This window comes from Cnephaeus nilssonii, assembly GCF_951640355.1.
Source record: "Cnephaeus nilssonii genome assembly, chromosome: 17".
Lineage (NCBI taxonomy): Eukaryota > Metazoa > Chordata > Mammalia > Chiroptera > Vespertilionidae > Cnephaeus > Cnephaeus nilssonii.
The window spans coordinates 40313576-40385664 of NC_137088.1; the positions used below are offsets into that span (position 1 = coordinate 40313576).

A 72089-nucleotide genomic window follows, 5' to 3' on the forward strand; every position below is an offset into this window, starting at 1 on the left:
AGTCCCAGATGGAACCTGAAGAGGCATTCTGATTCAACACCAACAACACAGTTGGCTACACAGCTGTGCATTCTTCCTCTGAACTGCCATCGATTTTTCCAAAAGCATAAGCTCTAAAGACGTTTTAAACATTAAGATCTGAGGAGGAATTCTTGTTTTCTTGATTCGAGTCAGAGTGCACCTGCAGACTCAATAAGAGTTGAATGTGTACTTGGCCCAAAGTCTCATTTTGGATAAGGACATGATGAGACACCAAAGGATATGGATGTATTGGCTTTGCAGGTCTGCAGAGCAAAGGAAGGGAGTGTGATCCCTGCTGATTATATGGTACAGTTTCCTCACTGGCTTTGGAGTTTAAAAATAAACACCACTTTCCTAATTTTGTAATTGAGAACATGTATGTATTACAGCAAGAAATACATACATGTTCTGGTTAGCAGCAAGAAAACATGAACCCATAAAACATAATGTAGCCCAAATGGGTGGGAATGTTCCTGTGCTCACAAGTCAGTCAGCACATCCCATTTGTGCCACCCAAAGTAGCTGGTCCCATTGTATATTAGAGATGAAAACAATGAGTATCATTTATTATTTGAAATGAACTCTTGGAAATACATAAGTTTTATGTACAATTATTAAGCTGTCAGGAATAAAATGTAGTATAATGAGCAAAAGGCAGTAGATGAATCCTGCCAGAAATAAAGTTACTACTAGAGTTAAAGTTTAAAAAAAACTCATGTGAAAGAAAGCAACAGTCAACCAAAGGTGGGTTTGGGGCACTACGGTATAAGCATCTTATCAAATGGCTGAGCTTTTATAAACAACCTACAAGGATCTCTTTTATTATCCTCCAGATTTCAGTACTTAGAATTTCCTCAAATTTCAGTACTGAGAATTTTGCTCTATTAACTGGCAAAACAAATAGAAAAGAGTTGTTTCTCTCGAGATATTCAACTAAAAAACAATAGCAGAGAAAGAGTTTAGATATTTTTTTCTGGACAAGTCATTTATCTGTCTAACTTTCTGGATTTCTCACTTTTTAAAATAGGGATGAGAGCCCCTTCATTTCCAGAGTTCACTCTCTTCCCCCCAAAAGAGTTTGAGTTTGGTATCATATTTCTAGGGTATCTGGAGAAAATTTTAAGTGAAGGAGAAGATGATTATTAACCTTGTTATGATTTTTCACTTGAGACTCAGGCTAACAACATGTTTAGAGTGCTGAAGGCACAAAGGCAATTTACCCTCTGGTTGAATGCCATCAGATGAAGTTACCCCACGCATTTCAAAACTACCTTACTGTGTTAGCTCATTTCTAAGTACCTACCAAGCAATCTGCATGAAGAATTTTTAGATAAATATTATATTCCAGCATGTTCAACAACAACAACAAAAGGTAAAATTAGCATACTGGTGAAGCTTAACTATCATGGAGGCAGACTCTTTGGTCAAAAGCTAAGGCATTTAGCTAATATGGGCTGACCATATAGCTTTCCAATACCAAATCGGCATGTCTCATGGACATCTCTCAGCTCTGCTCCCAGGAGTTGCTTGTGCATGTCCTCCTAAAAGAAAATCCAGGCTGGTGGCTTCAGTGAGAAGTGGAGGATCTAAGGATCGGACTTAAGTAGAATTCTACCCTAAAATTTGCTCTTATGAGTACAAATTTTCTTGAATCCAAAAATAATAGTTATTATTGTTATTGTTAACATTTGCTGCCTACTTACACTGTGCCATGAACTATACTGAGTATTTTTCTTACATTATCTTATTAAATCATAATGAAGACCCATCAAATATTTATTCTACTTCTAGAAAGAGAAATTATTATGACTCTCTTATAAATAAAGAAGGTGGGACTCAAACAGGCCAAGTTCCTTGCTCAAGTTCACTTGACTATTAAGGGACAGAGCCAGTACTTGAACCTACATCCTCTGACTCCCAGATATTCTATCTGTGAGGCCTCCTTCTAATGTATACTACTTCCTGTTACCCACCTTCCACCCTTTACCATGACGAACTTGTTTGGGACATAAAGCTGAACCAGGAAGCCACCATATCTAGTTCTAGAAGTTATTTCTTCATTCATTCATTTACTCAGAAAATTTATGTAGATAGAGCACTACAAACTGCTATTGCTATGATTAAAAAGACAAAACATGAATATAATCTTTGCTACATAAATTTATCTATTGTTACTATACATACCAGATTTTTTGAGAGGACAGTTCCAATTTTAAATATTAGGCCACTTATTTCTACTTAGAGGGCAGAAAATGTAGTTACCCTCAAAGATGGATGGAAGCCAGACATATATTAAGCAAAGTTGGGCCCCCAGGCTTTCAGTTTCTGAACAAAATTTAAAAAGCTTGAGTGAAAGATAAATCACCTCTAGGAATGACCAAAAGCCCCTTTTAAATTACCGTAAACATAATAACCCAATACCAAACAAAACAAAAACCAAGGACAAATGAGATTAACACCAAAGTAACCCTCAAAATCTAACATGACAATTGTTACAGGAAAAGAAACCACTGTTTATTGAGGATCTTCTATGTGCCAATACATTACATAAACTCTCACTTAATAATAGCACCTGGAGAATATTTTGCTAAGTGAAATAAGCCAGAGAAAGACAAGTATCACATGATCTCACTCATATGTGGAATCTAATGAACAAAATAAACTGATTAACAAAATAGATCCAGAGACATAGAAGCATGGAACAGACTGTCAAATCTCAGAGGGAAGATGGGGGTAGGGGGTTGGGGTGGGTGGGAGGGAAGAGATCAACCAAAGAATTTGTATGCATATATGCATAACCCATGGACCCAGATAATAGGGTGGTGAAGGCCTAGGGTGGGGGGTGAGGGCAGGCTAGAAGAGGTCAATGGGGGAAAACAGGGGACATATGTAATATAATATTTTCAATAATAAAGTTTTATAAAAAGTAATAATAATTGTTGTTTTTGTTTGTTTGTTTTTTCAGATGAAAAAAGCTGATGCTCAAAGAAACTATTTAAATTGCCCAATCCGGCTAGTAACTGGCAGAGCCAATATTTGGACAGGGTTTTGATGCTAACGATTGTCATCTTTCCATTGAGTTGATTTTAAGCCTAATCCAGTTTCTATGTCCACATGGCATGTAGGTTACAAAGCAAGGTCTTTGCAACCAAGAATCAAGCTGCAGTGGCAGATCCCAGTCTCCGAGCGGGAAAGAGGCAGAAGACAGGCTCAGCCTTGAAGAAGGGGAGGTTCCTTTGTATGGGTTTGAGCTGATGTCCACGAAGGACTTTACAGTTTGTGAGATCATTATCTAATCTGATGCAACAGTCTTGTGAGAGAAATGGATTAGTCCCTTCGCATGGTGGTGTTAGTCTCCCCGGATTTCAACTCCTCAAAAAGAATAGAAAATTTCAGAGACAGCAAGATCCCTCCCTCAAAACTGATTAGTTCAAAGAAATGTAGAATTTGCCAATAATTCTACCTTTTTTCTGATTTTCAAAGCTCCCTTTGAAGTACTGAGGCAGTTACGTTTGATGATTTGGGCATAGAGAGAGTGAAATTAGCATGCAGGCGAAGCTTAACTATCATGGAGGCGGGCTCTTGGGTCATCCCCTATTCGCTAAATGTCTTAGCTTTGGACCAGAGAGCCTGAGTGTGGGTAGAAAGAGAGTGAATTTCATCCTCCACCATAGACAGAACGCAGCCGCTCTAACCACTGACTTCCATTTCGTCCTATTCGAAATAATAAGAGTCACATTACAGCAAGAGAGAGTACAAATGTTCCTGGCTTTGGTGCCATTTTATTTCTGTCCACTAGCCTTTAAAAGAAATGTAAATTCAAGAATACAGAAGACTCCGACTGTGAGAGAAGGAAGATACTACCTTCTTTTCCTTCCTCGACACGTTGTGCTGCGCATATTTTATGATGGTTACATTTCAGCGATTAATTCACAACATGACAGAGGCAGCATGCAAACAGACTTACAGCTTATTTTTAATAAGTGCTAATACATTTATGTCCTTCCTGCCAGACTCCCCTTCTATAAACATTTGGCTTCCCAGATTATATCCATGAAAATTAATGATCTGTCACTAGGCTTGCCTCTGTCTTAATGAAGTAGTTACTCAGAGTGATTGAAGTCAGGTGTGAGAAACCCGTTTCCCCCGTGGATGATAAAGCGCTTTCCTCATTCTTTGCACAAATTTAATTAGGTGAAAACCAAAAAAAATAATAATAATTAATTACTGCCGCACAGTGATTTTGCATTTTCAACAAGTGAAAGGGGTCTTGTCGATGTTGGAAAGCTTTTCTGCACAGAAAAAGGCAAAACAGAAGACATATCAAAAATTCAAGTGCATTTGTACATTCCTTGCTTTGTGAAAAGCAAAATGCAAGGTTCATAAAAGTGAGCATCTTTATTGAGCCACTCGTAATTCACAAGGCTAAGTGCTATGGGAAAGTTAAGAGTGGGGGGTTGGTAAAGAGAACTGAATGTGGGAGAGGACGGCTACATTTAGCAGGACCTCCTCCAAGGAGATGGCTATCGAGTTGAAATCTGTGCGCCACCAAAAGCCAGCCAGGAGGAGGTCTGGAGGGAGGACGGTACAAGCAGGAACACCCAGCACCAAGACCCGGGGGCAGGAACAAACCTGTCACGTGAGGCAGTTTCTTAACTGTGTGATATTTGGGGCTCTATAATTCTGTGCTGTTGGGTGTCATTCTGTGCATTGTGGGACGTTCAGCAGCATCCCTGGCCTCCACCCACTAGATGCCAATAGTTATTCCACTGCCGTGGTGACAGCCCACAGGTCTCCGGGCACTGCCAAATGTCCCCTGGGGGGAGGGGACATCTCCCACAGCTTGAGAATCACAGCGCTAGAGGAAAAGACCTAGGCCACATGGCTGGAGCAAGGGGAAGAAAGAAATCTACAGCAAAGGAACAGGAGTAAGCCAGAGCTAAGTCACCCATGCAGCCCCACTCCAGACCTCAGGACCTCAAACATCCTTGCTCCCTGGCACACCGCAGGGCCTCATGGGAAGTTCACACTGACGAAAATTGTAGTCTGACAAAACCAGGGGCTCCCTCTATCTTGGGGAACCAGGAGACACCCCAGGTGCTTGCCCTGCTGCCTGTGTCCATCCTCAGCATGCTCACAGCCCTTGGTACTCCCTCAGTCACCCCAAGCCACGTCACTGGGCTCCCCCCAGCCTTTCTTCAGGGGCTCTGCCTTCCTGTTTGTCAGTCAACTGACGCCTGGGTTACTCTGCAGAAGAAAAAAAATCTCAGAAACCAAGAGAAGTGACTGCACCACGACTTTAGCCATAATGGTTTCATGAGGGTGAAGATTAAAGAAGGCACCTTCTTGAGGAAGAAATAAATGCGCAAATAAGGAATCTGGGATTCAATGCACGTATTTCTACCTATTTTCTCATCCATTTAGCTTCTTTGCCTATGAAACAGGATCACTTTTATTAAATACATGTTTAGTCACCAGCTAAGTCTGGGGAAGATGGGTTGTAACAGTATGCCCCTAAATAAGCCATTGAAAGTTATAGACGGCCCTAGCTGATTTGGCTTAGTGGATAGAGCGTCAGCCTGCAGACTGAAGGGTACTGGGTTCGATTTTGGTCAAGGGCACATGCCCGCATTGCGAGCTTGATCCCCAATAGAGAGTATGCAGGAGGCAGCCAATCAATGATTCTCTCTCATCATTGACATTTCTATCTCTCCCTCTCCTTCCCTCTCTGAAATCAATAAAAATATATTTTTTTAAAGTCACAGACGAACGGGTGGAAGGGGGCAGAGAAGCACAGGTGGCAAAGCAGCAGGTTATCCCAAGAAAGTGAGCTTTGCTCCCAGATAAATTACTGACAGGTAATTACAGGACATGTGACTAGGAGCAAGATGCCCCATCTTTTCTCTGAGCCCCCAAACCAGACGATGCTCCAGAGCTTGTGGTCTCAAAAGAGACCGTTCCAATCCTCCCTGTGAGAGGGCTGGGGCTTAATAAATACCCCTTCCATCTAAACGAAGTTTGGCAGTAGTGCTGCTTCACAGATTTTCTTTCCTGTATGTCATATTTCCTAAAAGCCAAAATGTTGTAAGAGAATTTATGAAGAAGGGAAAGTACCATTGCAATGATTGTGCTGGATAGGAGAAAGCTGGAGGTCTTTTCTCTGTTTAACATAACACTTTCTTGCATTGCTGTGTGCCATGAAGTTATAAGAACCTGGCTCATGCTGATGCATTAGGTCTCATAATACCACCATGAAGCAAATGCTATTATTTCCCCACTTTAAAAAAAAATGAGAAACACAGGCACGAGAGAGATCAAGTGACTTCAACAAGGGTGCACAGCTACTCGGTAAAGGAGGCAGGATTCGAACCCAAGCAGGGTTTATGAGGCAGCCACTCCCCGCTCTGCTTCTCATGGACAACTCAAAAGGAAGCAACACGAGGGTTGTTTGCTTTCATTTGTTTGGATAGTATAAAAAAACGTATTTCTCCTAAGAATCAAAGGGCTTCACATAGAGAAAGTGAGATTTTAGGGTAAGCACAGGGGGAAATGACCCAGCTATTTGGGTTTAGAGATACCTCATAAGATCATTTCTATGTCTATGGATTCCAGAAATAATTTAAGAAATAGTAATAATGGTTTCTTATCATCAACTGGCAATTTATGATCAGAAGTAGGGGGCTGATCTCATGGGAGACTAGCCATCACTGGTTCCCTTCCCTGCAGCTCATGGGATCTGACACCAAGCAGATGGGCCTTTGAGTTGCAGAAATCTCTGCGAGCCGTTTCCCTGCCCACTTCCTCTCCAGATCCTTAGACCTGTCTGTATCTTTTCATTTGCTGCAGTTCTTTGAAACACAACAGAGGCAAGCACCTGGATCATCTAATTTTAGGTTCAGGAGGCATCAACAAAACACATGGTTCCATCCCTGACACAAACATAGTTCCTAATAAAGTGAAACATTATGGGCTTCTTGTGAGCAAGGCTGATGTCACTGCAGACACTATAAGAAAGAACAGAGTCTGAGCATACAGGATTGAAAGAGCCAGGCATGCATTGCTTTTGTCAGGTGTCATCATAAAAGGATAATCATGACTCCCCAAACCACCCATCTATTTTAATACCCATAGATGGTAACAGTGTGAATTTTTTGTTTGTTTGTTTTTCCCCCAGTACCTAGCTGGAGCAATCATGATGCATTTGCTAGAAATATATAAACAAATGGTTCTTTAATAATTCATTCATGCTTGGAACAGAAAAAGAAATGGCTAGAGTGTATAAGAGGATAAAGCTATAAGGGAGGATAACGGGCAGGCAGGCAGTTGAAGAGTGTTGTGGTCCATGCACAAACTGAGATGAATCAGGCTGGACTGCAAAGCCCATGACGGGTCCAAGACAATCCAATCAACAAATACCCATCAAATTGCTTTTTCATTCTAGGACCTGTGCTGCATGTTGCAGTGTGTCACGGAACGCTCCCAATGATCAGGTGAAATAAACATCACCAGCCTTTTTCATTTTAACTGAGTAGGACCCAGGTTTCAGAGAAACTAAGTATCCTGCCCAGGCCACCTGCCTCATAAAAGGCACATTTGGAGCGCACCTGCAGATCTGCCTGCGTTCCAAGTCGGAGCTCAATAAATGGTGGCTTTGGGATGTTAATCCTGATGATGTGCTTCCATCTCAGCATTCCAGTCCAGCACACAGCTCTCAATAAAGGCCGCTGGCTCAATGAGCCAAATAAGTCAATTAGACCACCGATAAATTCATACCAGGCACATGACAGAATGGAGGTAGACCTGTGGAATTCTCTTCCTTCCCTTCATCTGGGTAACCACTGCTCATCTTACAGTCTCAGAGAGACCCCGCTTCCTCAAGGTCATGCCCTCCCTGACAAGGTCAAATTCTCTAGTTAGACTCTCTTGTAGCCCAGGAGCCTCTCCTACGTAAAACTTACTGCAGTCGAGGTTTATGTCTGATGGTGAGACTACGTGATTGACATGTCTGCCCCCCATGAGACTGCATGCTCCCTCCCGGGGGCAGGGGCCACACTGCGTTTGGGACACCACTGTGTGGCGATTGCCTGGACAGGTGAAGCAAGCACCAGGGAGTACTTATGACATAGGTGAACAAAAGGTCCAGCTGACAGAACAGCGGCCAACGTGCAGGACACCGACTCCCAGAGGCCACGTCCAACCATCCGATGCTCCTTTTCCAACAGCCCTGGCTGCGCAGGCTGTGGCACTAGCAGTCTCCTGTGTCGGGGACACAAAAGGCTCACGTCAATGCTGCCTGCCAGCTTCCTCTCGTCTCCTTTCACTCTGAGCCTAATTTCCTAGAGGAGCAAATGTTACCCTGCCAGAAAAGGCACGCCGACTGTCCAAGGCTGCCGGAACGCACCCTACCGAACGTAATGACAGCATCCCGCATGCTAATCACCTGCCATCCACAGGGCGCCGCTTCTAGGAGCCCTCGGGACGACGAAGAGCACCTGCCGCGAAGATCGACCGCGTGTGCTCTCACCAGGACACGTGGGCGGGTGCCCTTAAACTCAGCCTCCTCCCAGCGGGAGGCAAATGGATCTGATCAAGGTACTGGGAGGAAAAGCGTTTCTGGAGTCAAGCTGCTCACAACAGCCCTGAATGGACGAGATTGTTTTACTGTCAAGTCTATTACCCAGCGAAGCTGGTGAAGCGCCCAGCAACCCCTTTCGAGTTTCAACAAGAGCGTCTGCTTCCCCCAAGAATACATCAAACCTCTGAGGGTCTGTTTCTTCATACCTGATTCTCTTCCAGAATCTCGGGCTCCCTCTGCATCCAAGAAGCAAGGACCGTGTGGAAAGAGGTAGAAACGGGCTGCGGGGAAAGCGTTCTGCTATGACGCCACCTGCCACACGACTTTATCTTGTCATGAGCTTCCTGTCTCCTTTCCATTCTCAGCTCCTAAGACCCCGCTGCACCTTGTGCCCACTGTAACCCGGCCACTGGGATACCAGATGGCTGTTCACTCACCGTCTCTCGCGCCGGCATTTCCAGGTCCCGGCTGATCTTTGCCTGCAGAGGGCCACCTCTGGCTCTGAGTCTCAGGTTCGAATCCTGGCTGGGTCGCTTATTCAGGCATCTGCAAACTTTTCCTGTAAAGAGCCAGACAGTAAATATTGTCAGCTTTGCAGGCCATCAGGGCCCTGTCCCACTCCTGGACACGGCAGGTGTCGCACAGAAGCAACCAAAGACTATCCCTAAGTGAGTAAGTATGGCTGTGAGAGGACAAGGTCACCGGTGCTATGGGCAGCCCAAGACGTCTCTGTTCTCTCAACTCACTCCAGGACCTCAGAGAGCTTTTGCTAACGAACACCATGGCAGAGGTTCCAGAGTTTCAGTGAATTCCCTCCGTGTCCTTCTGGCTGCCCTGATTTATCCCTGAAGATGGAGCACAAACTTCCCTTCTTCGCCCACACTCTCCTCTAGGCCATGCAGCCGCCTTCCCTGAACATAAAATAAGACTCTAAAAATAGGTGTCAGAACTAGAGGTCCCTTGCACTGGGGACACTATTTTCAGCTCAGCAAGCCTCTACTCATCTCAATATAAGCAATACATCCCCAGACTACGGGCTGCCTTTGAGCGTGGGCTGGCATCCTCAAAGCTCTAACGGGGGATCAGCTTCCAAACTCAGGGAATGCCCAGCCCTGTTCCGATCCTGCAGGTACAAAGCAATCACTATACACCGTCCGCTAATGGGGTCCCGTCTGCCAAGTGTACTTAGAGAAGTGTCTTCCTAAAACACGAGCTCCGTGGGGCACAGTCAGGGAAAGATCCTTCGTGGTCAAATAAGTGTGTCCAGTTTTCAGGCGAACAGAGGGCTTCTTGCGTTCTCTAATAAGTCACGTGCAAGGCTGACGTAAGAAGGGAAGACATCATATGCAGTATTTTCCAAACTCCATTTAACCGTGGGTTTTTGTTTGCTTGTTGTTTTAGATGCCTAAAACCTGTCTTGAAATATCTCACAAAAGACCTTGTGAGAAAGGTAAGGAGTCATTCTGTAACTAGCTACCTAAGCAAGGAAGCCTTCATTGATGACAATGGGGGGGGCCATGGTCACCCGTGGTCTGCACAACAGTGTCTCTATTTTCTATTTTCCTATCTCCAAGTCACACCCAGCCAGCTCAAGCCTCCCCTCCCCTCTCAGTTGAGCTCTCAGAAGACAACCATCAGTGTTGACTGTGAAAGTGACAGCTGATATCTGGCCAAGAACAGCTATCGCGCCCAGGTGCCTGGTGACCACCACAGTCCACGTCGCAGTCCACGTGCCTTAGCTTTCCCTTTGGGGAAATCACGACATCTGACTCTCCAGTCATAGCACCGCCTGGACCGCCCACAACCAGGCTGCCTGGGCACCAGCAAAACAGATGGCGGCCGCTCTCCTTGCAGGTTGGTTTTTATTGCTATTATGGTACAATTCGGTCTGGTTCCATATCATTATATTTGCTAACTGTCATAAACCTGACATCACGGAATTTTTATCTCAGCACCAAGTCATTCCTGATCTAAACCATGCCAGGCTCGATCAACCAATCCTTGTCAGCCTCCCTTTCCACATGCACGTAGCTTGTAGACAACTCCAGGCAAAGGAGTCAGGCAGGTGCTCGGCAGGTCTCTGGCCCAGGGTCAATGCTAGGCTCTGGCTCTCTCTGGTGTTTGTCCGCTAAGGTTTCCACTGAGAAATAGCTCCTTCTTCCGCCCAATCCTGCCCCCTCACTTCCTGCCAGGTGCACCTCTACAGCGCACTCCGCGGTCAACTTCCTGCATGCAACTCCCCACCTGAGTCTGTGTTCAGGAAACCCAGTGTGAGACACTATGCTAAGTGCTACCCTCACAACCAGAGAAAAGACCAAACGAATGTTTTTGTTGAGCACCAACACACACAGGGCATGCTGTCGGCTCTGGGGAGACATCAAACAGGATCCATGTGGAAACTGCTCTCAAAGAACCAGAGCCTAGTCGGGAACCAGAGGAGAAACAACTCGGTACATAGCCAGCGCATGTCAGATGCTGCCAGGTGGAAATGCCTATGTTATGGGAGTAAAGAGTGGAGACATGGAGTAGTGAGGGGAAGGGAGGCACAGAGAGGGTGCTGACTCAAGGAAGCTTACTCGGGGAAGTGATTTTTTAACTGACCACTGAAAAGATGAGTATTTACAGGAATTTCTTCCAAAAAAATAGAACCACGAGCCTCTCTCCAGACCTCCTGGCCACGAGAAGTCAAGGTGCCATGCAGGGAGGGAGGGCTGCCAAATTCTGGGGTGATTATTTGAAGGGCCATTTGCATACAAATATGGGCATATTCTCTGTCTTCCTGTTCTGATCACATACAAAAATAAGATAGATCCCCGAACACAAGTCTAACTTCCACATGCCCTCTGGGAGGCTTGTGTCAATAATGAAAAAGGGGTTTTCCGTGGGTAAAACGTGCTTTTCAAGGTCTCAAGAAGTTTGCAAAAACAATCCACGTCTCTGAGAATCTGGGCCTCTCTGGGAGTCAGGAATTCAGTGGACAGCGACTATGTTTGGGGAACATGAACCTGAGACAGATTTTCGTTTTTGATGAACATTTTGTGTTTTCTCAGGTGGCTTTGTGCCTCAGTCCCAGTATATCACAGCTTGGCTGCTTAGGGAACACGTGATTCCCCACTGACATTCAATCCACCTCCTCAGCAGCTCTCAAGTCCACCCACTCCTCTCCATTCCTCCGGAGGCCAAGCTGCTAGCAGAGCTCCCGAATGTACCCCAACCAAGATTGAACCTGAAACCTGGGTATGTGCCCGGATCAGGAATCGAACTGACCACCTTTTTGGTGTATGGAACAACACTCCAACCCACTGAGCCACCCGGCCAGGGCTGACTGCTGCTTCTTTACTGACGATAACGCTAGCTTCACTCCATTCCTCTCTTAGAAGATTATATTATTAAGAAACCCAGTCACAGAATTACCTCAAACAAAGACAGCCTTCGAGTCTCCTAACAGCCCAACCCTGTCAGTCCTTTCTGACGCCCTCTTACAGAGACACCCACATTCTCCACGTTTATCCCCCTTGTTGCAGTGACCACTGCACTCAACTTGCTGAAACACGGGAGTGTGCCCGGTGGTCTCTGGCTACGGAGCACTGGCCACTGCTTAGCTCTAAAAGCGCAGGGCTCCTCGGCCAGAGCCACCTGGTTCAGGTCCCAGCTCTGCCACTTGCTCCCTAGGCCAAGTCAAACCACTTCTCTGGGCCTCAGGATGCTCATGTGGAAAACAGGGATAATGTAATTGTGAGTGCCTCTCTCAGCTTTTCTATGGATTATAAGGTAAAACATGTCAAGTCCATGGAGCACCGTATTTGAAACACACATCTGATCAAGTCCCGCCTACTGAAACGGACAGCCAAAGTCATCGATGCCTCTGAAAGGCCTTTGTTGCTTGGCTGCCGCCTATCTCCTCAGCCTCTCAGTACTTCAGTTTTGGGATATTGGGATAATAATATCAATACCAAAAAAATATCACAAAACTAAGGCAAATTTCGAAAACATATTGGCTGTTGTCTTTAGAATACAGCTCACTACCAGCACTTAGTAGGCACACAACAAATTTGTTTTACCGTACTCCTCTGGACAAACTATTAACTCTTTCAGGGCCTCTGTTTTCTCAACTAGAAAACAGTGGGATTAGATAAGACCAGTGCAAATCAAACTGTGTTCTGTTGGGTGTTCAATGTAGGTGTTTTGGGGGTTCTGCAAATTTTTATTTTTATTTTGTAGGTGCTCTGACTGACATAAGACTGCTGATGTCATCTGTGAGCCCTGGAATTCATATGGAAAATAAAACCTCAGCAAATAGAAAATCAGTACTTATTTGAACATGAAGTCCTAAGTTCAATTGTTTGAGTTTGAAATATATTTCATCAAAAAGACCTCATGGATTAATGTTAATACATGTAAAATATTAATTTAATGTGTTTTATATATTGACATTCCAAGTATTTTTTGTAGAAAAATAAAGGCTCTGAAGCCAAAAAAGTCATAGCTCTAGCCCTGGCTAGTGTGGCTCAGTTGGTTGGGCATCAGTGCCGTGAAAGAAAAGGTCATTGGTTCAATTCCCGGTCGTGGTGCATGCCCAGGTTGCAGACTCAATCCTCAGTAGGGGGCATGCGGGAGGCAGCCAGTCAATGTTTCTCCCTCTCCTTTCCTCTCTCTAAAATCAATAAAAACATACTTTTTAATAAGTCATAGCTCTAAATTTTTATACGATTATAAAAATCACCTCTGCCTGTCTTCTGATTTGGGGCCCAGGGGTGTTTATAATAGACCTCAGAAGATCCCAAACACTTATGATTAAAGGAAAGTCACTCAAAAGCCTGTATCTTTTCAACAGTTACCTGGGCAGACAATTGCTGACTTTTAAACATGTGAATTGTTTGCCTGAAGAGGTAGAAAAAAAATGCTTCCACTTTGGAGCAAATGGCACCATCCTGTATTACCCACAGCAGCCAAGACACTCAAACAGCAGAGCCAACAACACAATGGGACTGCCACCGGCCTCCTGAGCCCGAGTGCAGTGACCGCACTTGCACTGCTGAGGGTATTACTTTTAGATGCACTAGAACAAGCCCTTGAGGTGATTGCATTCTCTCCTGCCTAAATAACGCTATCCAGTTTTACAGAATCATTTTATTCTAGCAATCAGAACTGCCCTGGGGAAAAAATCAACAAGGTCATGGCTACACCAGCTGAGATACTGCAACATCCTAAACACGGATGGTTTAAGAGGTGGTTGTGATAACAGATTAGATTGGAAGAAACTTTGATAATCACCTCCCAAACATGGCTTAATAAGCAAATATCAAAGAGTTTCAAAGTCTCAGTAGTGATCTCAGCCAATCCTGTCAGGTGATAAGGAAACAGGCCCAGAGGAAGGACATGGTTTCAACTGGCAATGTAGTAAAAATACTAGATGAAGCCTTAGTCTCCCAGCCCTTTCTATTATACTCTATACTAGAGGCCCAGTGCATGAATTCATGCACAGGTGGGGTCCAGCCAGCCTGCCCCAATGGGGGCTGATGGGGCCAGGCTGGTGGGGGGAAGGGGACACAGGAGGTTGGGAGCCAATCAGGGCCCCTATCAGGCCGGTTGGCCGCTGCAGTGTGTGTCCTAACGACCAGTCGTTCCAGTCATTCCAGTCATTCCATCATTCAGGTCACTTGGCTTTTACGTCCTATATAATAAAAGGCCAATATGCAAATTATCCCCTCGACCGGGATTTAGACCAGGGGGCGGGCCGACCAGCCAACCGCCCATGGCCCCTCCCCCTGGCCAGCCCCACCCCCGATTGCGCCCCCCCCCCCAATCAGGGGCAGGGTTGGCAGGACCCCACCTGTGCACGAATTCATGCACTGAGCCTCTAGTATATAGATATTCAATATGCCTATTCTAATTGAGAGCTAATTGAATTGTAAGTGCCTGGTCTAGTAAAGAGAATATCCCATTGCTAGGAGCCTGGTGAACAAATCATCTAAATGACACTCCCACTGAAAATAACCAAATGGTGGTAAATCCTTTAAAATCTTCTTAAACGCAAAGATGATTGAACAAGAAAAGGAATACTGAGGCCAAAAGCTAGGTGAAGAGGTAGAACACTGAAGTCAGCTTTTGCCTTTAGGCAACTATTAAATCTGCTGGAATTGACCATCGGTGTTCATGTTTGACAAGGGCAAGGACACCCAAAGTCTTGTGTTGAACCTGCCCCATAAAGCTAGAAACCCAAAGACTATGCTTTCAGAAAATGGGTGTATTGGCAGAATTGTGCTCTCTGCCAGGGGATTAAAGGAAGGTTAACTTGCTGGAATCTTGACTCTGAGAAAAAGGAAAAACCCACCCCAGAATCTGTAACCCACAAGCCACCCTTCCTACAAGCTCACCGCCTGAACTCACACTACATGGGAGGCCCACAAAACCTCATGCCAAGAAGTTAGCTTAAATTGGTCCCATTCTGGTAGCACACCCAAGCATTCGTCAGAAGCAAAGAAAATGGTTCTTGGGATAATCCACTCTCATCCCAGGCTTTGAAGAATCCTCATTGGCAATAATTTAAGAAATGTATTCTTAAAATAGAGATTCATTTAAAATATACCAAAAATAAGCAGATACAGACTCACAACAAATTGATTTCAGATACTGAAATATCAAACACTGAAATAAAATATTCATACCGTTTAAAGACAGAAAACAAATTGCAAATATACAGAAGAAATTATTTTTTAATCATCAGCAGGTTTTTCCAAAAACTAAACTGGTAATAAAAATATAATACTTGATATTAAAAACTCAAAGAATGATCTCAGAGGGTAGGAGTGGGAGAGGGGAAGAGATTAACATGTATAACCCATGGACATGGATAATAGTGTGGTGACGGCCTGGGGTGGAGCAGGGGATGGGTGGAGGGGGGAAAAGTAGCAGGGAGGGGGTAGGGGTTATTGGGACATCTGTAAAAAATAATAATAAAATAAAACCTCCAAGAATGCTCTGTTTTCAGGTGAAGAGTAAGCAAGCCCACTGCACCTCTCTCCCCCACTGAAGGAAGCTATAAAACCTGGACAGAATGCATGGAGCAGCTACTAGCAGGCTCAGACAAGAAAAGGGTAGCATGAGACTTGGGGGAGAGGGCCAGGATGTGAAATACAATCGAACCACTGGCATTCTTCCAGCCTGGCTCAGAATTGAGTGTGAGTGCTGACGGAAAACACTACAGAGAGGAAAAGGGTCTCCGGACACTCGAGAAATAAGAGAAATCACCCAGTTTTTCCTCTTTTTTTCTGTCCTCTGCTCCACAGCACCCAGTCTCACAGCCCCGAAGGCAACTACCACAGCAGCACCAAAAGGCACCCAGGAGCCTAAAGCTTGATCAGACCATCTGACTTCACAGCGGGTGGCGTGGACACCCATAACTCTTTTTCCCTTCTCTCCTTACCCTGTTTGGCCCCAGATATGATTATAATGGCCAAAAACTGGAAACAACTCAAACGTCCTTTGATGGGTAAATGGAGAAACAAATGGTGGCACATGTTAGAATACCTTATAGCAATAAACAGGAGCAAGCTATCAATAGTCTCAACGACTTGGCTGACTCTCAAATGCTTCAGACTGAGTGAAAGAAGCCCGTCTCAAAAGTTTACATGCTGCATCTGATTCCATTTACGCAGCATTCTGGAGGGGATATGTCTGACGGACAGCAGACCGGTGACTGCCAGGGTCTAGAGGTAAAAGACTTCCGAAGAGGCTTGCCTGGAGAAGAACCTTCTACTCACCAAAGCCGCTGAGTGTGCTCCACTGCTTCGTGAGGTCCTGAGACCCCCGTCGCTGGAGCCACGTGAAGCCCACCTAGGGAACCATATATCGGGGGGTTTTAGAAGGAATTCGGGCTATGGAGTTGGGACAGGGGCCCTCCAAACAGTTCATTCCACCTCTGAGAGGTTCCAAATAAAGTCTGGTTTGCATTAAAGCATACCAGGCCACATCTAACATTCAACAAACACAATCCCTGCACTTTGGGGGTTGAAAAACCCTCAACAAATAAGTACTTTTAAAAATATGTTTTTGTGCATTCGACACATTTTTATTGGAATGCCCACTTTATAGTAACTGCTGGGCTAAGCTCAGTTGTGGAGACAGAAAAATTTAAGACATGTTCACCATCCACTAGAAGTGCATCATACTGCTAGGAAAAGGGGTCATGAATACCTGAATTCATACAAGAATTAAATTATAATGCACAGTAATTATATAAGAGAGACCATGAGTAAGAGCACGTGCAATTGCCAAATCTGATGTACAGGTGGTAAGGGCTATGGGGAGGCAGGGGGGCGATTACTGGATATCTCCCATAAGCCCACCCAGAACCCCTCTCTACCCTGTCTTAACTTGCTGTGTTCCCCAAGACTGATCCATATGGATACATCAACAGACTCTCTCGTTTCCAGATTCTGATGGGATTCAGTCCATGGGAGGCCCCACAGGAGATCAGGGGCTGGAGGAGTGAGGTGAGCATGACTATTCCCTGGTCCCAGCCCAGACCATCCTCTAAAGGCTCCTATCAGGTGTCTATCTCTCTAGATTCCCCTACATTCAACTTTCGACTTCTCCTCCCCTTGTTGCCTTTGTCTCATTCAAATCTAGACCAATTCCTATCTTCCCTCCAGCTAACAGGCACGGTCGCCCTCATTTTCTAGTTTCCTCAAACTGAGAAAAATCAACAGAAATCATAATTTATATGTATTGCTTCAACCTCACCACTTGGAAAAGAAAACAACAACAAACGAACGAAACAACACCTAAGCAAGACCCAGAACACTAAGAACTAGGCACCTGCGTCTCCAGGTTGTCAGGTAACAGAGCTCACCAGTGACCTCTGGAGGCAGGAACACCTGGAGGGGCGCTGCCAGGCGGGGGGGGGGGGGGGGGGGGGGGGGGGGGCTGCTAAAGTCCAATCTCCTATTGAGGAAGCCTCCGAACTGAAGGGGAAAGACAGAAGCCAAGCCCTCATGATTCTCTTCTGTTTTCTTCCCCCAAAAGAACAAGGGACATGATACAGCCCGGTAAGCCCCTGAGCCAGTCATCCTCCCTGGGGAAAGAGAGCCCTCCGAGGAAGAGCCCATGGGAACCGCAGGGGGTGTTGTCTGTTCAGCACCTCAAGTGATGGAATGATGTTCACCACTGAAGGGGATGTCCACCCACCATTAGAACCTCGGCTTTTGAACTGTGGCTCTCACATTATCATGCTTCAGAATTACCAACAAAACTGGTTAAAACACAGATTTCTGTCCCTTAACCCCAGTTTCTGATGCAGAGTCTGGGGTGGAGTCCCAGAATTGGCATTTCTAACAAGTTCCAGCAACGCTGATGCTGCTGGTCGGGGACCACACTGAGAACCACCCACCTGGTGACCAACCTGGGCCTCACCGGGGTGCTCTCGGGAACGGAAAAGAACAGACGACTGACTCGCTCCCCAGATATTCTGATGTAACTGGCAGGGGGCAGCCTAGGCAGTGGGATTTTTCAAAGCTCCCTCGGGTGATGTCTGCGTGTTGCCAGTGTGAGACCCACTGGTGCTGACCTGACCCTCAAGCCGCCCAGTTCCTGCCCTGGGAGCCTGCCCTCTGTCACCTCAGGCAGAAGGTGCCCCCAGAAAACAGCAGGCGGGGGCTCGGGGTTTCTGCCTGGACTCGGATACCTCACGGTTGGGGCATTGCCTCGGGGCTCCAGTGTGTTCCCTTCTCCTGCGTTGGTAAGAGCGGCTCCTCCTTCATCGTTTCCTGTGCTGTCCTTCCTCCTACGGTTTCGTCTGAAGAAAGGCTACAGGAAATATCTGAAAAGCATTCATTTAAGAGGAAGGGCTCTAAACTAAAAACCAGCAGCCGCGCCTCCGGCTATGTAATCATTTAACCTCTGAGCCTCAGCTTGTCGCGTGCTCATCTCCAAGAACAACAGCTGACACTTACATAGTCGTTTGTGTATAGTCGTGATAATATACACCAGCTGGCGATTTGCTTCACGTAATCATCACAACAACTCTGTGAGGCCAATGCTATCAGGGAAACTATTCTGGAGGTGGGAGAACCACCTAAATTCCGTTTGGATAACACCTACATTTATACAGCAAAGGTGCTCAACCCAGATCTGCTGAGTACAAACCCTGATTCCTTTTACATCATGATGCTGCCATTCATGTCTTCTCTGCCATGACTAACATGGATCCCTGTCTCATTTTCCTCTTCTCCACAAAAGAGGAGCGATTTTCTACAGGCTCGGCCCCTCCATGAGAATCTGGGACTGATCTCCTCCGGGGATAGGCAAGAAGGGATGACTTAAAGGCGCTGGTTCACAAAGCATAGTCCCGGACCTGCAGCATTTCCACACCTGGAAACTTGTTAGAAATGCCAACCCTCAGGCCAGATCTACTGAGTCATAAGCTCTGGGGGTGGCCATGGATCTGTGCTCCAACAAGAGCAGGTGATGATGTACAATGAAGCCTGAGAGGTACTGGTTAGCGACCTCTAATGCAATGTCAGGAGCTTTGTGCCCTAGTAAACCTGGTGGCACAGTCATGGTGCTAAAGCAGGCTCCTATGGGCTCTCAAGAACCAATTGTTCAATGCTCAGGATTTTTGCAAGCTGGAATAGTTACACCATGGAAATTGGCAAACACTATCATCAGAGCTCCCCACCTCCCCTGCTTGCCCACCAGAGAGCTCATTTACCAGCACACAATTACAATGACAATGATCACAGATCTGAGTTCTCATAAGGGGGCTGCAACCTTATTCCTAAGGTCAAGATTCTACCTTGAGGGGAATGGGCCTTGTCTTGATTATGTCAGGTGCCCCCACCTGTTCCACAGAGAATGCCCAGCCAAGTTTGCTTAAAATTTTTAATAGCTTGCCATGGTTTTGAGAATAGAGCACCAAATATCTCCGTGGTTGGATTCTAACTCCCACGCCAGTCTCATCTCTAATTATGCCTGCTGTCTACACTAGGCTCCAGCCACACTGCAAATCACGTGCCATCTCTGTGCTGGTCCCTGCACATGCCATTCCCTCAGCCTGGAAAACCCTCCCCATCCCATTCATTCTCTTGGTCAGCACTCACAAACAATCTCCTGCAGAAGTCACCTTCAGACCTCTTCCCTCCCAACCCTCCCCTGCCCACTCCCTACCCCCAGCCTGGGTGGGTTATCACACCCACTTCCTCTGTTCTCCCAGGGTACCTTGCAATGCCCTCATCAAAGTACTCGCCACCTGTCTAAACAGTATTGCCTGGCTACTTGTCTCTCTCTGTAACTAGAGTATAAGCTCTTTGGAAGCCCAACTATGTTTTAATCACTATCGTATCACCAGTACAGTGGCTGGTGAGTGGTAGATAGTGGTAGATTTATCTGAGTTCATGAATGTTTTCCCTTGTTCTAATCTTTTATCTACCTACATCTCCAGATACTACACTTCCTAGACTCCCCAAAACCATGATCCACCAACTTCCATTCACCATCTTGGACTTTCTGGATAGTAGTTGCCACCCTGGACAATCACCAGCTCATCCCCGCCGTCCCCAACCATGTTCAGCCTACCTAGTGATTTTTCTTTCCAAATTTACAGCTGGATATCTCTACAACGCCATCCTCTCCCACCTCAGTCTAACTGTGGTCCCACAGAAATTTATCCATGCCGGTCCCCCAAATCAGGGTGTCTTCAAGATCTAAAACATCATGATACCTGCCTACCAGATTACCTAGAGTTATCTTTGCCTGTTCCCAACAGAACTATATACTTTTATTCATCAGAGACACAGTTAAATGAACATAGTAGCCCTATTCTTAATATCACAAAACTGGAAACAATTCAAATGACCAAGCACAGTAGAATGTGCAATAAACTGTGGCATATTCATGCAATGGAATATAGTACAGAGCAACGAGACTGAAGTACAGCTATCTGCAACCAAATGAATGAATCACATAACAAGATGGAAAGAAGCCAGGCATAAAGGACTGCATACTATATGGTTTCATTTATGTGAAATTTCAAAAACACAGGAAACTAATGTATGGAGTTAGAACTCGGGACAGCAGAATGTTAATGCCTAAAGGAGGTACTTGGGGGCTTCTAGGATGCTGGTAATATTCTGTCTCTTGATCTAGGGGCTGGCTACACTGTAATTCTGAAAATTCATTATTTGATTGATAATTGGCTGATAATTTGTACATTTTGTAGGTGCATTATTCTTCAATAAAAAGTTCTGATTTAAAAAGTTAAAATGTCTAAGGCATTGTGCTGGGTGCAGTGTGGGGAGACAAAAAGTATCAGGCAGGTCTTCTCTGGCTTTTAGACTGTTAGGGAAGACTTAGGCTATGCACATCTGAAAACAAAACCAACAGTATAGACTGTGAATGATGAATGACCAAAGCTCTTGGGGGTTTTTATGTCCTGATCATGCACATGTCTTCCTAACTCCGCACACAGTCAGGTCAGCAGCTTGCAATCAGCCATGATGAGGATATTTACATCACAGAAATGCTACAAATCAGGGCTTTCCCCCAGCAAGCTTATTGATAAACACCAGCACACTATTAGCTACAGAACCTAAACTATTACTGGAATTAGAATGAGCATCAACATCTCTGCATATCTTAGCCCCATCACAGCCCAGGGACAAAAAAAAAAAAAAAAAAGCAAGCTTTAAAAAAACAAAGTTCTAGAACCAATCTTTCCACAAGATAAGGAATACAAAAGCGCCAACAAACTCTCTCAGCTCTAGGATGCATCGCTCTACTGCCCTCTAGTGGTACATAAACTCTTGCATGCTCTTCCAGAAATTGGGTTCAACCCAAAAAATTCCAGGCACCACACACATAGTCCTTGGTTTAGTTTACAATGCCTGCTGCTGAATACCACTGATTCTATACATTCTCTAAATTGCAGAGAGATAGAATCGATGGGCCATATTAATATACAAAGCATCAAAATTTATCTTGCCAGAATATGCAAAGACTGGACACAAAATATCATCCAGAGAATAAAGTGCATGTACCATGATGTCAGTGCAAGCCTGACTCAGCAACCCAGTCTAGGCCGGCATGCTATTTACAATTTACAAGAAAGCTTGGAATTTTAGCTATCCCACAACCTGGTCAATAATGCATCTTGTTCCGTGAGAATCATATAGTGAATAATACATCAGACTCAGGAGATCTGAAATCTAGAACAAAGACTGGAACTGGAGAGAATTTTGAGTGACCCGAACCGTGTGCTCCAAGTTATGCAATATTACTAACATTCACACTGCCTAAGTGCATGGTGCATTTTAAAAAGTAGAAGAAAATGAAAAATGGTGTGGAGAGAACAGCTTTGATTTCTTAAAATTAAAACAGGAACTATCTCTGTTTGGGAATTACGCATGAAAAAATGCAAAGGAACGTATTGTTGGGAAGTGTTTAATCCCTTAGACATAAGGATATTAAAGTAGCTGAGAACATTAATTTGTTGGTCCTCACAGTGCCCTCAGGAGTTAGGGAGAGCAATCTACAGCCAGCTTACGGGGGAAGGGCAGAGGGCAGTTAAAGTGGCCTCCAGCACATGCAACCAGCCCGATTCTTCAAATGTGCCTGGACACTCCCGCCCCAGGGCCCAGCTTGAACCACAACCTGAAGTTCCTTTCACTATTGTTGGTACACTGAATTTTAGAAGATATTGCACCTTTTTTTTTTTTAACTGACAAGAAACCAAACCAGGAAGAGCAAAAAGAACAATGTTGCTATGGTTTCTGTAGCCAACTATGAGGAGCTGGACATTCCCAGCCTGTATCGTAGAGGCCTGGGTGGTGTGATGTATTAGAGGAGATATCCTCCCTGGCTGCCCAGAAGCCCTCCTTTGACTGTTTCTGCTTACAGACCCCGCCCCTGGACACAAAAGGGGCACATGACCCAGGTCTGGCCAATCACAGCACACCATTACTCTGGATAAAATGAATGAGCAAGGAGTGGACTTATCACTAAAGCAGAGCCAGTTCAGACTGGTGAACACACGGTTTAGGAGGTATATTTTATCTGAAGCCCATGTAGCGGGGAAAGAGGCAGGAAATAGAGAGCAAGGGAGATGAACCCCCATTGCAGCATCTGAGCTCCAGATCTACTATGCCAGGGGCAAAAATGAACACACACACACACACACACACACACACACCACCTTCTCAGCTGCATAGCCCCAAATTCACTTTTTAATGTATGCTTGAATTTTTTTTTTTCTGTCGGTTACAACTGAACAATCTAACACACTAGGGACTGCGTTCATATTGCAGGTGTCAAAAGATCTATCTCATCTGGATACTGGCTTTCAGCAGTGAGACTGGGGAAAAGAGAGGGATTATCAAATGGTAAAGTCTGATGAGACCTAAAGAGTCACAAGTAAACACAGAGCCTACTTAGAAAGCATCCATCACTCTCGAAAGGGAGGGAAGTGGACTTGTTTTAGGTTTACCAACTCTGTCTTTACAGATCCAAATACTGAGTCTCTAGGTGTTAAACATCATTCCACTGTTGACTCTCCTAAATAGAGAGGAACACTACTACTAACCAGTACATACAACGCTCTTTTATTGATAGTAACTCAGTTGATCCTTGAAACTACCCCATGTGAAGACTGTTACCTCAACTTAACAGATTAGGAAATGGAGGCACAGAATTTGCCCAAAGTCCCACAGCTAGTAAGTGATAGAGCTGGGGTATGCGTCAGATGTTTCCAGTTCTTGGGATTAAAAGTCAGATGTACTGGATTTGACTTTCTGCCCCTCATTTTGCCTTGAAAAACCAGTGTCTATAAGGTCTGTGGGGAGGAGGGGGCTTTGTTACATTTTCTTCTCCATGGTCTATGCATATGTGGACACCTCTTCAACCCACATTGGCCTTATGGCTTTTACACATTTATCTTGTTCCTATTAGGGCTGAGTGTTGCCACAAGAACATCAATTTAAGGTAACTGTGTAGATGCCACTTCCTTACTTCAACCAATACCGCCCCTCAGAGAACTCCACAGTCAGGTAAGGCCATTGCCTGACCACCAGTCCTGTCTAGCCAGCCTGCCAACTGAGTCATCAACTAAAGGACACAGATCTAAGCCCAAATATGCTCTTCTCCCCGAAAGTCCTCATTTCTGTCACATGGAACAATAAAATCTCCTAATCTGGTTCTCGACCTTAGACTCCATTCATTCATTCATTCATTCGTTCCCTTGTCCCTCCCTTTCCTTCCCTGCCACTTCCAATTACCAATCCCTGCTTCTTATATGTGTCCCAGGCAGTTCCATTCCAGTTTCCTCCACACCAACCCCAGGCCCCATCTCATCCTGGACGGTTAGAAGAGCACAACACAGTTTCATTCATTTATTCATGTGTTCACCTAATTTTCATATTTCTACTATATGCCAGGCTCTATGCAGGGTGAGCACAAAAGGAGATAGTCCCCCGGCCTTCATGTAGCTTCCTTAAATACCAGTTGGAAATTGTGTCTTATATCAAACCACCACAGCTGCCCGTTCCCTACAGAAATGAGCACCTAACCTCGTATCTTTCATTCAAGGCCTTCTGAAGCTCGGCCCCAACCTAACTTACCAGCCACATTCCCTCCGTGTGCTTTTGTCCCATACAACTCCCAGTCATCGAACTCACCAGTGGCTAGCACTGACCCCAGCTCCGGGAGTGTCCCCACTGCCACCACCTGATGACCAGCATGCACTAAGCCTAAGGACTGTGTTTTATAATACTTGATGATGTCAAAAACCATGTCCCGCACAATGACATACCCACCAATTCCCTCCACAGGAGTTTTGGATCAAATCTGGCAATGCCATCGTTATTCAGACAAATGCTGCCCTCAAAAATTTTATGCTTGCAAAGTCCTGTAGAGAAGGGAGGCTCTTTACAATCCACACAAAACAGTATATCCACCCTCCCAGAATCCTGTGGAGTAGTTTGTATTTGTGGACTAGGAGGGAGGGAGAAAGTAACATGAACAGCAAAGTCTAGCAACTTCAAAGAAACCCCCAAATTCTGTGATCTGGAAGCTGCTGAGTCTGCCTCCTATCTATTGTTGACTCAACTAAATGGAATGTAGACACGCTATAGGCAGAGCCCAGGACTGGTGCCCACATCACATCTCAGAGTCAGACACAAGCCAGCAGAAGAAAACTATCTATAAAAACTCTGGTTCTTTCTGGCCCTGGATTTGTCAGTTACCAAGGAAACAACATGGAAGATTGTGCTTAGATCCTCGATGTCTAGGCCAGGTGGTCCATGGTCTTCCCAAAATGACTTTCAACACAGCCTTTCTAGAAAATACACGCCAACTTCCCCTTCCAAAAAGTTAGCCATCAAGGATACAGAGTATTTTTCTTAAACTTGACAAGCTTCTATAAGTTGAATAAAATAGGTCTGCATAAGGCCTTGGAACCCATTGTGAGCCTCTGTTTGCAAAGTAGTAAATATTAAGTCATACAAATCAAAACATACTACCATGACCTGGTAATTACATGGCCAGTAAAGTTGCCTGCAAATTTATAAGGTATTCCTCAAATACAAATTCAGATCAGAATTAACAATAGCCCTCAGTGTATGACAACAAGAAATGGCATGTCAAAGTCACCAAATTGGAAGAAAAAGGAGAGGTGGGGGTCTCATGTTTTCAAACTTTCAAATCCTTGAGATGATCAGCCCCGCAAAGTGGAACTGAGCTTCGGCTAACTTGAATATTAAGCTGAGGTGATAGTTTGCTGCAATAATCGTTGATAATTTGCCTCCCTCAGCCCAAGCTGCAAAGATTTTGCTAGGAAAAATGAGAATGCTCAATGTGTGTGAATAAAGCACATTGATTTTAAAAATATTGTGAAGTATGTGTCTGCCATTGGAATCTTTGCTATTTATGGATTCACACTCCAGTGCGACACCATGGTTTTCTGAAAAAAAAAGAATAGGAAATAAAGGAGAAGGTGCCAATATGAGTGAGTCGAGTGTTGTGAATTTGCTTGGATTTCTCAGTCTCTATTTTAGAGTCATGGAAATAATGCTTCCCATTTTATTTTGGACTTGACTACTCTGCATTTCTAGGTCTCCTAATGGCATCATGCATGACTGCTAAAATGAGTGGAGGACTAGACTTTCAGGTGAATGATGTTGCCAGGGAAACTATCCACCTAGCATCCCAGTATGCCTATCTCTGCTATAACAGACAGTTCTGCATGTATGCCTTTTCTCGCATTACACAACAGAGCTGGAAATCTGTCCTCAAAAATTTTATAGTGGCAAAGTCCTATAGAAAAGATGGGATCTTTACAGTCCATACAGAACATTGCATCTACCTGTCAGGCATTTTTCCAGAAACCTACAGAGTAGCTGACATCTGTGGAATGGGAGGGAGGGAGAAAGAAAACACAAACAGCAGGAGCTGCTGGTAACCCACAGACCCTGATAGACTGCGAGCTGGACGCTGCAGAGCCTGCATCCCACCTGGGGCTTTAACGCATCTACTCACACAAATAGAATTAAAAGCAGGCCTTCTAAAGGGATAGAAAAATGACGGAGTTCTCTTGTCCTTTCTCCCCACTTAATAACAGCAGAATCTATATGGAATAACCTTTCCCTTTGAGCTCTTCCTCAAGAGGGTTTCAAATACACAGGAACACCCTTCCTTTGCCCTTTCCAGAAAGAAATAATGCAAAATGGAGCTGACGTATGAGAACACAGACATTTTTAACTTCTGAGGGAAAGGACCCTTCTGAGACTGAGTATGTAATGTACAGTTTTCTATAACCTCCTGCCATTTTTCACTTTCTGGAGTTTTATCTCATTTCATTGTACCCATACCACCTCTTCTAGCTCCCATTTATATAAAATCCACCACCTCTAATTTTGCAAATTCTAGGGTTTGGTCTAGAGATGAGACAAGTGATGGGAAGGAGAGAGTAAAATATTTGCAATAGCCACTTCTTCACACTGCTCAGAATTCTTCCCTGGAACTAATGCTATCCCCTAAGATAATCTCCAAGACTACAAGAGAAGAACGTCCAAGATAAGGCCCCTGATGCTCACACCATTATGTGTGGCAACAGCCTGCTCACCTGCCTGCACCCTCTCCTGGCACAGAGAACATGCCCTAATACAAACTGTTCCTTCACCAACAGTGTCCTCATTTAAGCAGGCCTGGCTCACTTTGGGGCTCACTTAGGAATCTGTCCCTGCCTAATATTAGTATCCTGTCCAGTATACATTAGCCTACGGGTGAGTGTGTGTGTGTGTGTGTGTGTGTGTGTGTGTGTGTGTGTGTGTGTAGGCTACTCGAAAGATAAAATTATCTGATGTGTAGCCCACAGCACTGCCTCAAAGGAAATATTCTTAATTATTTAATACTAGAGGCTCGGTGCACGAAATTCGTGCATGGGGAGTAGGGGGGGTGTCTCTCAGCCCAGCCTGCAACTTCTCCAATCTGGGACCCCTTGAGGGATGTCCGACCGACCGTTAAGGCCCGATCCTGGTGGGATCGGTCCTAAACGGGCGGTCGGACATCCCTCTCACAATCCACGACTGCTGGATCCCAACCACTTGCCTGCCTCTGCCTGATTGCCCCTAACCGCTTCTGCCTGCCAGCCTGATCACCCCCTAATGACTCCCCTGCCAGCCTGATCAACACCTAACTATTCCCCAGCCAGCCCGATTGCCCCTAACTGCTCTCCCCTGCCAGCCTGGTCACTCCTAACTGCCCTCCCTGCTGGCCTGATCACCCACAACTGCCCTCCCTTGTAGGCCTTGTCCTCCCCATCTGCACTCTCCTGCTGGCCTGGTCTCCTCCAACTGCCCTCCTCTGCTGGCCCAGTCAACCCTAACTGCCCTCTCTGCTTGCCTGATCGCCCACAACTGCCCTCCCCTGCAGGACTGGTCCCCCCCAACTGCCCTCCCCTGCAGGCCTGGGTCCCCCCCAACTGCCTTCCATTGCTGGCCTGGTCTCCCCCAACTGCCCTCATCTGCCGGCCTGGTCACCCCCAACTGTCCTCCTCTGCTGGCCTGGTCACCCCTAACTGCCCACAACTGCCCTCCCCTGCAGACCATCTTGTGGCAGCCATATTGTGTCCACATGGGGGCAGCCATCTTTGAGCACATGGGGGCGGCCATCTTGTGTCTTGGAGTGACGATCAATTTGCATATTACTCTTTTTTTCTCAATATGCATATTACTCTTTTATTAGATAGGTTGCCACAAACTTCTTTGAGAAGTTTTTGTTTTTTTAATATATCTTTTTTATTTCAGAGAGGAAGGGAGAGAGATAGAGAGATAGAAACATCAACGATGAGGGAGAATCATTGATTGGCTGCCTCCTGCATGTCTCACACTGGGGATCAAGCCCATAACCCAGGCATGTGCCCTGACCAGGAATCAAATTGTGACCTTCTGGTTCATAGGTCAACAAGCTAAGGACTCTTCTGAGAAGCCACAAACACAAAACAGTTTTATGTCATTTCCAGGTGTTTGTGGAACTGAACCCAGGGATCCTGGACACCAGGTTAAAGACCTGTGTTCTAGCCAAGGAGCAAGTGCACTGAGGAGCTAGGAGTCATGACTGAGAGCAGAACCAGTCCCTGCCTCTGCTTAAAGGCAGAGGAAGAAAGCGGGGAGGGGGAAGTCGTCTCAGCCAGAGGCAAGTTACACCTTGGGCCACATTTGGCCACCTTTGAGATGTGCCAGATTGTCGGGACTTGGGTGATGCTACTGCCACCTAGTGGGAGAGACCAAAGATGCAACTAAAATCCTACGTTACAAGGAGAGGCCCCAACAATAAGGAATTGTCTGCCACAAAATGCCAACAGTGCTCAGGCTGACAAACCCCATCATAAAGGAATGGAAGAGAAAGACAGAAAAACAGGTGCCTAGCAGTGTGTGCTGAAGAGTCACGCTGGACTCTCCCTGGAGTGTGGTGAGGCCACCGAAGGGCAATCCTACGCCAGGCCTGGGTGGGCTCTTACAAACCCGTCTCCGGTGACTGCTGTCCTTGGAGGCTCTCCAGCTTGGCATGTGCCCCTGACTTCCATACGCCAAACTCTAACCGTTCGCTCATCCTGCCAAACTCCTACCTAATCCAGCTTTAGCCAAACTACCGAAGGGAGTGATGGCCACTAAGGATAAAAAGTTTCCACTTGCTGCAACTCACAAGAAAGGTCACTCCTTTCCAGAAACTATTATGTTCAAACGAAAGTACATTTAGCAATCCTACATTTTCCTGGCTCCGGGAGACCTTGTGTAAGTCATTGTACTTCTCACGCCTCAGTTTCCATTTCCATCACTTGAGTCATAATCTCTACCACACTAGGAGAGGCTGCCTGGAAAAGAGGTTGGGAGCCTGGACTCCAGAGCCAAAATGATGGCTCAAATGCCACGTCGGCCACTCGCTATCGCTTTGTTCAGCTTCTCTGGGCCTCAGTCTCTCCATCTGTGAAATGGGAATAATGTCCCCTACTTCATGGAGTTCTGAGAATTAAAGAAATATTACACGTAAAGTGCTTTCATTATGCTGGGACTGTTGGCTGTCACCATCATCATCATCATCTCCTGTATGTAGGGAGAATGTGAGATTTAGAAGAACTTGCATAAAATAGAATAAGCTTTTTTATTAGCTATTTGCCATCCAAATGGCAAGATACCCACTTTTAAGTACATGTGTTTTTAAATTTGAATCAAACATATGTTTGCTAATTATCCTCTCTCGTGTTTGCAGAGAGCTAGCTCATATGTCAATATTATTTTTGAAGTACTGCTCCCGCTGTTCACTCTAAATTGGGGGGAGACGGAAATTAAAAGTTTCCATTAAAATGCCAAAGTGGCAAAACAACACAACGGTATTTGTTCAGAAAGGTTTGGAGAAATAAAAGGGACTCCCAAGCTTGTCTTAACTGATTCAGTAGTGTCTTCTCCAGACTGTTTTCATCGCTCCTTGCAGCGACAGCAGAACATCCAAACGCCTTCGCCAAACGTGCCACCATCTGGCCCAGCCGACCTGCAGCACGACCACATCGCCCACTAGCCTCCGTCTGAGCCAGTTTCCTGCCAAACCCTCTCTCTGCTACCATTGTTGACCCACAGGTCCAATGCACCCCTATCGCCACCTTCTTAAGTTGGATCGGCCTCCCTGGCAAATGCCCCCGATGCCCTAAAGACGACACAGAGCCCTCCACCTCCTCCTTCAGCACCTCAAACAGCATCTCCTCCTTTGAATTCCCTTCATCTTTGATTCACACCTTGAAGGTGCTTCTAAACCAGTGAACCTAATGACGCTGCTGCACAGGACAGTGGAGACAGACATCTCCCTGTGAGCTGGGAAGTGATTCCTGTGGTAATGTACAGAACGGGGAAGCATCCGAAATCGATCCTGAGTTTGTCATCTAGGGCTGTGAGTCTGAGCAATTCCCTCTGGTTTAATCAATGGTCGAATTACACTGCTCATTTCAGAAACCAAGTACACAAGCCCCATCCGCTAAAAATCAGACACAGTCCAAGTCAAATTTTGCTGGCAGCTTCAGAGTTGTGGAACTAGCGGCTCGGCAGGCTTAGAAAAATCATCGTCTTTTCAATGATCTGCATTGTCAATATTGGCAGGCCTTTGATCTTCATGACTCAAAGTGAAATATTAGCACCTGGGCTGTATCCCCTCACCGCTGCCCCTGTTGGCTGGATCTTGTCAAGCCTGCATCGTTACCCACGCAGTCTTTCATTCCCTCTGCTGCTTTGCTTAAATATGAGTTGTTCTGGAAGATCACTGGTAATTCACATAAAATATAGTCTTGTTACTTTTCTTTGCTTTAAAAGAAGCATGATAATTGCAAACTGCAACAAACGAAGCTGAAAATAACTCCCCAGGCAGTTGTGCATTAGAAATTAGATTAAAATGAGCCCAATTTATTTTTAAATGACCTGGTAATTTGTAGGAAAGACTCGAGCTGCTTAAATTTTCATCAGTGGAAAACTGGAAAGCTCACGAAAACCAGTCGTTGGTCACTGGGGTGAGAGAATGGACCCTCCTCCCAGAAGCCAGAGAGGCAGTGCTGACGGACGGACGGACGGACGGGCGGACTGGTTAAAGATGTGTGTTCAAACAGCAACAGGAGAGGAGAAGAAAAAAAAAAAAACACAATTTAACACGAGTTAAATCTTTTTTAAAAAATCTGAAATAAAGCAAGTTCAATGTCAGCTCACAATTGTAAGTGCCAAAAGCTGTGCTTGGAACTAATTTTCCAAGTAAAACTAATTAGGATTTGAAATGAAAGCCCTAGAGATTTGGGGGCTTTGAGGCTCCTTGCCTGCTTGCACTTGTGGCGTGAAGGATTCGGTTCTCAGCTCAGGACTGAGGGGGGTGACATCAAACCTCTCCCACAGTCATGGCCGCCTGGGAACCTGGTCAGGGCATGGAGCCAGAGCCACGTGTCTCTGCACGGCCCTCTCATCCCCCTCCTCACCGCAGCGACTGCTTGAAGATGTTTGGGGTCGACTCCCATGCGGGATCCATAAAAACATATTTCTGCTATTCCTCTTCCTCCTAACGATTAACCTACAGGCCATGGTGGTGATGTTGCTTATGCATTTACGGCAAATGGCAGAATGTGATGTACTCTGACACAAAATATTTTAAAAATTATTAATTATCCAAATTAGTTTGCCCCCTCCTTGGGTGGACACCATCACAATTCTTCTAATCTACAAAATGCATGATGTGTAAGATGTAGTCTGGTATAAATGTAAAAATCTTTCAAATGAGCCCTCTACTAGCACTGCTCTTTAATTCAAGATCTATTAAGTCTCCTCTTGATATATATGACTTATTTCCCCCCCTCTTTTTCTTTAACACATTGCGGACCAGTGGTTTTATTGCTAGCTTTACCCAGTGGCCAGATAAGTTTCTATTGAACGAGTACAAAAAACGTTTTACACAAATGTTAAAGGCACGCTTTTAAAATTAAATACCCATTGCATTTTGAAGTTATTTATTACATGTTCTTACAAGCTAATATCTTTTTAGAGTATGATACTTTGTAAAACACTGTGTTATATGAAGCAAGAATTCTCGTGATCCACCCGCAATGTTAATATCAACCATTTCTTCCTGGATTAAATTACTATGTAGAGAGAGATAGATGGATGGAAATATTCAAATATATAAACATGTAGATGTAGACATATACATATTTCATATATCCAAAATCAAAACAAACAGTTGGATTGGTCATTGATACATCACACAAGTCTTTGAATCAACCACGTTAGGAAGAAAGATGTGAATATACATAATTATTTTTTAAAAGAAAGAAAACTTCCAAAGTGGCTTAACTTATCCTGAAACTATACAGTACCAAAAACTTTTATTTACTGGTGCCAACAATATGCCAGGCTCCAGCGAGGCATAGAGAAGTTTGAAAGATGAGCACCACACTGTGCCAGCTGTCTTCTGTTCGCTTCTGCTCTCTCCTCCCGAAACACTTGCTGTCCTTAGCCCGGCTCCCCACCCGAGAGAGGCTGACATATCTGCATCGCATCGCTCAACTCCGGGTCAGTGCTGCCTGGCCTGGGAGGTTGCGTTAGCATCACTGGCCCTCTTCTCTCTGGTTCGGGAAATCTCTCTCGTCCCTCAATTCTCCATTCCAGCGACTGTGACAGCTTCACTGTTGAGCCCCAAGTTCCCTCAGTCTCTCTTGTGGTTTCCTCACGCTCTCCCCAAACCTTTGCAATTAGGTTTCTCTGTAAATAAACTCCCATCAAACTACCCTAATCTGAGCCTGCCACCTGTTCCCTCCGACCACCTGACTGCCACAGGTGACATTCCTCCCTTCCCAACCTCCCCAATCCGGTCAGAGAAAAGTTTCCATACAACTCTAACAGCTGCCACGAAGGAAGTGCAAAGACACGCACGGTTAAGAGGAGGGAGGGGTCACTTTAAGATCTAAAAGGTTAAGATCTAAGAGGTTTTGTGAAGCCCCGGGCATTCGAGGTGGACGTCTGAGGACCAACAGGAAGACTGGTGGAGACAGGGCCATCACACAAGGTGAAGGAAGGACTGAGACAGGCCAGGGAGCCAGGACAAGTGGAACAGGGAAACTGAGACAGATGAACAAACTGGCCGAGCAATTTTCAGCACATACAGAAGGTCAGGTCCCTAGAAATAACATCTAGGCTCAGGCCCAGAAAAGCAGCAAAACCAGGTGGGCGGCACCAGGACCAGCTGCGATGAGGGATGACCCCCTGCCCTGACACTGACCAATCAGTGAAGACCAAGGAGCGCACCTAGAAAACTGATGAATATTCTGCTGAAACCCTCCCCTGAGACCTCCCCTAAGATTCCCGCCTGCAAAAAAGAGATAAAAGCCTGGCCAGTGTTGCTCAGTGGTTGGGTATCGACCTATGAACCAGGAGATCACGGTTTGAGTCCCAGTAAAGGCACATGCCCGGGTTTGGGGATCGATCCCTGGTAGGAGCTGTGCAGGAGACAGCCGGTTCAATTATTCTCTTTCATCATTGTTGTTTCTATAGCTCTCTCCCTCTCCCTTCCTCTCAGATATCAATAAAAATATACAGAATTAGAAAAAAAGAAAAATTTAAACTATGTGGATGGGCCAAGTTTTCCCAAACCTTACTCAAGTACTGTGAGTGAGCCCCAATGGGCAAGTGATCATGAATTTCTATGTATATCATGATACAAAGCATTTTGAAAATATGTTTGTTTTTTAAAAATTGGGATATTTGTTGAAGAAAATGTAAGTATTAAAGCAATGAGGAGGAGATGTGGTAAAGACACTGAAGTTTGGAAGCAGGGGTGAAAGGCACGGTGACACAAATACTTACAATAATTACCTTCCAAAAAATAAAACTCCATTTGGAAAAAAGAAAAGAGGTTTAATCATCAGGTTTGGTGATGCTAATGCCTCAGAATTCAGCAAAGGAGAAAGCCAAGTTTACATGGAGGCTGGAGTTCTGAAATGCAGCTAACCAGGAGCTCCAGATAAAACTGTTCCTGAGGCCTCCACAGATTAAACGCAAAACGCTACCAAGTTCTATCATGACGACTTCCGAAGCTCTTTCACGCTGTTCCCCTCAAATGCTGTACAACCTTGGAAAAGTTCATAACCTCTCTAGACATCAATACCTTCATCTGTAAAGATGGGCTAACACAATGGGATTATTGCATGGGTTAAATGGTATTTTCTTGAAAATATCTGCTACATTATATGTGAAGAATAAATGTCTCTTCTCTCTTTTGTAACAGTAGGATTTTAATCAGAGGAGAATATAGTATTAACTAGACACCCACACACCATGTGGGAAGTTGCTCATTCTAGCTCCATCTGAGAAGTACCAGATGCTCCACTGTAGGAATTAGGGCTCCTGGTCCCAAATAGTAGGAAAGAACCCAAGTTAACTAAACTAAACAAAGGAGTTTATGATAAGCATTTTGAGGGCCTCAAGAAGGAACTGAACCCATGGCCAGGAAGGCATTCAAACACTCTCTCAAAATCTGATCTCTGCACACCTGCTTCCTTTTCTCTCTTTCTTTCTCAGAAGTCAAACTTCTTTTTCTCCACACTTGGTATACACTTTATTGGTTCAATCACTCAGAGAAACTGAATCTCTCCCCTTGTTTCAAATCCAAATTTCCAGGGAAGGATTCTGATTAGCTCAGCTTGAGTGTTGGCCCCAATGGGTTGAATTAATTGCATGCAATAGGAAGAGATTATGTGCCAATGGCTGCAAGACAACCCACGCTGTGGGGTAAAGTGCTGTTAAGAGGGTGCAGGTTCCTACTATAATTTAGGCAGACTTGAAATCACCCAACATAGGTATCCTATTGCTCAAGAATTCTTGTTGCCTTTGCCATAGTCAGGTTTCTATAAATAACTATATATTTTTTAATTTTAAAATATATATATTGTTATTGATTTCAGAGAGAAAGGGAGAGGGAGAGAGAGATAGAAACATCAATGATGAGAGAGGATCATTGATTGGCTGCCTCCTGTATGCCTCCTGCAACCTGGGCACATGCCCTGACCAAGAATTGAACCTGGGATCCTTGAGTCCACAGGCCAACACTCTATCCACTGAGCCAAACTGGCTAGGGCCTATAAATAACTATTTTAAAATTCAGAGGTAGTATGTAACAATGTAATAGTAAGTCATAATAGTATTAAATCGTTTGAATCAATAATTTCTGTCAAGAAAATTTAGTATATGGAAATAATTCATTGGGAGGAAAACAAATAGGCAGATGCTTCTCTAATATTTCCTTACTGATAACAAACGAGGCTTAGTAAATCTCAAATCACAGAGAATCATTAATTAAATTATGAAATGTTGATTTTAAATGGAATACTATACAGTCATTAAAAACGACCATAATCAAGACAAAGACAATGCTTTTGGTAAAAAGCATAATTTTGTGTCTTGCTTTTGTTTTCAGTTAACAATGACAACCATATAAGCCACTTCACATACTTTTGAAAATAAAATGCTTTGTAATTTTTAAAAATAAAATATGAATTCATAAAATATATAAATATAAAATATTTATATTATAATATAAAATAGACATTGTTTTGTTAAGAGAATGGAATTAAAGGATAATGTTTCCATTTGTTACAAAATTTGATTAATATCTGTAAAAGTGATAACAACCCCTTTGAACCAGGTACTATACTGTGTGTTCTACATAAATTAGTTAATATAATCCTTAGCAATTCTGTAAGATTAGTATTAAAATTGCCATTTACAGTTGAGAACTTCAAGGTTTGGACAACTCAAGCAAATTGCCAGAATGATGCAACTTCAAAACCATAGAGCCATGATTAGATTCTAAGTCTAGATGATTTCATAGCTGGTCATTACTTTCCAAAACTGTGCTTTAATACTGTGTGTGTGTGTGCATGTGTGTGTGCATGAGCACATGTGTGTATGTGTTTAACAACGTGAGTGAAAAGGTTCAAAGTCAAATGCAAGGTAGATCTAATTTCCATTGACAGCCAGCTGAAAATGGGAAGAATGAAACAAAGCACAGCTTGCCAACATTTCCTGGGGAAGGGTCAAAATGTCAGGCATCCAAAACAGCCTAGTTAGCAGCAATTATTAGCTCCCAAACACTCAATATATTAATGTATTAGTTTAGAAATAAATCTCCACTAAACCATTAAGCTGACAGTAGAATTCTTAGTATAACTTACATTTGCTGAGAGAGTAATGCATCTTTTTCTATCATGATTTTCCCCCAGGCAAAATGAAGCAAGTACAACACATTTTAAAGTCATCCTACAGATCAAATCACTCAGAGACATGATATAATTAGTCTTATGATAATATGCATTTAATTAAATTAGGGAGGAACAATTAAATGACAAAAAAGATAAAAACAGCAAAAATTAACATGCTGTTGACATTAACATGTCAAAAGAATAATGTGATTATAGATGCAAATATTTAAATTGATAGAATTCTCACAAAGAATAAAAATGTGCTGCTGCAAGCATTCTGGCTATGGAAGAGTCAGAAAATCTTTTTTAAGTAGCTGAAATGGGAAAACGATGTGTTCCCCATAGTTTCTGTGAAGCATTTTACAAGACAAATCAACAAGAAAATATCTATAATATGAACCAAGGAAGATATTCTTGGTTTATATTTTTCCCATAAAAGCTCCATCTTTTTTGCATTTTTGAGATCTCATGCTCTTGAATAACAGATTCGATATTCTCAGCTACAGTTTTAGCACAATAAAATCCCAGTTTCTCACACTAGATGAATAAATGTCTACAGAGGACAATTTTGCCAATCATCACCAAAGCAAGTTTATGCTGCCAACTGCTGAGGAGTGCTAATGAATTAAGTTTATAGAGGCCTAATAGCACAGAGACCAAACATCAATCATGAAGTGACATGAAATTCAAGCAGAAGTGGAATGAACCAAGGAGACAGAAAAATTTTTGCACCTTCTGCTTCCAAATCAAAGTTCTGAAATTATCCTCTTCAAGGGAAGCATCTTGACCAGTCCAACACTGACATAAAGGGTTTTAGTTGGATTTTTCTACTTGTTCCAACTAATTGCTCTAGAATAATTCTAACATTTTCTTGCTTGTTGTTGGATGGCCCATTGAGAGAACTCAGCAACACATACACACAAAACAAACATAGGAGATTTCAGAAGGATAAATAGGGAATTAAGAGAAAAGTTGGAGATGCTTTTATAGAGCAAGGGTCTCAATAATACTATTAACAAAATAACAATAGTGGTGGTGGTGGTGGTGGTAGTAGCAGCAGCAGCAGTAGTAATATTCCTTAGAGACTTTCCCTAAGCATCTTTTTCCCAATGAAGTATAGAGTTGGGTGGTGGGAATTAGATATGATCTAAAGGAAATAGGAATAATACAAGAGACATAATCACCGCCCCCCTCCAAAAAAAAGTGATCCTGGTTAAAAATTAAAAGGTAGAAAAAATATACCAGAAGAATGCAAACAAAGAGAAAGCAAAGCTTCTGGATATAATACCAAAAAGGGGAAATATAACACATAAAAACACAAATATGGACTATATAACAGCAACATTCCTAAGGTAGATATTGTATAATATGAAACATAATAAATAAAATACATACCAGAAATAAAATTTAATTAACCTCTATAGTCAATGAATGACATTAAGTAGTCAAAAAATATAAGAGGATAGAACACTTTAATCAAAAACTAATAAAGTAGATATATTTGATAAATATTTAGTGCTAAATCCTAAAAATAGAAAATTGCCTTTATTTTCAAATACTAATATAATAAACATTAAAACTGACTATATATGTCACAGAAGATACCTTACTAAATTCTGAATGATAGAATAAAACAAGCAGTATTTTAACTCACTATATAGTAAAATTAAAAATAGTAACAGGAAATAATACATTTCATTCACTTAAAAATTAAATAAATTGCTCTTAAACAACTCTTTGTCAAAGAGGAGACACAAACTAAGGCTACTCAATTTCTCCAAAAAAAAAAAAGAAAAGAATACAGCTAAAGGAGTACACAGAGGAAAATTCAAAGCCTTAAGTATATTTATCATTAAGAAATAGAGAATGCAAAATTATACATCAAACAAATGACTAAAAAATTTAATATATAAAGAAAGAAGGAAATAACAAACATTAAAAGCCAGATTAATTATATAAACAGAAAACAACAAAATCAATAAATGCATTCCAAAACATTCCAAAAGGTTGTTCTTTAAAAATAAAACAAACCAACAGATTCATAGATAGAGGGCAGGCAGCTGAGCAGGAGATAAGGTTGGAGAAGAGTCTATGCAGATTGTACTTGAATTATACCAACTTAATACCTAGTTTTAAAAATAATGTTTTTAAATGTAGGTAGCGGCATTACAAATTATACAACCATGATAATGATCAAGATAAACTAGGTACGTCACAGTATCTAACCTGTATTTCAGTGGCTTCTCCTAACAAGTTTATTCCTTCCCTCACATTCCATGACCATTATGAGTCAGCTACTTGGGGTCTCTCTTCTACATAGTTCTTCCTCTAGCATCTAGTTTGATAGAGCAACACTGCCAGTCCCCAGGCAAAGGAAAACGTGTCTTGGAAGATCTCTCACTGGCCATTAAACGTTTCATCGCAGAAATGATACATCTCACTTCGGCTCACAACCCATTGGCTAGAACTCATCACATAGCTCCACACAAAGCAAGAGAGGGCTTCAAAGAGAGTGTAGGACCATCCATTGGTGAGCTGCAGTAATGACTACCCATGACCATTTGGAGAACAACTTTACAAAGTGCTTGAAAAATAAATGCCATCGATGTTTCTAACTCCATCCCTCTCCCTTCTTCTCTGTAAAAAAATCAATAAAATATATTTTTAAAAAAAGAAAAAGAAAAGAAAAATAAATGCCATTTCAAAGGTCCATAGATTTTGACCTGGTAATTCTATTTCTGGGAATCTAGTCTAAGGAAATATCTCTGTTAATAAATAAATGGGTAGAAATTTTCATCCATGGATATAACACTAACCAAGACTGAGAGAACCATTCCTGAGGTAACTATATATGTCCCCAATTACCATCCCTCCTCCCCAACCCCCACCTCAACCCCCAAAAAAGTCATAAATGAGCTGTGAACAAAAAAAGAAAAAAGCCTACATGCAAATACAGTGTTTTGCTTTTAATGGCTGGAGCACTGATCAGCTCTTTTATAAACTCCAATAGTGAAATTCAAGCCGAAAATTCTCTGAAGTGAAGTGATCTAAGATGTTTATATTAAAGGTTTCGTCTCCAGACCTGGGCTAGGTGCTTGGCCATAATTTTAACGCAGGTTCATTTCCATTTCAGTAGCAACAAATGTCTTCCTTTAGCCAGGTCTTCACTAGCAATGAAAAGGAGGTAATTACAGCAGATGAAAAGATATTTAAGATAAAAAGGAGCCTAATCTCACTATAATTATAGGAGGATATATATATTTCTTTTAACAGAAAGGTCATTTAGCTCATCTGAGGCAAAGTTGTACTTACTATGATTTCTAAAACCAATATAATGGTTTTAAGTACTGAGACCCTGGAGTCAGACAGGCCCAAGTTTGAATCCTAGTTTTGCTTTTTACTAGTTGTGTGAGCTTAGACAAAATACCTAATATCGCCTGATTTCTGTCTCCTTGCCTATAAAAAAAATACAAGTGCTATTTGTATACAAGTGCTATTTGTATACATCTCATATGTTATAAAGATTAAATGAGAAAATGCATGCCTAGCATTTATTGAGGAGACACATGATTATTGCTGAATAAATGTTGTTATACCTTCTATTTGAGTGTCTTTATTCTTTACTAAGTACTTCCAGGCACATCATCTCCATTTCAGTATCTAATGCTGAGAACAATTTACATAAGATAGGATGATAAATACATTTAAAGGAAAATATGGCAAATGCAAGGAGAGCTGACAAGAGTGCCACAGGCAGATCAGCGATGGGAACTAGTATATTCAGTTGTGGGAAAGTTGGCAAATATTCATGGACGAGGTAGGGTTTCCATGGTAAAGATTGTTAGTGAGCAGAAAGATGATTTTGAGTGGGAAGATGATTATTACAAAGGACCCACAAAAGTGCATTCACAGGCATGTTCAGGAGTAGTGAGAAATCAGACTAGAAAGACTGGGGGAGGGGGTGTTGGCAGTTGCTTGCGAAAGCCCTGAATGCCAGGAGAGAAAGCCAGGTTTGATTTGGTAGATCTGCGTGGGAAAGTCCTTAAGCAAAGTGAAGCTAAGTTTACCTGTTTATTCCAACAGCATTCCAAAGCAAGAAGAATAAAACATAGAAAGGTGAGAAGGGAAAATGAGTGCGTGATGTGAATGTACATGAAAGAAAGTGTATTTGGTAAAAGGAGGGAACAATAAGCCTGGACTAGAAAAACAGAGAATTCTTCCTGGAAAATAGACTGATACATAACAACGAGAGCTACCACTCAATGAGCACGGCCATATATCAGACTCTGTGCTGGGTGCTGTAACTACACTTCTAATTACCCATGTCATTTCCTCTATTTAATAAGCAATGAAAAGATGAATGAATGGAGCTAAAGACATTGCCTCAAACTATTCATCCAAGAGAGCAAAACAATATATAAAACTGAACAATATTTCAAATATTTCATTATATCCCAAACTGACTGAAAAGGTTTTCCTTTAAAAGTTGATTAAATGAATTCTAAAGGATTTTTTTTTTCATTTTTCCATGGAAATTTTATGATGATACTGAGGCTCAGAGAAGTTAAATGATTAACCCAAATCTCACAGCAGGGCAAGGGTGGAGTCAGAACTGAAATCCAACTCAGACTGTGCTGTTTCCATTGCCCCTCACTTATCATAGGAGTGAAGAGTGAATTGAACATACAAAGGTTCCTTGGATCTGTTACAACGGCACAGAAGTCCACATCCCTTGCTTATTTGGACCTAACTCCGTGGCCTTACATCTGCTCCAATCCACCAGGCTATAACCTTTTTGAGGGGAGCAATGCATCTCTACACAGTACATTAAATCTTTTGACTCATATTTATTCATTTACTTATTCCACAAATATTTACTGACTGCTTCCAGTGTGTCAGGCCCTATGCTAGACACTAATGTGAAAAAGATAAAATAGCCCATGTGGCTCAGGGATTGAGTGTCAACCTATGAACCAAGAGGTCACTGGTTCAATTCCTGTCAAGGCCCATGCCCGGGTTGTGGGCTTGATCCCCAGTAGGGGGCATGTAGGAGGTAGCAGATCAATGATGTTTCTCTCTCATCGATGATTCTATCTCTCTATCCTTCTCCATTTCTCTCTAAAATAAATAAAAACGTATTTTAAAAAGATACAATAATAGGACTCAAAAGAATGCAAAAATGATAATCATTGTTGTGGCTAGATTATAGGTTTGTGGGCATCTATAATAATAAAAGGGTAATATGCTAATCAGACCAGACGTCCAGGTCCCAGGTGCCTCCGGGCAGCCGGAGGGAAGCCAGCCAGGGTCCTGGGTGCCAAAGGAAAGCCAGTGCCAACAGCCGGGGGGAAGGAAGGCCTACTCTTGCACGAATTTCGTGTATCGGGCCTCTAGTTTATTATGCTATCCTATCAGTTTTATGTACATATAAAAACTTCCATAATAGAAAGTATTAAATAAAAAGATTCTACTTGGAATATTCTTGCCAAGGTTATCAATGAGGTCCTTGTTGCTAACATAATGAATACAACTCTGTCCCCATTTTCCTTGACAGCTGTTTCCTTGAACAAAATACATGACCGAGGACTAGTCAGAGGTAGGAGGAAGCAGCCGAGCATTGGTTAAGGCACCCACACCCTCTCCTGTTTCCCTTCTGCCTCTCTAGCTGCCGTTTCTCAGTCACCTTCCCACGTCTCTTCTTTTTTTCCCCTCCTTTAAATGCCAGCATTATGCATGTCTTCATTCATACTCTTGTTTTTTATCTCAATTGACTCCTTCTTTCTCAATGTTCTCATCACCTCTCTAAACTTTCTATATTACCCATATGCTGAAATCTTCCCGATCGATATTACCAGACCAGATCTATCCCAGAACGTCAGATAGGGTTCCAATTGCCTATGGGGTATACAGTTTTGAATACTCCATTGGCACCTTTAACCCAAAATATCAGAATTACTCTTGAAGACCTGAACACACATTCATACCTCCCCTGTCCCACCTACCTTTGCCTTGCTAACTTGTACGCATCTGCTAAAATGTCTATTCAAATGTCAAGCACACAGACACATGTCCTGACCAGGTTTTATTTATATTGTGTCCTCTCTCAAAGCACAGAAGCTTCCTGTGCTTCTTTCATAGCATTTCCCAAAGTCCTAATGACTTGTATGAGCCTTGAGCATCCGTCCCCACCAGCTGGTGTGCTCCATGAGGGCAAGCACCATCTCCCTTACGCTCAGCAGTGGATTCCAGCATCAAGCTGAGTGCCCCGCATAGAGTTCGGTTTCATAAATATTTGTGAAATAAGTGAATAAATGAATAACTTGGCAAGATGGAGATTTTCAAGATAGTCACAATATCATCAACCTGAAAAGCCTGTGTTATGGAATAATGCCTGTTAGAGGACAGGTGTGGGGGGGGGGGGGAGAAACATGAAATGGCCTAAACTTTCTGCAAATGAAAGAAAAACCTTGACAATCCCTAGGCCTTAGAACTCGGAAGACAAATCCATTCTGTGCTGTATCTTTCCGGAGGCTGGAGGCATTTGCATAAAAATGAATTCACAATGAGAAAGAAGCTCTGCCATCAGTCATTAAATAAGAAGTGGAGCCCTAATAAAGAAGTTTCAGAAATTATCATAAACCAAACAGGGGGGCTGATGTTGTTTTTTAACAAGAGGATTAGGTCCCAGACAATCCCAGAAAAACCCATGCCAGTTTTAACCATCACAAAAGAAGTACTGCAGGCTTGCCTCCCAGGGGTTGGCAGCCTGCGAAGTACTCAGCGATCAAACTTCAGTAACTTGAGAAGGGGGGTTAATCAGAGCAGCATTCTCAGCCTCAGCCTGCTGCAGGGGTCCCAGCAGACTTTGAACCCATCCACGGAGTTTCTGATTCAGGGGAACCTGGAAGACAATTTTCATCTCTAACAAGTTCCTAGGTGATGTTGATGCTGCATGCTGGTTTGGAGATCAGACTTCGAGGAGCAATAGCTAAGACAATGGACTATATAGCAGGAACCCTTTGATGCAGGGAGAGGTGGAGGGCTGAATTTAGCCTTCCCATCTTCTCTCATTCTACCATATACTCCCCCATATCCAATATATTCCACCTCTTGGCAATCTACTCACACCCTGAAGTAAAGAAAGCAGGTAAAATCAGTAGATGAGTGGATAAAAAAGCTGTGGTGCCCTGGCCAATTTGGCTCAGTGGATAGAGCGTCGGCCTGCGGACTGAAGGGTCCCGGTTCGATTCTTGTCAAGGGCACATGCTTGGGTTGCAGACTCAGTCCCCCAGTGGGGGGGCATGCAGGAGGCAGCTTATCAATGATTCTCTCTCATCATTGATGTTTCTCTCTCTCCCTCTTCCTTCCTCTCTGAAATCAATAAAAATATATTTTTTTAAAAGCTGTGATACATATACACAGTGACTACTAGGCTATAAAAAAAAGAAGGAAATCTTACTTTTTGCAACAGCATACATGGACCTGCTCAGTATTATACTAAGTGGAATTAGCCAGTCATAAAAAGACAAGTACCATATGATTTTACTTATGTGTGGAATCTAATGAACAAAATAAACTAACAGAAACAGACTCAGAGAACAGACTTACAGCTGTCAGAGGGGAGGGGGTTGGGGGACTTGGTGAAAAAAGTGAAGAGATTAAGCAAAACAAAACAAAAAAGTTCACAGAAACAGACAATAGTATGGTGATTACCAGAGAGAAAAGGAGGTGGGAGAGGGGGGCGATTAGAAGAAGGTAAAGGGAGGATAACTGGTGATAGAAGGAGACTTGACTTGGGGTGGTAAACACACAATACAATATACAGATGATGTATTATAGAATTGTACATTTGAAAACTATATACTTTTATTAAACAATGTCACCACAATAAATTCAGTTTAAAAAAATGTTCTGAGCAATTGCCACATACACAGTGCCTAGCCAGTACTAGCCCAAGATACAGTGGCATCCTGTACAGGCTAGTTAATTGGTGTTTCTTCAAAAAGTTTCTTTAAATATTGTGTGACGTTTATTTAGAAGAGATGCTAAATGCTGCATTGGAGAAGGATGGGAAAGAGGACCCTGCTGGCCAATCCTTCCTCTTGCAAGGAATCCAGCATCAGGCTCACTCTAGAGCTGGGCTAATCAACATCAGCACTGTTGACATTTGGGGAAGGATTGTGGGGGAGAGAAGGGGCTGTCTTGTCCATTGTAGAATGCACAGTGATGTCCCTGGCCTCTACCCACTGGAGACCAGTAGCATCCCCCACCAGTTGGAACAATCAAAAATGCTCCCAGACATGCCAACAGTCCCCTGGGGTGGAGGTAAAATAGCTCCTCTAGTTGAGAATCACTGCTCCCAAGAACCAGGAAGGTTTTCACCATCTGATAAGCACTGATAAGACCATCCTGGTGTCCACTGACAGCTGAACCCCTTGTTCTGCATCCATGCCATATATCATCTGTCCAATAGTTCTGCTTTCAGCCCTATGGAGACAAACAAGCCACTCCGGGCACCACCTCCCATCATGGGGAAGCGATGAATATGGCAGGACATATGTATGTAAATGATCCAAGGGATGCAGCATATATGACACTCACTGTCGGGGAGGGGGAGTCTGGTAAAGACGTCTCTTCTCATATCTCACTTACAGGGATGTTTCCATGTCTCTCATGGAAGGGCACATGGGCACGTATTTGCCTGCCGGTAAAGTTATGTGTCTAGCATATAAAAATTTTGATGCATAACACCTCTCATTTTTATTACTAATATAAAAATGTACCCCATATATAATATTTTTTAACCTGGCACTTTCAATTCTCAAGTTTGTTTGTTTAAGCCAAATCCATCCACATAAAGAGAAGCCAAGAAAATATCATTTTCAATCTCTTTTCCACGAAAGAGCTCTGGGCGACAGCCTTGCAGTCTCGCTTTGCCTCTAGGTGAGTCCTTACATTTCTCTCCTGCTCTGTGCCATTGCAAATACATGCTGCATCTCACTTCAGACATGTCCTGGGTGCTGATTTTCCCCAGTCACAGACTGGGCCCAAGGATGTTGGATTAGGGCATGAAGTACCGCCCACTGCCTCTGAAAGTGCTCTGGAGCATCATTTCAGAGGTAGCTCGGTGCTGCAGGAACCTAAAGGCATAAATACCTTCACCGTAAATAACAGCAAGCCGGTGCCATATGGCTTAACAGTTGCAGTGTGGCCACATATCACATCATTAGCCCTTGCATTAAACGGCCAGATTAACGAGGGAGCGAAGCTGCCTCCACTTTGGAATTTTCACCAAGAGTGTCAGCAACACATCCAGGAGTTGTAGCAAAACCTAAGTCAGGAAAAAAAATTGCCCCCAAAAGAGTTTGATCCTCTGCCATGCAAAACCTATAAACAATATAGCTTTCCGTTTCAGCAAAAATCCTAACAAAAATGCTACAAATACTCTCATGGAGTCAAATGCTCCTTTACCTCTGTGGAGGGAAGAAATGAGCCCTCCCAGAAGGGAGGTAACAACTGTGCATATTCCTTCCTTGAATGAAGTTTCTTTTGTTACATTTATTAGAGTCTCAAAATTGTGTTTGCTGGAGAAAAAGAAATAAACTCAGGCACCTAAGTGCAAATGGGCATCTACTCCTGCCTTTGATGCTTGCCTCCGCCTACAGCACTTAACAAAGACTCTTCAAGGATGAGATGCCTCCAACATCAAAGGCAGACAGCTATCCTACAAATTGATGTTAAACTTAAAAAAAAATTGTTTGATAGTCTTTACGTGTCTAGTAATAATGTTAGTCACAATGATAGTTATACTTGTTCTTTGGACTCTTCTCAAACCCTGTTCTTACATAGCCCAACACCCTTCCCCAACTGCCTGTAATGGTCCCCTTTACCTGCCAAATCAGGTCTCCACCTGCACAGTCTGACTCTGGCTACCTTTCCCATCTCATCTCCTGCTGCCCCCACATCAATATCCTACATGGATTTCTTGCCACTCTCAAGTTTTACTCCATCATCTCTTGATTGCCTGGTCTTGTTTGTTGGTGGTCCCTTCCCCGGAAATTTCTTCTTCTATATCTCAGCCCATAAAAATCCTATCCAGCTCTTCCCCAAAGTGGCCATAGGTGACCTCTGAAAATGGAGCAAAACCGTAAGTCAGGAAAAAAATCCTATCCAGCTCTTCCTAGGCCCAGAAAACCCCACAAAATCATGCAAATCAAGAAGCTCCAATCTCTGCGTTCACTTCAAGAACACGCGTGAAACTGCCCAGGCCATCAAGGGCATGCATATTCGAAAAGCCACCAAGTATCTGAAGGACTTCACTTTAAAGCAGCAGTGTATGCCGTTCTGTCGTTACAATGGTGGTGTTGGTAGGTGTGCCCAGGCAAAACAGTGGGGCTGGACACAGGGTCAGTGGCCCAAAAAGCGTGCTGAATTTTTGCTGCACATGCTGAAAAATGCCGAGAGCAATGCTGAACTTAAGGGTTTAGATGTAGTCTCTCTGGTCATTGAGCACATTCAGGTGAACAAAGCGCCCAAGATGAGGCGTAGAACCCACAGAGCTCATGGGCAGATTAACCCATACGTGAGCTCTCCCTGCCACACTGAGATGCTCCTTATTGAAAAGGAGCAGATTGTTCCTAAACCAGAAGAGGAGGTGGCACAGAAGGAAAAGATATCTCAGACGAAACTGAAGAAACAAAAACTTATGGCCCGGGAGTAAATTCAGCATAAAATAAATCTAAATAAAATTTTTAAAAAAAAAGTCCTATCCAGTCTTCTCCTTGATGAAGTATTTCAACTCCTCTCAAAAATAGAAAGGCTGTTTTTTCTCTTCCTTTGAACCCCCATCATTATCTGCTGGTTCTTTTCTTAAAACACGCATTTATCTACTTTATATTATAGAAAGTAATTAAGATACCAGCACATCCAACTTTCTCCCACATACAGTGTCTACCATACAGTAGGCCGTTGTTGAACTGAACGGAACACAGCCAGAAGGTAAACAGAATAAGCTAGCACTGATATAGGACATTAATATAAAATGTTTCCGTGTACATTATCCCAAGTATTCCACAATCACAGGTGACAGATGCCACCCCATGATCAGCCCCATTTTGTAGATGAAGAGACCAACACTGACTCGCTGGGGTGACTTGAGAATTTGCCGAAGGTGGTATGTCTCCATAAGATCTGCTTACGTTTTACTCCAAACTATTTCCTTGGCTGTGCTCCTTGGCTGTCCCCCCACCTTACTTAACCTGCTTCTGGAGGAGGCTGGCCCCGTATCGTCAGAGACAACAGCTTCCCGCACACACGAGTCCCAGGAGGAGGAGGAAGGCTACAAAGAGCTCTGTGGCTGCTGGAGCCACACGTCCCCAAAGCTCACACACAGAAGAGTGGATATGAAGTCCACCTGGCCTGCCGCATCCTTCACACCACATCCCCTCTCTCTTTCAAGTCCTCTCTCACCTTCAAGGGAACCCGGACGGAGTATGTCCCAAGTCTCACCCCTGGAAGCAGGGCTGGGTCAGAGCTCTGAGCAAGCAGGTCAGCTCTGAGGGCGCAGAGTGGACCTGCTCCTCACAGTGTGCCCTGTCATCGGATGTAGAAAGCTGCCAAGCTGCAGTTGCTCCTTTGGGCTGAAGCCTTATCGCAGTCATTCTTTCAATAACCATCTATTTAGCCCCGGCTATAGGACAGGACTCTGAAGATTACGGAAGAAAGCAGACCCATACCCTGACCCATGGGGTGACGTTATCTTTCCAGAAAGCCCTTTCTTACCCATGGCCACGTGTCAGCTCAGGCTGCTATAACAAAACACCATTGCCTGGGTGACTTAAGGAACAGGTATCTATTGTTTATGCTTCTGGAGGCTAATGCTTTGATTCTGGAGGCACAGTCTGACCAGGTGCTGGCTGATTTGGTTGCTTGTGAGGGCTCTCTTCCTGGTTTGCTTGTTCTCTCCTCACGTGGCAGAGAGAGATCATCTCTCTCATCTCTCTTCCTATAGTCACCAATCCCATCATGGCTCCCCACCCTCATGACCTCGTCTAAACCTAAAATTTCTATTGCACTGGGTTTCAGGGCTTCAACATATGAATTTTAAGAGAACACAGACATTCAGCCTCTAGTACCATGCCCCCATGAAGGTGCTCAAAACCCCAGAAAACTACCACTTAGTAACAGGCATAATGTGCTAATTCACTTATTTATTCAACAAATATTTATTGAAGATCTATTTTGTGCCAGACTGTGCAATTTCACCTAACTGCACTTAAAAAAAAAAAAAGGCCAGCCTATTCAACATGTCATGTTTTCAAATTTGAAGTGTCTTTTCTAAAATGGGCTAGTTTTACTCTTTTTCCCTATGTTACATTGCTGTTTAAAACCAAAAGCATAATCTCATTATATCACATCCATGGTCAGTGAAAGAAGCAAATGAAGTAGAAATGCACTCATGCATTCATTCAGTCAACAGCATCATTAGTCCCCGCTCTGTAGGACTCACTGGAAATGTAAGAGGAATAAAACCTTCTCCCACGTGGGTCACGCGCAGATGAAGGAGATAAATGAGAATTTAGTGGAGGAAGACTAACTTGTTCCCCATATGCATACCTGTTCCCATGCAGACTCCTGAGCCCTCCCCCATGGCGATTCCAGCCCAGCGGGTCTGACACAGGACTCCAGAGTCTGCACAGCCCACACGCTCCCAGGCTGATTCTAACGCAGGTGGCCAAGGACCGGCAGTGAAGCCAGGGCTCAGAAGAGTGTGCCTCATCAGACAGAGCACTCTGTGAGGAACTAGCATATTGAAACATACATATCTCTGCCCTGCAGTGTGGCTCAGTTGGTTGAGCTTCATCCTGTGAACCGAAAGGTCACTGGTTCAATTTCAGTCAGGGCACATTGCCCAGGCTGTGGGTTTGAGCCCCAGTCGGTGCATATACAGGAAGCAACTGATCGATTTTTCTCTCTCTCACATCAATGTTTCTCTCTCTCCCTCTCCCTTCCTCTCTCTCTAAAATCAATAAAAACATTTTTTAAAAAGAAAAATTGCATATCTCCTTCATGTCCCTTGATACTATCCTAATGATAGATCATCTTGCCCATCACTATGCCTTAACTTTACTGCAAAGAGAAGTCTTGGGGTGAAAGGTCAGTTTAATATCACCTCTCAGTCCCAGTCGCTAAACCTTAAGTGGGAAAAGAGATAATAATAGACGGTTGGTTGATATACAGTTTGTCATGTGCTAATGCTCTCACACCGCACGCCATTTCACGTAGGCTACTCAACGGCACTTAGATATCAGGACCCAGTTACTCTCAGATAGAGCTAAATTTAAAGAAGTACCCGGGGGGACAGGTCTATACGAGGTCAATAAGTCACACTGGACTCGGAAGTCTCTTGCTGGAATGAACTATCTACACAGGGGACAGGAGTTGTTTACTAGAGAGCCAATGACTTGCCTGAGGCCAGTGTTGATCCGTGTCACCAAGCCTCTTTCCATTGGCATTGCAATCCTAACGGCTATTAATTCACTTTTAAATCATCTGGATTCCATAGCTAGGTAATTTATCTAGTACAAATCTTGCCTGATATTAATTTGTTATTACAAACCACAGTTCCAAGCTAATCATTTTAAATTTTCTACATTGGGTACCCATGGAGCAGGAAAAGAAATATATTCTGAAGTTTCCCCAGAAAACAAACTTACTATTACCATTTGTCTGATACACTTTCTCCCTTCCAACTGATCATCAGATAATGGGTAATTTAATCTTCTTTTAAACAGACATGCTCCTATAATAATTTCATTATTAGAAATAATTAGCAACATTATAGCCTCTTTTAAACAGCTCTAGATAACATTTCCAAATATCCTATTCAAATATACTTCTAGGAGAACATCTATGTAAATGATCCATAAATAATACTAAGAAAACAGGGACTTTGGGATTTTGAGAAAACAACAACATAGCAAATAATTTACCATTAATTCTGATTAATTAACCACAATGTATTAGGTACAAGTCCTTAAGTGAAAGAAGGAAATAAAATGGGCGATTAGGATGCTCTCAATTTTTTAAAAATCTCAGCCTACTTCTTCACCCACATGAATCAATTTGGTTTGTCATGCACCAAAATCTTAAATTAACAGACACTGAACTGAAGTTAACAAATGTTTGCATACAGGAAACTTGCACTGGTTGGTTAAGAATAATAGTCATAAAATCGGAATCATTCAGGCTGCCCAGCCACGGGCCCAATCTGGCTGCTGACTTCTCTCATCTTCACTGTGGGCCCCTGACAGTGGGAATATGCTCTCCAGCTCACCTGCCCACCACTCTACTTCCTGGCACACAGGAATGCACCCATTGCTGTTATTTCTCTGGCCCCTGAAGGTATTCAAGAGATTGTGACTCCGCCTTAGAAACTAACTGGGCAAAATCCTGTCCTGTAGCCACTCATCTTACTTTTTGCAGCTTAAGATAGCCAAAAGAGCGACGATGGACAAACATATAGCTGAAAAGGAGGAGCAAGAGGCTAATGGTGGATTTTCAAATATTGGCAGAGATGATAAATTAACTGCCTCCTTAACAACTCTCCAATTCTCTCTCCCCCTTCACCTCAAATTCTGAGTGGCTGATTTGTGGATTCTCCAATTCTGAGTGGCTGATTTGTGTTTAGCTATAATGCCCTCCTACACAGTAATAACTGACCCCCTATATTCTGAGATTAAAAGGATCTAACCTTATCCTCCCTGATGGAGTGAGAAAGACTGGGTTTGGGTCCGGAGTTCCTTCTCCAATGCCTTCTGTGGTTCTGTTATGAACACACACTCCTTTTAGTGAAATAAACCCTAATTCACAAGGGCTTCATTCATTCATTTCAAAAATATTTAAGGTGCACCTAACAAAACTCAGGCATCATTTTGGGAGTGAGGACAGAGCAGGAAACAAGTAAAAAGACTTCCCTCATTAAACCTGCATTAAGTGTAAGGAGGTGCACTTAAAGAAACACTTCAGGATAATTTCAGAAAGCAGGTCTGTGGCATGAGGGTAATAAAATGGGATGACAGAGCAGAGAACAGGGCCATTATCGATAGGGACAGCCTCTATGAGGAAGGGACAGTGAAGCTGAAATATGAGTAATGAGGAGCAGTCACCCATTCAAACGTGTGGGGGAAGAACATATGCAGAGGCCCTGCAGCAGAGACGAGCTCCCACTTTTGAGAAGAAGCAGCAGCCAGTGTGACGGAGCTTATGAGTAGGAGTGGAAGGGCCAGGACAGCCGAGAAAAAGGCAGAGGCAGATCCTGCAGGGTCAGCGGGCCATGGCGAGGGGTCTGGGTTCTGTTCCAAGACAAATGGAAGCCAGTGGAAGACGCTGAGCAGAGATGGTGGTAAGCGGTACAAGGAAAATTAAAGCAGGGTAAAGGATGGGGAGTGATGGAGTGCCGCTTCATACAGGGTGACCAGGGAAGCTCTCTCTGACGACAGCAGAGTGTTATCAAGCAAGGGTTTTGCCCCAGTCCCATTGTGAAGTCAGGAGTGGAGAAATGGCTCTCTGCCTACGCCTGGGTTTGGGCTAACTCGTTTTTTATAGAGAGGTTCACGCTACTACGGCTTGGTAACAGAATGTAATTTCCACTTGGCCACACTCTAATGAAGAAAACACTGGCAGGAGGAACAAGCAGCACGTGATCCACGGGAGGCCCCACACAGAGCATCAGCAATGAAAGGCCCTGACCCTGGGCCGCCCCTGCAGCGAGCAGCAGACAGTGTGTGGTCCCCGGCACCTGGGGAGAGCAAGGCGCTCACAAAGGTGAGTAACACCCCCTTGATCTACTCAGCCGTGTCAGTGGTGACCGTGCCTGTTTCAAATCCGCCAACAATTAATGAAGAGGCCACTGGACTCCACTGAAACATCTCAACTTAGAAACCCTTTCACACAGAGGTCTTCCGTGCCCCTGGCATTAGGAGGCTGGGAAAGGAGCTAATCTCAATGTTTTTCTGCTGCTGTATACTAAGGTTCAGAGAGTCTCCTGAGATACCTGTGACACTGGCATTCGATCAATCCAGCAGGCATTTATGGATCTCCCACCAGAGTAGACTATACCCTACATCACAAATAAGCTCTACCATCAAGTAGAGAAGAGAAGTGGACAAATAAATCATTGCAGTCAAGCAGGGTGAGTGAAATAATGGACGCATGTTTAAGGGATAGGAAGGAAAGAAGGGAGGGGACATCAATAAATGCCTCCTAGCAGTGGCCAATGAATTGGCCTTTGGAAAATGGTGAGTGGGCAAAAAAAAAAATCGTGCCAGGTAGAGAAATAAAGTAGAAGCAGGCCGATGTCGACAGAAGCAGCTGAAAAGGTAGGGAGGAATCAGATCTCGAAGAGTCTGGTTTCACCACTTATGTTCATACATTTAAAGAGGGTACTAAGTGGCTGTCCATCTTAAAATATTTACTTTTAAAAAGTCCATTAGTTCATTTTGTTCCTCACAGTCATTCGCACATTCATCTTTAATAACTTGATATTCATGGCCTGAAATCTGTCCTTATCCTATCCCCTCTAGAATTATACCTTAATGCAGGAAATTGAATTTATGGCTGATGAAGGGCAACAGATTAATAGCACTATAAATTAATCTAGTCATCCATATACCAAGAGTACGAAACCTAAAAAAAATTAGTTCAATCAAATACATCTCTTATTATGCCTTAAGACTCGAGCCAAGAGAAATTAGATGAAAATTTATATCTCAAGACCAAAGAGTAGGGGCCATGTGACAGCTGCTACCACAGGGAATACCAGTCACTGTTCAGTTCCCAGAACACTCTCAGGAAGACACTTTTAAGCAGGAATTTCTTACTTTAAAAAACATATATATGTTCCACTTATATTGGATCAAATAGCAATGTTTTGTTGTTTCACTGATATATAAGGGGAGCCATATTGAAATATGACTATCCTAGTCTACTGTCAACAAATAATAAAATGATGGTAATAAATAGACAAATACATAAGGGACATGCAAGTTGTTAAAAATTTCTTTTTCTTTTTGGGAAAAAAAAAGGTAGGGGGTTAAAACTGTAATAACCCCTCATTTGCAATAGCTTGATCAGGATCATCGAATGCATAGGCTGTACCCCACCACCCTCTGTCCCATTCAGATGACAGAAGTTGCTAACCCATTGGCATTTGTTCCTCCACAATCCTCAGCCAGGTGCCCCAGGCCTCCATTCTGGAGCTGGCAAACGGAGTATGCCACACTCAATAGAATTATACCTCTTTCTGACAAAACCAGATTCTCCCCATTCAAATCCATCTTCAGTCCTGTTCACCAGAGCTGCCTTCCTAAGAGTCAAAACTAACCATATCATTTAGCCATTAAAAGCTTCCATTGGCACCTTCATACAAATTCCTTGGTGTAGTCTCAAAGGCCTTTCACAGTTTGGATTCATGTCTCCTCTGTTTGTGGCCTCACCCCATCTGCCTTCTCTTTCGCATACTCTGATTCGGCCACCAAATCATTTCCCTGACACTCAAAGCCTTTCCGTGGTAAGAAGGACCACTCATCCTGCAAAGTGCAAGCCAAGTGTCACCTCCAGGGAAGCCCTTCCAATAGTGGACAGCTACCAGCATCCATTCCTGCTGACTTAGGACACAACCCTTCCCCACTCTCAGTACATAGCATTCAAGGGAGCCATTAGGAAAGGTCATGTGACCTAAACCTAGACAATGAAAATGCTGGACACAGGGACTGGTTCAAAGATGGGCAGGTGATACCAGCTGGTCCAGACACCTTCTCCCTAGAGCTCCTACCCACTGCTAGGAAAGAGGCCTGAACAAAATAATCTGATAAAGTCATCCTGAGGCTATAGGGTGGGGGGAAACAGCAGACCATATTCCTCCATCACATGGAAAGAGCTTGCAAAAAAAATAGAGCCTTTACTGAGGAAGAAATAGTCAAGACAAGGAAACAAGAGGCATATTTTTAATGACACTATTTGAATTGCTGAATTTTGGAAGGGGCAGGATTTTGTTTTTTGTTTAAGTTTATGTTGAGTTTTCATTTGCACGAAAAAAGGATCTAACTGATATATTCCCCTAGTGCCTCCAGGGAGAATTAATCACTGTATCATACCCTTTGCGGTCCCACAGCTTTCTCTCTAAAATCCCTGAAATAGAATCATCACATCCTATCATAACTTGTGTACATGGCTATGCCCACCACTGTGAGCAGTGCTGCATCTCCCTCGTCTCTGGGACACCAGTGCCTGACCCAGAGTCAGTACAGATGTCCGCTGAGTGAATAGGCCAACAATAAACCCCCATCTGCATTTCCAGTTTCCTCATCCCCTTAGAGGGAAATTTCTCAGAACTCTGGGACATTCAAGGGCCAATGGGCTCAGATTTTCATATCCTCTCCAATCAATCTGCTCTCATAATTTCCAATGAAGCCAAAGGTAGTGATAGTTCCCTACTAGCTTTTAAGTCTTTCAAATCATAAACTGTATGTTTCAGCAGAGTTAGGCACCACATCAGAATCTCCATGGGGCTAATGGGTTAAGAAACATATTATTAAAATATTAATTTAATATGCAGGAACTGCAAGGAAATTTATTGTTTTTAAATATAAATTGTGGAAAATAAAGCTCAACCCAATCTTTTTGACTGGTAGGGCCAAGGATATATTTAAAATCCAGAAAGATAAAAACCAAAATTTTTAAAGAGTCATCTCAAAGTGATTGGGTGTCAGGTGATTTATTTTTTTACTTTCTTCTTTATTCCTTTGTGTATTGTCTTTTTTTTAAATATGTTTTATTGATTATAGAGAGAGCAAGGGAGGGAGAGAGAGAGGGATCTAACTGATATATTCCCCTAGTGCCTCCTACATGCCCCTACCGGGGATCGAACCTGAAACTTGGCCATGTGCCCTGACCAGGGATCGAATCATAACCTCCTGGTTCATAAGTCAACATTCAACCCCTGAGTCACACAGGCCAGGCATCTTTTATATTTTATTTTACAAGGAGTATGAATATATGTTACAGTAAGAAAATAAAATTTTAAAAATAATAAAATGTCCCCTTTGGCCCAATGTAGGGAGGATGGAGGAGCCCATCTTTAAATGAAACAGAGACTCGGCCGCCACTTCAGCCTCACGCACCAACCCCTCCTCCTCAGACCAACATTTGGGGCAGAATCACAAATAATTGCTGCTATTCCCCAGTCCACGTGGCTCTGCAGAGCTAGGAACACATGCCCTTCCAGTGACCTAAACAGCAGCACCACTAACCTGTCACCTTAGAGTAGTCACACCAAGCAGTTCAGAAGACGTAAATGTACATCATGATATAGCCATATGACAATCAACATGATTATATTTGCAACTGAAATAGGCAGTCTCTCAGGGCCCGTGTCTTGAGGTCTCAGCTAAAAATAAATACCAAAAAAATTCAATCTCTCTTCCCCTCAGTAACATTCCATTGGTATCACCAGGTATTACCAGCTTCTTGAAGTAAGGAACTGGCTATCAAGGGACAACCCCTGAAGACTGTGTTTTAAAAACAAGCCTGGCCCACACACTGCTTACTGCAAGGCAAGATTGTAGGCAGGATGGGGAACAGCAATCATAATGACCAACGAGGCCCTCGCCGCCCCAGGAGCGATCCGTAACTGCCCCAGATCCACCCAGGCTTCCTCACACCTCCATCGGGGCTTCCATAGGTGCCCATTCTCAGACCCACGTAAAATGATCTTTTCCAAAATCCCTTCCCCCTAAGTTCAGCTGACATTTATTGACCACCACCTTGTGCCAGGCAGAGGGGGCAGATGAAATGATCAACCACCAGTTCTAGTTGAGGAGGAGCCCTGGTTCATAGCATTTGCCAGCTTCCATGGTAAATTCCTTGCAGTTAGGAGGTAGGATGTAGGAATCTCCTCTTTTCTCTTAAAGGATTTATGTAACAGAGTTTTTATGTACAAAGGCTGCCTTTTCGGTGGAGTATGGGCTTATCATGATAGATTTGGACATGCTAAAGCTGAGAGCATTCCGTAGCAACGGAAATTTTCACAATCTAATTTTGGGTGCTCTCGCTGTAGATGCCATGGACCCAGAAAACAGACGTGGCTCGTCACTACTAGTTGATATAAATCCTTGTGGGATATGAACTGGAAAATGATGTTAGTTCAGCACTACAGACAATATTCCCATGATGTGAGGGGACATGGTAAGGTCAAATCTCTGAGCTGGATGGCTATTTTATATTATTACTAGAGGCCCGGTGCATGAAATTTGTGCACGGGGGCGGGAGGGGGGTGTCCCTCAGCCCAGCTTGCACCCTCTCCAATCTGGAACCCCTTGAGGGATGTCCGACTGCCCGTTTAGGCCCGATCCCACCGGACATCCCTCTCACAATCCAGGACTGCTGGCTTCCAACTGCTTGCCTGCCTGCCTTCCTGATTTCCTCTAACCACTTCTGCCTGCCAGCCTGATCACCCTAACCACTCCCACGCCAGCCTGATTGATGTCTAACTGCTCCCCTGCCAGCCTGTTTGCCCCCAACTTCCCTCCTCTGCCAGCCTGGTCACCCCTAACTGCCCTCCTCTGCAGGGTTGATCACCTCCAACTGCCCTCTCTTGCAGACCTGGTCCCTCTCAACTGCCTTCCCTTGCAGGCCTGGTCCCTCCCAACTGCCCTCCCCTGCTGGCCATCTTGTGGTGGCCATCTTGTGTCCACATGGGGGCAGGATCTTTGACCACATAGGGGCAGCTATCTTGATCTAGTGTGTTGGAGTGATGGTCAATCTGAATATTACTCTTTTATTAGATAGGATAGAGGCCTGGTGCAGGGGTGGGGACCAGCTGGTTTGCCCTGAAGGGTGTCCTGGATCAGGGTGGGGTTCCCTTGGGGCATGGAGCAGCCTGGGCGAGGGGCCTGTGGTGGTTTGCAGGCCAGCCACGCCCCTGGAAACCCAAGCGGAGGCCCTGGTATCTGGAATTTATTTACCTTCTACAATTGAAACTTTGTAGCCTGGAGCGGAGCCAAGCCTCCTGCTGGATCCGTGGCTGCCGCCCTTTCTGTTTGGATTTGTTTACCTTCTATAATTGAAACTTTGTATCCTTGAGTGGAGGCCTGGGCCTGCCAGAGTGTGTGGAAAGCTTGGCTTCCTCTGTTGCCGGGGAAGCCCAAGCCTCCCTTCTGGTAGCCATATTGGTTGGGGTTAATTTGCATACTCACCCTGATTGGCTGGTGGGCGTGGCTTCGCTGGTGGGTGTGGCTTTGTGTAGCAGAGTGATGGTTAATTCGCATATTACTCTTTTATTAGAGAGGATGGGGGCCCCATAGCTACAAATGGAATAAGGAGAGTATGAAATTTGTATTTAGAGCAAACGTTTTGGAATCATTCTAGCACATTTCTACACCCTGTGATAAAACACATTCTTGGGTAACCTTTGGAAGATCATTTTTACCATTTTCTCTGAGATATACCCTATGTAATAATGTACTATTGTACTATGAGATATAATCTAAAATGCTTGAGAACAGTGGTTCTCAAAGCGTGTCCTCCACCACCACCAGCAGGAGCAGCCCAGTCACCTGGGAACTTGTCAACTGTCCGACCCTAAACCTACTGAATCAGAAACTCTGGAGTGTAGGGACCTGTATTCCACAGCCTTCCAGGGGATTCTAAGTATGTTAAAGTAGAGAAGCACCATAGAATTGCCTGAGGATGTTTTAGAGATAAACAGAACTGTTAAATCCAGGGGAAATAAATGCATCCTGTCAACACTCAGTCTAGTCACTTTAACTTGAATCTGAACCTTTCCTCCACCTGCTGTAAAAGAAAATGGTTAACTTTTATTTTATTTTGCAATTTAACAGCCTAAGCAATAAGCCCAACCACCTGAATTATCTTTCTTATCAAAACAAAGCAGACGCTGCTTGGGTGTGATATACAGTGGCAACCACAAGTTTCAAAGAAAATCAATATGCAAATCAATACATTTGATTCCAAGTCTCGTCTGTCAAGTCTTTCATACAAACTGGCTTAATTAGGAACGCAGCGAAATGCAAGAATCAGCCTAACTCAATATCCCATGCCAAAGCTTTATCGATGATATACAATTTTCCAGAAGAAGGCACAAGGGATCAATAATAAAGCTGTCTCGATCTAGAAAGCTGAAAGCTAAGCTTCATTCAGAGACAATGTGATAATTCAGCCTACCATGTGTCCACCAGTAGGAGCTGACAAATGAATAAAAGTTTTACTTCTGTGTATACAGAACCCTTGTCATTAAAAGTTTGATTACTTTTGAAATGCCAATACTTCTTAAGATGACCTGATCCAGAGGATTCTCAACAGCGGCTGCCCCTGACAATTATCTCATTAAAGGCCCAGGATCAGGCCACCCAAGACCAGTGGTTCTTAAATTTTGGCATGCAGCAGAATCAACCAGAAGTCTTGTGAAAACACACAAAAGCACACTTTAATAACCACTGCCCCAAAGAGATTAAGAAAGAATCTTTGGGACTAGGAACCCAACAACAGTATTTTCTAAACTGCAGAAGATAATTCCAGCGTGCAGCCAAAGTGAAAATCAACCTGCCCACATGCCCATGGAGAATTCCCCAGCATGGAATGTGGGAGAAGAAAGGAAGGGAAAGAAGAAGAAACGCCTAGGAAATTTATTTGTGAGCAGGAGATGGGGGAGATCCTCCCAAGAAAGTCCAAAGTTCATTAACCAAAATAAGAATACATGTTTCAAAATGTTTCCAATCTCCCAATAACTGGAGAACTGGTGAAGGATGCTACTGTTGGTGGGGTGCACAAAATATTATAATCCTATGGGATAGACAGTCATAAAAGAAGATCGATCATCTCGGCAGGTTTCACATAACAGAGGTCACCACAAAGGCACTGAACCAGGAGAGCTGGGCGGAGTAGAAATCGTGTCTGAGTGTAACAAGTCTCTGTCTTAGGAAAGGGAGGGGAAACTGTTGTAGCCAGAAATCAAAAGACTTTACCTGAAGATTTTAAGAAAGGAGAGAGGAGACGAAAATCAGATCTGCTAGGATGTTTGAGAACAGAACTATTCGATGAATGTGCTTACGCAAAATTGAGTAAGAAAGTGACCCTAATGGAGCTCCAGTGGCGCAATCGGTTAGCGCGCGGTACTTATAAGAAAGTGACCCTAAGATGTAGTTCATCTGGCCCAAGAGTCTGTGAGCAATTCTCAGAGATACAGTGATAAATCACCATAAAATAATCACAACAACAACGTCTAAAACTTACTGAGCCTTTTTTGTGGGCCAGGCACAGTTCTGAGAACTTTACACTCTCCTCATAATTATATCTGTCATGTTCAACATGTACTCTGAATATCTGAAGCAGTTAGGATTTTCATAAATCTCCTTTTTCTCCTCTAACCACACAATGACAAACACTAAAGATGGCAAGAAGGTACTATTGCTCCTTGACTATTCCTTAGCCCCATTGAAAGAAAACAACAAAAACAGAAAGAAAACATGCAAAAGTCTCAAGTAATCATGGCTCTCCATATTGAATCTTTTGTTCAAGTCAATTTTGTGGCATACAAATCATTACAATAAATGTAATAAAAGAATAAAAACACCGCACTAATTTGGGGACCGCTATGTAATAAAGGACTGCAAAACCTAAAGGGATTATGTAGAACAAAGTAATGAGCTAATAAATGAATGTACTTAGCTACAAAATAAACGGGCCCAAATGAAGAGTACATCTTGCCCAGGAATCTGAAAGGGGCCTCAGAGATAATTGGTGGCAGATTTCACCACACCCCACTGGCCGATGCTTTTTGTAATAACAGCTCATTGCAACCGTATAATGATGAACACTGTACATTTATGCATTTGCTTATTACCAGTTTCCTTGCTAGATATAAGTTTAATGAGAGCAAGGACTTTGTTTTATTTCTACTATACTCCCCCCTTTTATAGATTAGGGCCTATAACATAATAGGTGCTTAATATTTCTTAAATGGATGGATCAAATTCTCCCCCCATCCCACCCCCAAAAAAAGGCAATAGCAATGCTAATGTGTACTGCTGAGCAGGGAGCAGTAGCAGCGACCACACACCCCGCAAGGTGGATACACCATCCTGTAGCTGAGCGCCAGTGTGTGTGTGCGCGCGCGCGCGCGCGCACATGCGCATACATATGCAGTTAGCTTTAAAGATAACCCTCTCTATTCTTTACTCAGTAATCATAATTCTAGTCCTCTATCTGATAAAAAAATATAAGATACTATTAAATATTCATTTACAAAGAGGTACCCTGCATTATTCATACAAGTAAAATATTTAAAACAACCTAAATATCCAAAAAGAACATAGTAGTAAAGTAAATTATACTTCCACACAATGGAACTTTTCACAGTGGGCGAAAGGCTCACAATGCAATGTAAAACAGTAGGAACAGGAAATAAAACTTTACATATGCTACCACGTCCAATACATAGCACATAGGTGGGTGCACAGAAAACAGGCTTACAGGAAATATTCCTGGTAGTTTTCTCTGGCTGTGGGAATGTGATGCGTTGTTTTTGTCTTTATGCAGAGTGACATTTTTTCTTTCTACAATTAACAATAATTCATTTTTTAATTAGACTTAAAAAGTTTTATCTTAGTTCACTGCAGCAAATAAATGATCACATCCAAGGCAAAAGGTTAATGCATAAAGCTTTCCCTTCCCTTCTCATGGACAAAAATATTTCTGTTTTGAATATGAACTCTGAGCTTACAGAAACCAGCACTTGACCCAATTCAAATGCACTTCTACTTCCAGCACCCCGGTGGATAGGTCAGGCAGCAGTGCTCAAACTTGTGCTATTCTACAGCAGATTTTTTTTTTTTTTCAAATAAAGCCTTCACTGGCATAGCAATGCATAAAAGGGAAACATAACTCATCATTGTAAGTTGGGCTGGCACCCAGTGTGTCCAGGTCACCCACCTTCCCTGTCCATGTGAAGCATAGTAACCTCCATCTTGTGTAAAAACTGCTGTTTGAAATTTTAACCCTGCTATTTTTACTTCTGTAAACGTTTGCTTGCTTAAATAATAGGGAAAAATAAGACTACTCCCATTCCAGAGAGGCCATAAACTCTGCCCCAGACAAAGTTACCAGTGCTGGCACCAGGCCAGACCTTGAGATATGGTCTCACGGCCCTGTCCCAGCACACAAGACTTTTTCTCAGAAGGTCCGGAAGTCTGGTTCCAAATTTGGAAGACAAAAAGAGCTGAAAAAAAAGTATAAATAGGGAAGACTTCCACCATGTTGGGGCCCAGAATTTGACAGAGACATTCTACTCTGAGCCCGCTAGTGCTAGCGTAATAATAAAAGACTCCAAATTAATTTGGCTTATTGATTAAGGCGTCTTCTGATTTACAATATAACACATGCAAATGCATTCTTGGGTTCTGAGGTCTTGGAAAACAACTCAGCAGCCATCATACTGGAAGCTCTACAAATAAAAACCTTTCCCACATCATTTCTCAAAGCTCTGACTAAGGCCCTCTCCAGCCCACAAGCGATAAACAGTCGCACTCCGGCTCTCCCTGAGTAACGGGATCTGCTCTTGTGCCTAACAGCTGCACAATATCCTGCTGGGTTTGCGATCATTAGCCTCCTCAGATCTGTCCACTCTAGCAGTAAAGTTTCATGGCACCAACGGACATAAAGATACTAAGTCTTAGACCATAAAGGATTCCTTAGCATTTGTTTAATATTTAACTTAATACCTTGGCCGCTGTGACCACAGCACACTTGAAGGAATGCAGTCCTGGCTAGCTGGATTTTTCACTAGACAGATGGCTGGTTTTAAGGTCATTGTTGTAAACCCAACTCCAGGGCTTGCTCTCCACACCCCAGGGCCATTATCCAAACTGTGTTTCCTTGTTTTCCTTGTTCCCAGGAGATGCCCGGGAACAAACGCAGGGGGCTGGAGGGACAGGGGAGCAGGGATACAAAGAGATCTGCTTCCTCTCTTGCATTTCAGTGAGAGAATTCCACTCTTATCTTACTTATTAGCATTTCAGAATGATAAACCTAGGATTTGAAAATGACTACCTTAAGAGGTGTCCATCTCTATGCATTCCTGCCCACCAGGACTTGCCCTTGCAGGGAAGCAAAGGAAATCTACGACCCATAAATTACCCCTGCTGACATTCAGGTGTATAATAGTCACACTTATTTCCTTTGTCGCCTTTAAAAAAATATATAAATAGACCTTGAGGGGATTGTGCTAAGTGAAATAAGTCAGACACAGAAACATAAGTACTGAATGAAACCACTTCTGTATGGAATCTAAAAACATCAAACTCAGAGACATGAAGTGGTTGCCAGTGGCTGAGGAGTGAGGGAAATGAGGAGATGCTGGCCAAAGGGCTACAAACTTTCAGTTGTAAGATAAACAAGTTCTGGGGATCCAAGATATAGCCCAGTGACAATAATTAACAATCCTCGATTACAGCGGTCGCCAACTGGTGGCCCATAAGGTCTGAAAGGTTGGCGACCGCTGCACTATTACATATCTGAAATGTATATGCAATGAGAGTGGAGCTTTAATGTTCTCATCGTAACAACGAAATGGTAATTATGTGAGATGAAGGATGTGCTAAGTAACTTTATTGTGGTAACCATTCTGCAATATATACCCATATCAAGTCATCACACCTTAATCGTACACGATGTTATATGTCCATTGTATTTCATAAAGCTGTAAAAAATAGATGTTTATCTGCAATTTTTATAAAACTATATGAACTTGTAGTATTGATTTTCATTTGATAATATATCTTGGATAGATTTTCATGCCATTTCATATAAGTCTAAATTATTCTCAATCTACAGAATTTCATTGTATGGGTCTATCGTGAATCTGTCTGCTCTTAAAATAATTTTCTGAACCACTGAGCAGGCAGGCAAAGTATTCCGCTGGGTCAGCAAGAGAAGGCCCTTTCCAATACCTGAAATCGTGGTTCACTGTTAGTGTAGAGCACCGGATCTGGCTCCATATACAGCTACTTCTGACAGCTGAGGAATGACCAGTTTAATGCAAAGCCTGCTGCAGTTGTCATTATGAACAGCTATTTCTGATCCACAGTCAGAGTTACAGCAATTTAACTCCTCCCCCCCCCCCCCCCAGCTAAATGGTGAAATCTTTCACTTTTTCCTGAGGCATAGTTTGTCTGGACTACTCCTGCACTTAATAAGCACTGACGTAGCTGTTGGGTGGCAATACACTGAATGCACTTCAATGGTGTGATTCCCTCGGCACTGGGCTCCTTGACATCCCTCAAATCTCTCCCCTCTCAAGCCTTTCAATGTTGGTGCCTCTACCTGGAGGACCATCTTGATACAACACAGGTGGTAGGAGAACAGTCCCTGAAGAGACCTGCTCCTAATGACAATGAGTCCAGCCTCCATCAGAAAGCCCTTGATCTCAACCTACGTGAGTACAATGTTCCTGAAACAATTGGGGCATAAAATGCAAGTGGCTTGGAAGAAATCGGTTAAACAAAAGATGACTTTTTAGGTGAAAAGGCATCATACATAAGGGTTAGAAGGGTGATGCCTCTCCCCTACTCCCAGGCACCACAGATCACTGCCAATTCCTCCCTCCATTCATCAAACAAATCATGTCGTTTGCTTGCTTAAAACATTCCAATGGCACCCCAGTGGCACGTAAAATAACAGAAGATACAAGAACTATAAGGCAGTAATGAGTTTTTGGTTCAAGAAACAGAAGCAAGGCTTGTGGGCTGATGCAGAGAAAAGAAAGGGTCAGAGATGAGAATGAGAACGAGGTGGGAGACAGAACATCGGCTTCTAGAAACTAGTGAGGACATGGGTGCTGTTTCAGGTGAGATGAAAACCACTGGGGGTTTAATCAGGGGAGGGACATAATCTGACACATTTTTTAAGTGTGACTTGAGCTTCTCTATAGAGAATGGCTTGTAAGAACGTGCCTTTTTTCTCACATGTGGCTCAGTTTGAGAAGACTACAGAGCTGAGAGACCATATCATGTAGTATGTTTTGAAGCCAGTTTATAAAACCAATGAATCAAAATGTTGCACTGTTTCAAAGAGATGAAAGAAAAGTACACTGTGAACTTTTTAATGTCCCAGGTCGGTGTGTATGTAGTGTCCCAGATCAATCACTATCTAATGAGTGACCTGAGGCAAATCACACACCCTTTCAGCCTCTGGTTATTTATTCCATCTGAAATAATCACGTGATTAGAGGTAACACGTTTACTTAGCCTGTTGGGAAATCAAATGGAATACAGTATATGAAATTTCTTTGTAAACTGTAAAGATGTTATAGGTATATAAATAACTTTATTGCTCTCTGATGGTGGCAATGAGTATCAGGCAATGAGAGAACCCTGCCTGGCTCTCTCGCCAAACTCTTAAAATGTATTATAGGAAGTGCCCCTGGGTCCGGGGGAAGCTAGATCCCGGGTCTGGGCGAGGCCGTGTGCCCCTGGATCCGGGTAAGGCTGGATCCCGGGCCCGGGAGAGGCCACGCGCCCCTGGGTCCGGGTGAGGCCATGCGCCCCTGGGTCCGGGTGAAGCTGAATCCTGGGTCTGGGCGAGGCCATGTGCCCCTGGATCTGGGTGAGGCTGGGTCCCGGGTCCGGTGAGGCCGTGGGCCCCTGGATCCGGGTGAAGCCGTGCCCCTGGGTCCGGCCGAGACCAAACCAGAGGGAGTCGCACCTGCATTACCACCATTTGTCCACCATCCAGAGCTGAGGGGTCAGGGCCCACATGTACTCATAAGGAACTGGTGGACATTGATATTGGGTCTCAAAAGAACTGTTGGTCCAGAAAGAAACTCACTACAGACTGATTCATTTGCCTGTCAGCATAACTATTATTGTTCGTTGCACATTCAATTCTTATAAGTATATCTCTAGTGACACATGATTTCGCTCATCTAGGGGAAATGATGAACAACATAGACTGATGAACAAGAACAGAACCAGAAACAAGGAGGCATCGATCGGACTATCGGGCCTCAGAGGGAGGATAGGGGAGGGTGGGGGGAGGGGGGAGCGATCAACCAAAGGTCTTGTGTGCATGCATATGAGCCTAACCAATGGTTAAGTTCAACAGGGGGTTGGGGCATCCATGGGGAGGGGTGTGGGATGGGAATGGGGGGATGAGGACAAATATGTGACACCTTAATCAATAAAGAAATTTAAAAAAAATAATAAAAAAATAAATTCACACTAAAAAAAAATGTATTATAGGGCATTACATACTGATAATGATATTGCCCTTCTCTAAGTTTTTATTTCCCAGAAAGTAAAGGTCTTACCATCTCTTTGATATCACTGCAAATATTTAGTAGGAGCCCAAATATTTAGTAGGAACCCAAAAATCTATCCAAGATACATTACCACTTGGCAGTATTTGAATTTTTCAATCATTTAGTCTTCTGAAAACCAGAAATTGAAGACTTTCTATATTCAACTCTTAACAGAATTCCCTTTGGGCTCTTTAACTGAAATGTCAAACCAAGAGTTTTTATTTTTAGAGGCAAACTTTGTGAAAGTTTGATCAAGAGTATCTCTTTGAAATGGAATGTTTTTCCACTGACCTGATATATGATTTAAAATTGTGGAAGATAGAGATTTAAATAAGTCTTTTTTTTTTTTTTTCAAAGCAGCCACCTTGTATGCCTATCCACTTACTCCAACATAAATTCTTTTGCTCGGCGTAACTTTGGAGTTTTTCTTTATGAGATCGGAGCCATTTTTTTTTAATCTATGCATTAGGCTCTTTTCTTCAAGCCAAATCATCTCTCATATTCAACAACTTGGTCAGAAGTGACTTGTGACTATTTCCAATAATCTAATTCACCTGCAATAACTGACAATTTGCCACCCCAGCCAGTGTTCAAAAAATATGCTGCGGACTCTAGATATATTACCCTAAGGAAAACTGCAAATTATATATTGCTCAACATCAGCATCTTTAGAGAAAGTGACTACCTGCTGACAACATTGAAGAGAATTTCACTACTAGATATATGAGCTCTAAATGTGTTTATTAAATACTAGAGGCCCGATGCACGAAAATTTGTGCAAGAGTAGGCCTTCCTTCCCCCCGCTGCTGGCACCAGCTTCCCTCCAGCACCCAGGACCCGGGCAGGCACCCGGGACCTGGGCTGGCTTCCCTCTGGCCCCGGCTTCGTCAGGAAGGACATCCGTAATGACGTCCAGAAGACGTCCGGTCTAATTAGCATATTGCCCTTTTATTATTATAGAAGATGACCAGAGCAACCATTCTAAAATCAGGTTTTTACAAATAACTTACAGGAAAATGCTTCCAGTAGTACATAAAAAGAAAAACAGGATAAAAACTGGATCTTTGTTTTTTCAGATAAGCATTATTTGTTGAACCTCTATGTGCCAGCCATTGTTCTACATGCTAAAGATTCAATGAACAAGTTTATAGTAATTTACCAATTTTGCTTAAAAACAAAGAGAGATTGATGAATAACTGACATTTGGCAAAATATTCCAGGCTCTGTGTTAAGCACTTAAATAATTTATCATTTGGTCTGTTACAAGACTATAAAGAAAGTGCTATTATACCAATGTTACCGACAGAAATTGAAGTACAGATCAATTAAGTAACCAGACCAATGTAACAGAGGCAGAGGAGCGCAGCCTGACCTGAAATCTAGGTCTTTTCCCCCTTACTTTACTCTATGCTTCACATGATACACTGTTCCCCTCAATCAACTCTAATCTCCTACTCACACCCCTCACAAATTCAAAATAATCCAGCAGCCTTTTACACCTGAGCAAAAGGGGACATCTGAACACAGCAAGTTCCTAACCTGTCTCCTAAAATTTACATTAGTGTTGAATCCTCTAGACCTGTGGTTCCCAACCATCTTTTGGCCATGCCCCACCTAAGCATCTCTAAAATCCTGATGCTCCCCCCCCCCACCCACATGACATATAATTCTTATTATTCAAAAAGTGAACTCCTAAAAGGCCATTAACTTGTGAAATATTCTTCCCCATTTCATTATCTTTGTTCATCTGCTGAACTACTTGTCATTAAAAAAACCTAGGTCATCAACTGCAGACCTCATACAGTCACTTTGGAAAAGGCTTTGCCAATTCCTTAGGAAGTTAAACATATACTTACCAATGACCCCAAAATTCCATTCCTAGGTATGTACCTAAGATAAAGGAAAACCAAGTCCATGCAAAGACCTGTATATGAATGTTCATAGCAGCTTTATTCATAACTAGTGGCCCAGTGCACGAAATTCATGCACACGAGGGGGGGGGGAATCCCTCAGCCCAGCCTGCACCCTAAAAAGCCATTAACTTGGTCTAAACAAGCTTCCAAAGAACATGGCATCCATGAAAGAGAAAAATAAAAGAATGAAAGGACAGTTGAAGTGTTGAAGAAGAAATCACTAAGAAATTGTTTTAAAAAATAATAATATGGTGGGGGAGATAAGAGATCAACCAAAGGACTTGTATGCATACATATAAGCATAACCAATGGACACAAAACTCCAGGGGGTGGGGGCATGTTTGGGAGTAGGGGGGGGCAATGGTAAGATATGTACACATATAATACCTTAATAAAAAAATGAAAAAAATAATAATATGAAGTGATATGAAAAAATAGCAAATAATGTTTCAAAACATATAATAGAGAACTGAAATGCATAAATGTCACAATATATATTTATATACTGTATATGAAGCCCCTAGAACCATAAGAAATGCAAAAAAATCACTGTTAATAATTCATTCTAGAATTGCCCCCCTTAAAAATCAAATTGCCTCCCTGTGGAGCATGTGCCCCGTATTAGGAACCACTGCTCTAGATCTTTCTTCAGTAAATTAAACTAACAAATCACCTCAGTAAACTGTGGCACTTCCTCAGAAGTTCTCTTGCTATGCTTCTCTTGTGCCCACCACTTTCCCCAAACAAAGTCCCCAAAGCCCCAGTGATCCAAGACTAACTAGTATAGTAAGGATCAGATTTTCTCTATCTTCAGATAAATCATTAAGTCCTCAAAGATACCATGCTGAAAACAGGAGACAAAACTTTGGATTAAAGATGCAGATCTGATAATATCTTGTGTTAGTTAAGGCAGTATTAGCTGCCAGAGCCAATATATCCTGAAACCTGTGACAGAACATTAAAGAAATGATATTTCCCTCTCATGGATAGCACAATGCTGGTGTGTCTGATGGCCTTCCACATGGTCATCTATGCATTAAGACTGCCTCATTTTTTTAGTTTTATTTTTTGTTAATCCTCTCCCCAGGATATTTTTCCATTGATTTTTAGAGAGAGTATAAGGAAGGGGGAGAGACAGTGAGAGAAAAAAAATCAATGTCAGAGAGACACATTGACTGGTGGCCTCTCACACATGTCCCACAACCCAGGTATGCGCCCTTGACCAGAATCAAACCTTCAGTCTGTGGGCTGATGTTCTAACCACTGAACAAAACCAGCTAAGGCAAGACTGCCTCATTTTTACTGGTGGCCTGACCCTCCTCTAATCCTTCAAGATTTCCTCATTGAGATGACAAATGAGGAAAGACCATAAAGAAGGTGAGCCTGCTTCTTAATCTCTTCAGTAAGTGACACACCACTTCCACTCACATGCCATTGGCCAGAACTATTCTTATAGCCCTGCCTGATGCAAAGGGCACTGGGAAATGCAGTCCTGGCTAGGAAACCACTTACCAGCTGAAAAGGAGCATGAATCTTGGGAGATCAGATGATATGTTGGCCACACAACTTAACCAGATGGTATGGAAAATTACAGTGGGAAGATCTATAAACAATCCAACATGTGAGAGAGAAGTGAAGAACAAAAATCAGAATAAACAATGGAAAAATTAGGATCTGTTAAATTAAATAAGTCAGAGCAATGAGCAAAAAATAACATGTTGGCACTTAGAAAGGTAACCTCAAAAGAAGATGAGAAAGATTCTAAAGTAAAATTGTTTGAAGAGTGAAGAGCTAAGATCATAACTGTTTCAATCAATAACATGACAAAGGAAACAAATTCCATTTAAGATGACCTGTTTCCAGAAACTTCATGTCATTTTACAAGTTGAGATGTGGCACACATTTAATTGCTGTTTTGTCAGAATCACCAATTCTCTTGGTTGTGTTATGAAAACAAAAAAAAATCTTTTTAAAAAGCCCTCAAAGAAAAATTAATATTCATACACAGCTGTCCATGTGAAACCACACAAGGCTGAAGTCGATAATTAGCATGGCCAGAAAAGTTCCCCCAAGAAGTCTTATTTTGAGATTATTTTTATACAAGTCTTTCCCTCTTGAGTAAATCTGTTGGGATAGAATGTGAGATGCAAATAGTGGGGGAGCTTGGCAAATCGAGTCCTCATGTGTAAAGAGTATGTCATTCTGGAGACACCAAACATCTGGACTGGGATTTTATCCAGTTAAATGAGGAGAATTTAAGCTATCTTTAAACCCTCATACTACTTTCAGCAGGATGGGTAAGGTTTCATGACTCACAAATCTCAGATTTTTAAGGATGAAGACTAGTTTTGCCATCACTTGGTTCACCCCAGTCCCTATTTTTCAGAGGAGAAAATGGAGGCTTAGAGAGGGTACATGACTTGGCCAAATCACAAATATAGTTACTGATGAAACCAGTTCTAGAACTTAGGTTTGTTGACCATGGACTGTCCCTTAACTGTCCACACCTAGTCAGCTTACCTTTAGACTTGTCCAGCTAAGAGCTCCAGGCATAGTAAGTTCAACTATCCCTAAGACCCTGGAGATCCAGCTTGAATATGGATTATTAGAACAACACTGATCTCAATAATCGACAGGCCTCTGAGATTAGTGACAGAATGCCAGGCAATGGGCCAGGGGGTGAAAGAGAAGACTATGGGGCAGCTTCTGCTAAAGAAAGGAGAGGACTTTAGGGAACATGGGGGCCTACTGATAGACAAGTGCCAGTTAACTTTGGATGTGTACTGATTATAGTGTCTGCCTGGCTCCTGACTTGGTTACTGCATTCAATGGACTCATTCTGTTCGAAAGCCTGATATTCTTCCAGTTACTACTGGTTAAGAAAAGGACCTCACTTTTTAATTTGTCTTGTTACTGCACTCATCTCTCCACTCCTCAGAGCTTTTCAGAGTGCCTATCAGGAGCCAATGATCATCTGTAAAAAAGCAAATGAATAGCACAACAGACTTTGCTTTTGAAAGGCTCACAGTGGACATGGGGAAATAGGTAATAGAAAATGTCATCATATCCTGTGATTTTCCTATGTACCCACAAGCAGAAGTGTGGGACATGACCAGGTTCCTCAAGAGAAAGGCAATATTCAACACCCAGGACCACAGGGGCAACCCAATCATCTAACAAGTATTTAAGGTTCCAAGATAGGAAACGGCAAGGTGTGGTACAAGGCCATCTACTCAAAGGATGGTCTGCAGCCCAGCAGCACAAGCATCATCCTGGAGTTTGTTATAAGTGCAGAATCTCCAAACGTACTCCAGATCCAGTGAACTGTAATCCACATTTTAACAAAGTCCTCATGTGATGTGTTTATACTATAGTTTAAGGTGGTGAATGCTATACTGGAGGACTATACTGGAGATTTATGGTTGCAACTGACAGTATCTAAAAGGGACTTATCTGTGAACCAGCAATTTTTTTTAAGTTAGGATTACTGAACAATTTTTATTCAGTAAAAGTCATCCTTTTTAAATGTTTGGGTTGATGATTTGGGCAAATATGTATCATCATATAACCACCATCACAATCAAAATATAAAAGTGGTCACCCCCAAATGCTGTCTATACACTCCCCCACACCCAAGTCCCTGGCAATCACTGATCTGCTTTCTGTCCCTATAGTTTTGCCTCTTTCTGAATGCCACATACATGGGACTATTTGGTATATAAACTTTTGTGTCTAGCTTCTGTTACTTGGCATAATGCTTTTGAGAGTCATCACTTTGTTGTATCAGTGGTTTTTCTTCCTATTGCTGAAGTAGTATTCAATTGTGTGGATGTATCACAGTTTGTTTAGCCATTCAACAGATGAGCATTTGGAATGTTTCTGGTTTGAAGATATAATGAATAAAGCTGCTATGAACATTCATGTACAGGTCTTTGCATGGACTTGGTTTTCCTTTATCTTAGGTACATACTTAGAAATGGAATTTTGGGGTCATTGGTAAGTATATGTTTAACTTCCTAAGGAATTGGTAAAGCCTTTTCCAAAGTGACTATATGAGGTTTGCAATTGATGACCTAGGCTTTTTTAATGACAAGTAGTTCAGCAGATGAACAAAGATAATGAAATGTGGAAAAGCATGAACAGTTCAATGAATGAGAAATATTTCAATAGGGCAGCATTAAAGGAGTGGCTGGAGATGATGATGGGAAATTCACTGTGTGGGGATCTCTGCACTGACGTCCACTCCTCATTTTTGTGAGTTTGCTTGGAAGTTTAGAGTGATCAGGTTTGTGGATTCGAAGATCATCAGGTTATTTTCATCTTGCAATTTTTGTTCCATCACCTAAGTTAATTGGGAAAACACCAATTCTCCAAGAGTGGAGGAAGGGGTCTACCTATATGCCGACTCTAATCTTGTTGCTCAGCTAGAATTATGGAACATGGGAATGAAAAGTATTTATAATGGGACCTTAAAGGGCTCCAGCCTCAAAGGTCCAGCCAGAAGGATGCAAGAATCCATCACGACTCATCTTTATATTACAAAGAAAATAGAAAGTTCAGAATTGCTCCCTGTTCTTACATATCTACCTTGCCTCTGTGAATGTGGTTTTAAAATCAAAGAAAATTCAAAGTCCTTTTCCTTCCTCTAAAAGCATTTCTCAGGCCTCCTTGGCACGCACGTGTGTGCGTGTGTGTGTGTGTGTGTGTGTGTGTGTTTACACGCACGTGTGTGCGCATGCTCAATCTCTGGAAAATCAAAAGGCCCTATAGAGGCAAGTGCAGTATCAGTCCTCAAGGTGCTTGGCAGGCTGGGGTCATGTTGATATATGCTAGTCTCTTTTCTCATTCCTTGCTTTCATTGAGCTTTCTTTAGAATGTGTTGACTCAGGCAGGAGGACTGGGCTGCTTCTTGGGATTTGGTAGGACATGACCTTTTCTCCCTTCTCCTCC

General features: G+C 43.1%; 1 protein-coding gene across 1 annotated transcript; it reads left to right on the forward strand.

The window, feature by feature from the left end:
* Positions 1-46041: 46041 nt before the first annotated feature.
* On the forward strand, positions 46042-46576 carry LOC307113209 (large ribosomal subunit protein uL22-like). The gene has a single exon (XM_079794642.1). It carries the CDS (start codon positions 46135-46137, stop codon positions 46573-46575), a length of 441 nt encoding a protein of 146 aa, XP_079650768.1. The 5' UTR covers positions 46042-46134; the 3' UTR covers position 46576.
* Positions 46577-72089: the final 25513 nt, after the last annotated feature.

Bases quoted from the DNA above. Each gene is read 5' to 3' on its own strand.
- LOC307113209 (XM_079794642.1), top strand. From the start codon at position 46,135: ATGCATATTCGAAAAGCCACCAAGTATCTGAAGGACTTCACTTTAAAG.